Source organism: Dasypus novemcinctus, chromosome 14 (genome assembly GCF_030445035.2).
Source record: "Dasypus novemcinctus isolate mDasNov1 chromosome 14, mDasNov1.1.hap2, whole genome shotgun sequence".
Classification (NCBI taxonomy): domain Eukaryota; kingdom Metazoa; phylum Chordata; class Mammalia; order Cingulata; family Dasypodidae; genus Dasypus; species Dasypus novemcinctus.
In genome coordinates, this window is record NC_080686.1 from 44,077,640 (window position 1) to 44,149,728 (window position 72,089).

A 72,089-nucleotide genomic window follows, 5' to 3' on the forward strand; every position below is an offset into this window, starting at 1 on the left:
TAATAAAAACACACAGGCATGTTGTATTGAGGCACCATTCTCTAAGACTGGCCTACTAATCAGCCCCTTGGATTAAAAGAATCTTGGTTAAAATTACCCACAGAAGATCATCTGGTGAAATATCTACTTACTACAATAACTGATATGATATTTTATTTAAAATGGAAAAACAGAAAAGGACTCAACTATGAAATGAGTACAACTCTAGTCCTATATTTTTGTTTACTATAGAGTTTTTTTTAAGATTTATTTATTAATCCCCCATCCCCCCGTTGTCTGCTCTGTGTGTCCATTCGCTGTGTGTTCTTCTGTGTCTGCTTGTCTTCTCTTTAGGTGGCACCAGGAACCAATCCTGGGACCTTCCAGAGTGGGAGAGAGGTGCTCTGTCTCTTACAGCACTTTAGTTCCCTGGTCTGCTCTGTCTCTTATTGTCTCTCCTCTGTGTCTCTCTTTGTTGTGTCATCTGGTTGTGCCAGGTCTCCATTTGGGCCAGCTTGCCATGTGGGCCAGCTCTCCTGTGGGGGCTAGCACTCTGCTTGGGCCAGTTCTCCACTTGGCCCAGCTTGCCTTCACCAGGAGGCCCCAGGAATTGAACCCTGGACCTCTGATATGGTAGATGGGAGCACAATCACTTGAGCCAAATCCACTTCCCTACTATAGAGTTTTATAAATTGTTATATGGAGAACATGAAAAAACAAAAACACTTGATAGATTGGTTCTGCCATTAATTTCCTACCTCCTTTGAAAGAAATTCCTGAAGCTCTTAGCTGAACACAGTGAAGGAAAGCTCTTTGCAATGGTGTCATCTATAACCAAGCTGGAAGTTGTTGCTGGTGCACAAATCCCTTTCAACGTTAGATTTACTGCCCTGGAATAGTCACTTCCAAGTCCAATTTTAGATCTACTGCCCTGGAATAGTCACTTCCATGCAAAGGGATTTTTAGGAATATTTGCAAAGAATTTTGTCTCTCAATTTACTACTGTTCAAAGATCTTGTGCTGAGTCTTCACCAAGTAAATGAAGAGTCATCTCTGCTCTTAACTGCACAGGACTTAAAGAGGTTCCCTCTGCCTCCAAAATGCAGTGCAGGAGATCTGCCAGTAATTGTTTTTCAGCTGGGAATGTTCTCTCCATTTGGTCAATGTTTCATCTCTTTCTGGTCTAGATGCCAGTGACTTTGCTGCCGTTCTGAATACGGTGGAAAGAGCAGCTTTCACAAGTTGTGAAAGGCCTCTTTAATTCTGCTGCAATATAGAAGTCTCTAGATAAACCCATTAAAACGCTGTCTTGACTGTAGACATATTAAGTGCCTCTTTCACTTCATGGCCACTACCAAGTAGGCTCTGCTGTGAGACCAGGATGGGAGAGTGCTGATTTTCACTAGGCCTGTTTTTACTAGTGGTAACCTGATGTTAGTAAACGACTTCTAGAATGTCTGTAGAATAAGCAAATTAGACGATAAAAGATTTTTTCTCAAAATAAACATTTTTTTTTAAGATTTATTGTATTTATTTCTCTCCCCTCCCATTGTCTGTTCTCTGTGTCCATTTGCCGCGTGTTCTTTGTCCGCTGCTGTTGTTGTCAGCAGCACGGAATCTGTTAAACACAGGTATTTTTCCGAAGTGAAGAATTAATATTCATTTGGGAAAAAAGTTAAGGCAGATAATTGTTTTAAATCTTCCCAAATCCCAATGAAGAGAGGCTGGGGTGGTCCTCAGCTGGGTTCATTTGCTCTTTGCAACAGGAGAGACAGATATACCGAACCTGGCTGGAAAGGAAAAGTGCCTTTATTCACCAGTGGGAGACCTGAGATGTACAACCTCAAATCAACTGCCCTCTTAAGAGTTTTTCTTACAGCTTTTATGCCGGTTGACACAAAGAAAATTACTTATCAGGGTGACATTCCTAAGGAAGGTTTAGAAAAATTAGTTTTTGCTCTCTTAGTTAATCTTAAAATATGCATGGTACCTGGGCGTGGGTAATCTTGGGGTGATATGGATGGGGTGTGATACGGATGTGAAGGTACTTTTTTGGTGGAGCTAAATCTAGTTTGCTCTCTTGCCTCCTGTCAGGTGAGCAAACGTCACACTGAATTTTTCTACCATGATAAGGTTTAGTACAATGCCCTAATATTTAAGCTGTACTGGGTTTTTCAAGTACTACACCAACATCCAGAAACTGTTAACATCTTTGTGAACCCTCTATAGACATGGCTTTTATATATCCTTGTAACTTTTCATTCTAAGTGTCCTTTCTTTCATCTGTAAAATGGTAATAAAAATAATATCTACCACATAGGGCTGCTTTGAGATTTAGATGAGTTAATACAGATAAAACTTCTAACCTAGAGTCTGGCAAAAATATTTAATAAATATTTATTAATATTATCATCACTCATATTTACTAATGTGGATATTCTTTCCAAAAATTTAATAAAACTATACATGCTAATTTGTAACATTTATTCACTCAGTAATATACTGATGTCATCTTTCCATTTCAGTAAATATAGACCTACATGTATATTTTAAATTGCTACATAATTTTCTATTATACAAATGCACTAGAATTTTTTAAAATTCTGTTTTTTCTTCAGTCTTCCTCATCCACACATCTTTGCATATTTCCTTAAACTAAGTTCCTAGAAGTGAAATAGCAGATCAAACAATAAGAAATCTTTGAAAGGGATGTTTTTAATAGCTCAGCTTAAAGAACTGACTAAAACATACAAATTCATATTTGATAGGCAACTGAAAGAAGCCTGGAATTTGGCTCTCTGTGCATTGGTTATGAACACTCGTGTTGAAGTCTACCTGATTCAAATCCCAGATCCACCACTTAACAGATGTGTGACCTTGGGCAAGTTTCTGAACTACTTTGCATCTCAGTTGCCCTATCTATAAAATACAGATATTTCTAAGACCTGTTTTATAAGGTTATTGTGAGAATTAAATAAGATTATGCATACAATGCAAAGAATAGGCCTTTGATTATAGTAAATGCTTAATAAATAAAAAAATATTATTTAACCTCTTTTTTTTCTTCTGTATAGGTAAAGAGAAATAGAAAAATGAGTAACTGTTACTGAAATTAGTCTTTATACATTTTAGGGGAAGTGGTGAAAATTTTCACAACTTTCCCACAAAGAACAATTAAAAATATTTCAGTCCATTTTAAATTGTTTTCTTCTTTGTCCTTCTTTCCATATATGTTGATATGTAACTCCTGGAGGAAGTGCTTTGAGATGTTGAGCAAAAGAAGACCAAATCATCTAAATGAAACAGTCTGAGGAACTGCTACTTCCCAGAGTGCTGTGGGTTCCATCAAGTCATTTGCACTCTAATTGATTTCAATCCTACAACACTAGCAGGAAGAAATCTTTCCTTTCCTCCATCCTTATGCTTGATGATAAGACCACACCCTCAGGTGATAAAAGGCATGAAAGAAAAGAATGCTTTTTAAACACTAAAAATAGTATCAGCTGTCCTAGTTTTCTAGGGCCGCCTTAACCAAGTACCATAGATTGGGTGGTTTTAAACATCAGGTATGTATTGTCTCACAGTTCTAGAGGCTGGAAGTCAGAAATCAAGATGGCGCCAGGGCCATGCTGCCCCTGAAGTCTGTAGGATTCTGGTGGTGGCTTGCTGGCAATCCGTGGTGTTCTTCAGCAATTTCTGCCTCTATCCTATGGCTGTCTTCTCTGTGTCCTTTACAAGGATATCAGTCATATTGAATCAGGGTGCACGCCAATCCAGTTTGACCTCATTTTAACTCACAACATCAGCAAAATGCCTATTTCCAAACAGGGTTGCATACATGGGACCTGAGTTTAGGACTTGAATATTTATTTTCAGGAACACTGGCTAACGCAACTTATTTTGTATAGTCCCATCCCACAAAAATGATTTATTTAGTCTGCAGGACTTACCCTGTTAAAAGTATAGTGTTACCCATTATAGTGAGTAGCAGCTGCTTTATACATGGGATTGTGGCCATAAAGGGTAGTCTAGGGATGAAATGTCAATTGAAAGAAAGCTAGAAAATAATCTAGTGAACCCAGAGGTGGATGAGAATTGTGGTTGATGGTACAGATACAAGAATGCCCTTCTATGAAGTGGAGTGGATGTACATCACTACTGCACACATGGGAAAAGTATAATTGGTGTGACCTATGGACTGTGGTTAACAGCAATACTGTAACATTCTTGCATCAATGCCAAAGATGTACTGTGTTGATAATGGGGGGTATGGAAAAAGTGTGCCAAGTGCACACTATGGACCATGGTTGGTGGTAATATTCTGATGATATTATCCGATAATCTATAACAAATGTTCCACCACAATGTGGTCTGTTGATGGAGAGGTGTTGTATGGGAATTCTGCACATGTTCATGATTGTTTTATAAGTTCACAGCTTCTGTAATAAAAACATATTTTAAAAAATAGTTGGGATAAAAAAAAGTATAGTGTTACCAAGGAATGTATATAAGGTAAGGTTGTCCTTAATAAAAAAATTAAAATGTATCTCTTGACATTTGGTTTAACCTTCTTCAGATTCTCTTAGTGAATAGTTTTCACTAGTTATGTGAACTATTTAATAAAGAAAAAGCAGAAAAAGCAGAATCTGACCTTTGTAATTAAGAGGCTTCCCAGACCCATATGCTTTGGCAAAAACAGATAAAACTGTTTTGAGAGTATCATAGGGTTTCTGCTTTATTGAAAAAAAGAAAAGAGTGGTGGAGGGACTGCCAGATGTCTTCTTTTAACACAGGAAGATTTTCCCATGAAATTATATAAGCCTTACCTTGCCAAATCTGTTTGGCTATAGCTGGTGTTAGGACTGCCAGCATTAGCAGATAAGAGTCCATCAATTTGAGCACGAAGACACTTGGGCCTCCCAGAGTGTGACTGCATGGCAGGGCACATAATTAATACTGCATATTAGGCACAGCTGAGCCACACAGCAGTCGGAAGGGAGATGATTTGCTCTATAAAATAGAAAAACCCAGTTCTAATTGATTTAAGTTGTGTTATGGAAGCTCAGGCTGTAGAAATGATGTAACCTCTAAGCAGTCTTGTTTGTCCTTCAGGCAAAAATCTTAACGAAGGAGAGTGGATGATATAGCTCAATATCTATGCTTAAGAAGATCATACCAAGTACCTTCCTTAAATTCATCCTCAAAACAGAACAAAGCTCAGTAAATTACTTTTGTTTGTTCTCAATTAGTCTCCTTTCTGATGATTCTGTCCTCCACCTCTGGGCATTTTCTTGCTCATCTTTCTCTGGCAGTAATGTTTGTTGAATGAATGAATGACTGCCCATTGAATTTAGCCTGTGATTTGTTGAACAGATAATTTGTTAATGACTGATACAGGCCACTATACATTTTGTTAAAACCTATAAAATTGTATGGTGCAAAGTGTAAACCGTAATGTAAACTGTAGACTTTGGTTAGCAGCAATGCTTCAATATTTGTCCACCAATTGTAACAAATGGACCACACTAATGTAAGATGTTATCAATAGGGGAAAATATGAGGGCTAGGGTGGGGTAGGTGGGAATCCCCTATACTTTCTACATAACTTTTCTGTAATCTAAGGCTTCTTTGAAAATAGTTATTATACTTTTAAAAAATGGTCTCTAGCATGATGTTGTTAACAATTACTGTGTAGAAATAATGAATGTGTTTGTGTTTTCATGATAATCTTTGGGATCAAGGAAGGGTAAAACATGTTTGGTATTCCTGTGGCATTTAATTGTACTTCCATACTTTTGCTTTCTGCAGTAAACACTGTCAATAGTGTTAGCCCTAATTTAATATTGATATTGCATTTATCCTACTTTCTCCAAGGAGGAGAACCTTTTTCATCAAGATAGATTTATGTTCCTTTCTGTTTACTTAGTAATTATCTCAGTTCTCTTTTCTCCATATTTCACCCATTTCCTGTTAATGACCTGACAGTTTTGATTGAAAGGAGGCAAAGGCACTTCAATTTAGACATTTGCTGACTCTAGAATGATCTGACTAAAAGGGAGCACACACATCTGCCAGCTGCATCAGCACCACACATTAAATCAGCAGGAAGGCTGTGTGGATCTCCAATGGGCCCCACAGGAATTCTGGATTCAATGAACTATAAATACAGTTCACAGATAACACAGAAAACTGAAAGGAATTTCCTTCTGGACTTTTCTGATTATTCCATGTGCCCTCCACCCCCCCCCCCCCCCAAACGTTTTTGTACCCTCATCAACATTTTAAATGTCTAAAATCAACATGAATTCTACGTACGTAAAATACAGAGCATGCTGTTGGAAAGGATCTCAGAACAGAGCTCATCTATCCTCCTTGTTACAGGTAACAATAAATCTTAACCACATTGGTAACTCATGGAATCCCAACTTATCTTTCATGATTTCTAAATAAAATCCCTTGGCTTTCCTGTGAAATCAGCTCAGGTATTTAACCATCTGTGGTTATACATGTGATTTACAGGAGAAACAAAGCAACAGATTTCCTGTTTATAATTTAACATTCCAGACCTAACCATTTCAATAGAGAAGAAGGGAAAGTTAGATGTGACAGCATATTATAATGGCAGTTCATTGTTCTTCCACTGTCTTTAATATTCTTTGAAATTCCGAGAAAAAAAAAGGTTACCTTGGTTAACTTTTGTGAAACCTATCCATCTGGTTATTTTCCAAGTTATTTTCAATGCTGTGTATTTTCAGGCACGTATGGGACCTCTGTGAGCATGATGTTGTGGTCAGAATTGGTGACATGGGGCTCATTCATGCATTCACATATTTAGCAAACATTTACAAAGCCTCTTCACAAATCAAACACAGTGGATTGGATACGAGCTTTTACCTCAATTGAGCTCCCATGCTGGTATTAGAGATTCAAATAAATCATTATATTGCAGTGGAAGCACAGGGGAAGGGGTTGTTTAATTCTCTTCCTTGGAGACAGATCAGGAAGTCAGCATGGAACGGGTGTCTCTTGAAGGATGACGAGTGTATTAGTCAGCCAAAGCGCTGACAATGCAAAGTACCAGAAATCTGTTGGCTTTTATAGAGGGTATTTATTTGGGGTAAAAGCTTACAGTTACAAGACCCTAAAGAATCCAAAGTCAGTTGCCATGTGTTGAAGCTAGATGGCGTGATCTCTGCTGGGTTTCAACCCTGCACTCTGGGCTTCGTCTTTCTCTTGAGGGTCCGGGCCCAGCTTCTACCCAATCTCAGCTGGAGGCTGGCATAGGGCTTATCTCTCAGAACTTCCTGGATCAGTCTTGACTCTCCTCCCAAGGTCAGCTGTCAGCTATCAGGCAAATAGCTCATCTCCTGGCCCCAGGATCAAACATGGCAGAGCTCTCTCTGGCTTCCTGTGTGTCTTCTTGAGCGTGTGTCCATTTATATCAGCCCACCAATGCGGCAGGGACTCAACCTGAGCTATGTCTTACTGTCGTAGCCCAATCAGAAGGCCTAAATTGATTTTATCAAGTAAACTTAATCAGACTCCCCTCACTGAATCTGATACAATCAAAGGGTATCACACTCAGAAGAACAGATTAGTTTAAAGGTATAATCTTTCTCTTTTTGGGATTCATAAATAATCTCAAACTGCCACAACGAGGGAAAATTTTTAAAAAATCATACTTCTGTCTACAGAAACTTCTAGAAGGGTTTGGGAATTAAGTAGCTATTAAAATAGAAAGTTCACAAACATAATAATGTTATTTCAATACTAAATAGCCGACTATACTAGAGGCAATGATGTAAATGACAGAACAAACCAGAATCTTAGAAGGCATCCAGATGTACCACTTAAAGAGAGTGAAACTGAGGCTGAGCAGTGAAAGCAGCTTATACAAGGTCACCTGCTGGTAGGTGATGGAACTTCACCTGCTGATAGGTGATGGAACTTCAGGATCCAAGCAGAAGTAGTCACATGCTGAATATTGTCCTATGTAACAGCATCTTATCCAGTCTTTACTAACGGAATGAATCAATACTGTGTCGTATCTTTGACTTCATTCCATTTTTGACAACATCACTCAGTAGCATGATATATACAGGCAATATTAGAAGCACTCCTTAACCAAAAAAAAACCCCAAAAACTCGCAAAATGGTGTGCTTAGGCTTAGAGACATTTTAATAACATTTTAGTTACATATATAATGCTTTACACTTTACAAAGTGCTTTCATGGATATCATATTTTTTCCTTCCACATAAACTGTACAAATTAGGAAATGCCAATTAAGAGTTTGTGACTTACCCAGTGCCACACAGATAATAAGTAGCAAAGCCAAGGCTCAAGTCCCTGTGGGCCTACTGTACAGACAACAACTGTTATCCTCCCACTGCCTGTCTAAATGAAGTATGCTACAGATGCTTCACTCCTCCCAGTGTCATCCCGGCATTTAGTTAATACCTGTTCTGATCTAGCACTCTCTTTGAAGCTCTTGGGGCACAAAGAAGTTTAGGATGTTATCCTGCCTTTACCAACATATGACCTAGTTGAGGGATAGGAGATTGAAATGAATTAAATAGAGAATAGTACATGGTAGGTTTTAATACAGATCTAAATTTATGCTACCTTTAAGTGCAGTAAATATTCTCCAGATGCCAAAGCACACTGGGGAAGCAAAAGCCTATGGATGATTTATTTTGGAAATCAGAAAACTGAAATCTACCATCCATTTATACTATACTGCCCGATGATGCATGAATTATTAGCTGAAAAAAAAGTAATAATAGAAGATCAAGAACGACAGAATTAAAATGGCAAATGGCAGGTAGGGCAAAATGCATGTCCAACAAGGGAATGATACTATTTGTTGTTCTTAATGGATGTGAAACTTAGACTTGTCACTAATCTAGTTTTCAAAATCCTTTAACTGCAGAAGCATTAATCCTTTGGCACTCCTGGGATATTCATTCTGCCCCAGCAAGTCCATTAAAACAATTTGTACAACAATCAGATAGCTAAGGGGAGGAATTCTATGCTGTAGTAGATATTGCCAAAATTCCAATCCTGGTATCTTGGACTTACTAACTTTACATAATATCTGAGTCACTTCTCCCTTAAACATAGTGTTTTTAAATTTTTTGATAGCAAAATGTGGGAAAGGCTATTTCAAAAATTAGTCCCATACTACATTTTAAAAAAATAATTTGACCTTACTTTCTAAATTCTACAGAAAGATGATTTAAATTTGGCAAAGCTTTAGTGTTATTTTTTAGCCTTATTTTTCCGTTAGTACTCATTTTGCTATTTTTAAATCTTCATTTTTCCATATGCTGTGCTATGGATAATGGCCAATTGTGTTCCTTCCCATAGAAATAACAAAGATAAGTAGTAAACAGTTGCTTCCCTAACAAAGGACTTGATTACATCTGACTTGATTTTAAGGTTGTGTTTCCACTGGGTACTCTGACAATTCACATTAGAAACATTTTGTACTCCTGGCTTTGATGACTTTCCACTCCATCTTAATTAACAGAAGCATTAAATTTCTAACCTTGAGAGACTTTTGGCACAGTGGTTCTCAGCTGGCCCACATTGGAATCACCTGGAGGTTTTAAAAACTGCTGCCCCAGTCTCACCCTTCACCCATGGATTCAATGAGTCTGTGGTGCAAGCTTGTGTTGGGATGTTAAAACCTCCAGGTTGAGAGAGGTGCAGTGTAGATTAGATGAAATCATCCTGACAGAGAAGTGGGGGTGACTTTTTAAGAAAGTATAAAATAAATCTTTAGTAAAAAATTAGAAATATTAGGACCAGCATGAAACTAAGCTCTCTCAAAAAATTCCAAGTATTATGCTGCTGCTAGGTGGTGGGAAAGTAACCTGTGTTTAACAAGCAGCTCTCTATCAAACAAAGCCCTGAGGCCTATTTTGCCTATTTCCCTGAGGTAAATCCTACCATCAAGGCCAATTTCCAACTACCAAGGGTTTAATAACTGACTTGCCAATTCCCTGCAAATTTTACAATCACCTCTCACAAGCTAGTTTGAGCCAGCTCCAGCACATCTCTGTTTCAAAGAGAACTAGTGTGAATGTGACAATCGCAGGCTGATTGGCGTTAGATAAATTACTTATCCTTTTGGGATTAAATGTAGTTAGTTAAGTCTTATTTAGATTAGAGCAGATAATCTTAAATTTCATTTGAGAAAATTTTAAATTAGCTCTTTTATATCACAATGTTTGTTGGCTTATCTATGGATTCATCTTGATAAGTTTCTCGATAGCTTTGACTTGTTTGTAAATAATATTCTTAATAAATGTCATCACTTGGTGTGCAAATCACTTAGAATATCAACAACTGTGAGATTTTCTGAAGTTCTCTTCTCTCTGAACTATAAGAAAACGATCTAGTTGAGCATCATATATGCCACTAGATAAAAAATAATGGGAAACTCTGCTGTAAAGCCCGCTTCTAAGCACTTAAAACATATTAACTCACTTACTCCTCAGAATTCTTTGAGGTATGTTCTTTTATTATGCCCATTTTATGATGAAGGAACTGAGAGGCAGAGAGGTTAAGTAACTTGCCTGGTGACACACAGCTAGTAAGTAGGAGGTTGGGATTTGAACAAGGCAATGTGACTGTTCTCTTAACCAATCACAATGTGATATCACAAAGAGTCAAAATGATATTTTGTATTGTTCTGGGATACTGCAGAACTCAAACAGTTTTAACTTCCCTTTTTATAGGTTTATCTGGCTGGAGACAAAAAAAAAAAACACAACATACCTAAGTTAAATATGCCACCCAGACTTGCAGACTAAATATTCAGAGGCAAAGAGGGCTTGCCAAGGACAGCTTAAAAAAAAAAAAATCCTGTTTGGAAATAATTAAAACTTACTGAAAAGTTGCAAGAATCTGACTAATTTTTAAAAAGCACATATCGCATTTTTCCAGATTCATTTATCATTAATATTTTACCCCATTTGTTTAACCGATTGATCTCTTTCTACATGTATGTATGTGTTTGTACATATGCACACTCATATAAATTACATATATCACTGCTTATTACTCCAAAATATTTCCATGTGTATTTCCCAAGAATAGGGATATTCTCTTATATTATCACAGTTTGCTTTTTATCTAATCTACCATCTATTTTCCAGTTTTCCCAATTTCCTCTTGTCTGCAGTACAGAATCCAGTCTAGGATCACTTGTTGCATTTAGTTGTCATGTGTTTTTAGTATCATTTAATCTGGAACATTTCCATAGTCTTTCTTTATCTTTTATGACATATTTTTGAAGAATTCATTCAACATCATCCTCCTATTTTTAATAGAACATTCTTCATTTGGAATTTGTCTGGCACTTCCTCATGATTAGATTCAGGTTGTGGATTCCAGACCAGAATATTACATGTGACATTGCTTCCTTCAAGGTGTCACATCTGAAGCCACATGTTGTTCATCTGCCCCTTAATTTTGATAACCCAGTTAACCCAGATAACCCATTGCACAGTTGCTATGCTCTCCCTTACAACCAATAAACAATCTGTGAGGAGAATTTTTTTTTTTAAGATTTATTTTTTATTTATTTCTCTCCTTTTCCTGCCCCCATTCCCCCCAGTTGTCTGCTTTCTGTGTCCATTTGCTGTGTGTTCTGTGTCCGCTTGCTTTCTTGTCAGCAGCACCAGGAATCTGTCATTTTTTTTGTTGTGTCATCTTGCTGCATCAGCTCTCCATGTGTGCGGCGCCATTCCTGGGCAGGCTGCACTTTTTTTGCACAGGGCAACTCTCCTTACAGGGCGCACTCCTTGTGTGTGGGGCTCCCTTACACCGGTGACACCCCTGTGTGGCACGGCACTCCTTGCATGCATCAGCACTATGTGTGGGTGAGCTCGCCACACCGGTCAGGAGGCCCTGGGGTTTAAACCCTGGACCTCCTATATGGTAGGCAGATGCTCTATCAGTTGAGCCAAATCCACTTCCCCGCTGTGAGGAGATATTTTAAGGTCAAAGTAGTATCTTGCTCTTCATCAAAATTTCCCCCTAAGTTTAGTATGTGTTGAGCATGCTTGCCTGAACCAGTATTTACTGAGATGGTTGAAAAATGATGATTTTTCCAACTCTAGCCCTACTTCAGCATTTACTAGTCAGCCCATGGCATTCTACTGTACGGAAGAGCCCACCATCTCTGTCTATATCTATCATCTCTCTTTCTCTCTCTCTCTCTCTCTTTCTCTCTTTCTCTCTCTCTCTACATCCTTCCCTATCTGCCTGCTTATCTATCATCTATCTATCTAATCCCTTTCCCACTATTATCAGTATGGACTTATGATTTCCTATTTTTTCCCAATGCTTTATAATTTATGACTTTTCCCAACTATTTTGTAATTCAAATATTCTCAGGTATGGCCAGTGGTAGCCTGGTTCCCATGTTTTGATGGCATGCCCCTATTATTATTTTTTTAACAGTTCCTTACTTTGGAGGATAACAGGATGTTTGGGGCTCATCTTGTACCTACCATGCCCTCATGTTAGAATCAGCCATTTCTCTCAGGAACCCTGGTTTCTTTTAGTGGAGAATGGTATTTTACACCAAGATAGAGATACTAGATATGTTCATTCTTCCTGGGGTTTATTTATTTCTAAGCCCTTTGGCAGATAACACACATAAACATACACACATATACATATGAAAATGGATAATATACACATACACATATATATACATACAGATATGCATGTGCACTTATACACACATTTATACATAGATGTACGTGGTTTGGAAACCATGAGTTTGCCTTGATTCCAATCCATTCCAGCAGGTTTCTCTCTTGCATTCTCTTATTCCACATTTATATGTTGCCTTTTCCATAATGAGAACCCTGGTTCCCAACAACATCAACAAATGCCCTCATTTTTTAATCATATAATCTATGTACAATAGTTTCATAATTACTTGGCCACAGTTGGCTCCTCCATTCCTGCCTGTGAAAACTCAGCTAGCTCAGGTAAATTCGTGACTAGTTATTTCTCCAAAAGAAATGAAATCCTATGTCCACAAAAAGCCTTACACAAGAATGTCCATAGCAACTTTATTCATAGTAGCCCCAAAACTGGAAACAACCCAACTGTCTTAACAGGAAAATAGATAAACTGTGATACAGTCATACAATAGAAGACTACTGAGCAATAAGAAGAAGAAAACTATTGCTTCATGCAACAATATGGATGAATCTCAAAAACATTTTGCTGAGTTTTAAAAAGGCAGACAGAAAAGAGTGTATAATGTATGGTTACATTTATTTGAAGTTTGGGAACAGGCCAAACTAATCTACGCTGATAGACATCAAACCACTAGTTGCTTTTGGTAAAGATGGAGAGGCAAGAGGACATTGAAGGGGAAGGGCTGTGAAGAAAGTTTCTGGGCTTAGGGTCTTGCTCTATATCTTGATAGGGATGTTATAGTGGTACATGCATTTGTCAAAACACTTTGAATTCTACCTTCATATCTGTGCATTTAACTGTCTATAAGTTGCACATCAATTTTAAAGAATTGGCTGACATAGAGTAGCAGCTGCCCATTTTAGACTAGACTAGAACTCCTCAATTTACAACAGTTCTCCTCCTAGATTCCTTACCTCTGACTATGCTTTCTCCTGGCTTCTGAAGGCATTTAAATTTGCTACCCCTGATCAATTCTAGCATCAGACTTCCTTATACTATCATTTCAAATATACAAAGTACAACATAGATTAGAATGTAGATAATTAAATGACATTATTAACTATTTAGGTCTGGCAAATATACATGCTTTAATATTGTAAATACAGGCATGCAAATTGAAAATTTAAAAATAACACTACATTTTAGATTATTCCTTAGTGTAGGCCTTTTCCTATCTAACATATTAAGACAAAAGCAAAAAGAAACAAACTGCAGTGTAGTCAGATCTTGCCAATGTACACAGTTGATGTCCAACATTGAATGGTCAAATACCACTTCGATGATAAGACTATTTTCTCAGACCTTCTCATAGATTCTGGTGCAGACCACACCCTTCATCTTACATTCCTTTTAAAAAGAGAAAGAGATTAATTACCTAAAACTCAAGTGAGGGGCCGGCCAGCAACTTTGTAATAAAAATGGAAATTAAAAATAAACTCGTAAGATTCAATTGAGAAAAGAATAAAATGTCAGTATGTCAATCTCCAGAAGCCTAGAAATATGACCATTGGAATAGGAGAAATGTTTTTGAAAGGTGATCTATGTCACTGCAAAGGAATTTTTATTAGGTGGCATGTTTGTATGCATATATTACATAGTTAAATTTATTAAATAGTGGCTTTCAAAGCTATCTTGTACGTTTGTATTTGAAAAACATTGATGACTGTCATCTCCTCCTGCCCCCAAATGAGATTCACATTCAATTGGTCCATAGTAGGGCCGTGATATTGGCATTTTTGGAAAGCTCTCCAGGTAAATCTTATGTGCGATTGTTGTTAAGAGCTACTACTCTAAAGGAAGAAGCATTCAAAGCATTACATGAATCTATTTATATTCAAAGTATATGTCAACTAGTTGCATAAACCTTAAACTTAAAAAAGAACTCTTTAGAGGTCATCTCATATACCTTTGTCATCATTTTTATTTGCTGACTAAAAAAATCTCTGATGAACTCAGTTGGCATTACTGACATGGTTTATTTCAAGTTCAGATATTCTTGAAAGGAAAATTGTTAAATATCTGCAAATATTCTACAATTTAATCTTTGGGGATTTGTTTTGCTTTTAAAATTTAGACTTGTTTTTCTCTTCATGAGGCCAAATTAGTGATACATATCCATACTTTCTTTAAATTACAGAGCCTTTCCTAGGACTTTGTTTCTAAAATCTTGAGCCAGGACCTGAAGTCCTTGAAGATTAGCATCTTTATGGTTTAAATATCACCCAAACATTAACTCTGACTTTATTCCTAGCCATTTTATTATTTGTATTACAAAGAAAAAAATATTTTGACCAATAATACCAAAAATTTCTCCATTTAAATAGCATTATTTCTGTATTGAGAAATAAAATTATCTTACCACTACCATTTTGCCATCCACCAGCTTTCTCTTTATTGTTGTCTCTTTGCCATCCCATTTCTGCACTTGATTCAATGAGCCTCTCTCCAAGGTGACAATGCTCTGTAAAGAATGTCCACATAATTGACTTGCCTGGAAGCTAGTTGTTTAAAGAAGAACTTCATTCAATCTTGAATCATTCTCATAATAGATGTCTCATGAGGCACATTCATTTTCAACAGAATGCAATCTACTCTTTTGAACACTAGCAGGAATAATTCACTCGAGCAGTAGACTGGACAAATTTTGAAGAGAAACTTTAAAGCTTACCTTTGTTTTCCTATTATCAGCTGTGGTTTCTTCAAATTCCCGACCTAGCTTGAAGGAGATCTCTGTATTTTTAAAGGTACTTTCAGTTCTTATAGTTATAATATCCCCTTTCTTGCTGATGATCACTCTGGGTTTGGCCAAATTTCCCAATTTTCTGGTGGCTAACCCAACACCTGAAAATCAAGATCCAGTTAGAGGGAAGCAGATTTGACTCAACAGATAGCACATTTGCCTACCACATGAGAGGTCCATGGTTCAAACCCAGGGCCTCCTGACTCATGTGGTGATCTGGCCCATGCACAGTGCTGATGTGCTCAAGGAGTGCCGTGCCATGCAGGGGTGTCCCCCGTGTAGGGGAGCTCCATGCACAAGGAATGCGCCCTGTAAGGAGAGCCGCCCAGAATGAAAAAGTGCAGCCTGCCCAGGCATGGCGCTGCACACACGGACAGCTGACACAGCAAGATGATGCAACAAAAAGAGACACAGATTCCCGGTGCCACTGGCAAGAATACAAGTGGACACAGAAGAATACACAGTGAATGGACACAGAGAGCAGACAACTGGGGTGGGGGTGGGCAGGGAAGGGGAGAGAAATAAATAAAAAAATAAAAAAATAAAAAGAAGATGGAGTTAGAATTGTGTTCCAGGGAGACCATGCATGTTGTATACTGTTCTCCATTATGCCTCAGTGTGGATAAAGGTAGTATGACTTACTCCTGAGGGAGTCATCACCTAATGAAAATACATGTCCACTGACTAGAATATTTTAGGTGGCATTGTTACAAAAGTAATGCCTGAAGATTTTAAAAAGTGTTTGGCCTAAATAGTGCAAGTGGTCCACTTTTATCACTTCCAGTTCCATTCCCCACTGAAAATCACTAATAATTTTATATGGACCATTCTATGCATTTTAGTTTATACAGACAATATTATGTACATTATATATATAAATACATATCTTAAATGAGACCATGATATACACTAGCCTATGATTTTTTCCCTCAGCAATATATTATGAATATAAGATAAACCTTCCCCACACCCTTGATAGAATCTCATTTCCAAAATTTTGTTGCAGCTTCCTAAGTCTAGTTAGTGGGGAAAAACTATCCATCTAGCTTCATGATCTGTACAGCTACAAATGACCATTGACAAATAAAATGATTTTTGTAAATGTTCTGCATTTGAAAAAAATTAGGCCCTTAATTCTTTCATTACTAGTATCACACTAAGTTAAAGAAATACACACACATAAAAAGGAGAAATATCAAATGAGAGAAATGTATGAAGGAAAAACTATTTTTCTAAGACCCACTAGTAGTCCTAATGCTATTTTCTTTCCTCTATTAAAAATAGATATACTAAAGAATGAAGACTTACAGCTAATAGGTAACTGTTACGCATGTGCTCATTCTAATTCTGAGTAATATTTTTGTTATTTTATATTATGTAAGTTGGTGTTTTTCAAACTAAATCAGCATCTCAGTGTCAGAGCCTAGGAATCTGCACTGTACTAAGCCCCCAGGTTTGCTTAGGCACTCCAAAATTTGAAGACAGCTAAATTAGGGAGTCCCTCAAGGAGAATTTCTTATGCTTTACTGTAAAGCAAAGTTAGTAGAGCTAACCTACCTCAATAGTTTGGATCTATCCCTAAAAGTTCTCATAGTTTACCAGGTAAAAATGACACAATTTTGCTCATTTTATTTAAAAGCAGCTTTTCATAAACTTTCTGAACAGGTCAGTAAAGGTACAGGGACTTTGACAAGTCTGGCAGCCTAAGGTTGTTGGCATTACTCTCTATTCCATTTAAACAGCTCTGAAAATTTCCAAAGACTTCACATCTATTATGTTCATATCTATGGAACATTCTCTAGTAATAGCATAAAACAAAGTTGATAGGACTAATGACTGAGTCCCCAACCCCACCCACTGCTCCAACTCCAGCATAGTCTGAGGTTAATGTGATGGAGGTTGAACTCACTGTCACAACCCCATGTCTCTTTCTCCCAGTAACTCCCCTTGCTTATGAGCATCCTGCCTGAGGAAGCGTTTTTTCCCTTCAATCTCTGTATCTATATGATTATGTAATAATGGGTAATTTACAGGTACAGAGAGAAAACTAAATTTTAGTTTAACTAAACATCAAAATTTAAAATGGTTTTTTCCTAATATCTTCAATTTATCCAACTCTTTATTTTAAGAGCACTTTAGTTGTTGTACAACTAGCTTTTAGAGAAGCCAGAGAATAGATTGAATAAGCTTCAAAATTTTTTTCCTTCAGATCTGAAAACAAAGCTCTATTGCTATGAAACTGCCCTTGAAATTAATGGGAGTTCATGCATTTAAATAGCTCCCATTTAGGTTAAAATCTAGTAAAATTGCCATAAACAAAATGTAAATAAATTATCTGAATGGCACAATAGAAGTTTAAACCAAAGTGTGGATTGTACTTCATCTTGGGCAAAATTCCCCAACTCTTGAAAAAAATGTTAGAAGGAAATAGTTATATTGCTTTCTTAAAAAGGCTCTTCTCAACCCAAATGACAGAGAATTTTTCTTACCCAGAGCTTTCATGTAATCATCAAAGTTCTCACTTGAGACCAGTTTCCATGTGCCCAGGAATCTGTTGCACATCGTGGTGGAAGAGAGTTCGCCACAGTTCTAGGTGAGGTCCAGGAGACTCAAATGTGATAACACAGCCTCAGAAGGTTCTTTTCAAAGATGCTCAAAACACGTGACTTTCATAGAGACCCAATGGGGGAAAGGCAGTATCTGGACTAGAAAATGTATGGTTCTGCAATCATCAGCTGCCCATCCATTGGAACAAAAGATAACCCCACATAACATCTCCTTTTGATGAAAATAAAATTACAAAAAGGAACAAGAATACTATTTGAACCTTTGCAAAATTTTTTGGTCGAATATATATTTATATGTGTGCTTTGGTCCTTCATGCTTTAAAAGAAGGACTCCATGAATTGAGTCCTATACCAAGCTAAGATCTATGAATATGAGCGAATGTATGTGTGTGTGTGTGTGTGTTTGGGCATCTTGGTCACTTTCAATCCTGAGTCTGCACAATTAAGAATTCTTATTGAAAGGGAAGAAAGAGGAGAAAATGTCCATGAGTATTGTGATAATGGCCTCAAATATGTTGTGGGAGAGAAATGCAGGGAGCAGTGTGAGGAAGTATTCATAGGTAAGGGAGGCTTGGCATATTTCACATAGCCAAGGCAGGCAGAGTAGGCAGACAATGAGGTCGGTTTATTACAGTAGAGTACAGAAATTGTATTCATGTAACAGGACAAGGAGTAGCACTATGACATACTTTTTCAACACAGCAAAGATTTTTATCTAAAATAAACTACTCAAGAATAAGCAGCTTTTTAGTTAATATAACAGCTTTGAGTTGCTTAAGTTTTTTGGTAAATCCAGTTTTATAAAGAGAAACGATCATCTGTAAAACAATACTTTTGATATTGAGAGCTCACTATGTGTCAGTAACTATGTTAAATGCTTAATACAGATGACCTCATCTATCAAGAGTTAGGTAATATTATTATGACCGTTCTGCCAGTAAGAAAATTGGAGCTGGGGGATGCTATGTTACTTTGAAAGCTTGAATAGGTAGAGGTAGAGCTGGCACCCAGCATTGTGACCTCAGAGCCCATTCTCTTAACCATTTCCTTATTCTGCTCCTGCTATACTGGATATGGACAGAGGCCCTGGCCAAAGGGGTGGTAATACTTGCTTCACCATGACTGGCAAGAGGCATTCATTATATGCTAAAAATCAAGATGGAGGCCACCAAGCTGTTATGGTAGCTCAGAGCCCCAGTCTTTGATCAAGGGGAGCAAATGTAGAATCACTTAGTATATAAGCATTGCTTTTAGCAATGCCTAGTTGCTGCCATGACTTTTCCTAGCAGATTTTCCACAGTAGCAATTACCCTGCCTGTGAGACAACAACTGATATTAACAGGTTTTATACATTCAGGACAAAAGTTGACACTCATCACAACAATGAAAATATCACAGGGTCAATTTGCTTATAACAAGTTGAATCATTGGCTTCAAGGGCTCAGGTCACCAGTGCCACAGCTGTGCCATAACAATTGTAATTATGTGATTAGGGTCCAAGCTGGGTCAAAATGTGGAATCATCTATAGTGTGCCCAAGTCTCATCTCACCTTACAAGTGCCCGAGGAACTTAAAGTGGGCATGAAATGAGTAGGAAAATTCTTCAGCCAACCAGTTAACCCTATCCGAGCCTCAGGAGAATGTAACTGGAGGGGGCACCATTTACTGGGATAGAGAAAAGAACTCTGAAAGAAAGGGCTTTTAATAAGTGGGTGCACTTTCTTTCATCTCCAAAACACTTTATAAAAATGTATGATATTTTCACTTGAACCTTCAAAAATGTTTCTGTTAGTATTACTTTAATAAGAATTGCAGACTTCTAAACTGATCTTGGCATATAAAAGCAATAACTTCCCCTGAGCATGGGACATGACTTCCTGGGTTGAGCCTCCCTGGCCCCAAGGGATTGCTACCAAATACCAACAAGCAATGCATCTGGGAAAGAAAAAAAAAAAGACCATGACCAAAAGGGGGAAAAGCTAAAGACAAATGAGTTTGTAAGGTCAAAAGACTTCAAAGTGAGTTGGGAGGCCATCCCAGAGGTGGCATTTAATTTTGGAGGTAGCATCTCAACAGGAATTCATTAACAGCCAAAGTGGATACTACCCCAAATAGCAAATTTCCTCTGGGATATGGAGACATCCAGACACTATAGTTAGGACAGATAGCTCAGGAATTTTGCCCCTTTCCATTGGGTCGTAATCTGATATTTATGCTACCTAGTGTGACAGAGTTAGACTCAGCAGTGTTTTCCCTATGCATGACTCTTCTGTCCTTCTATTTGAACCTATAATTAGTACTAGAGTTAGTAGGTATACATCCAAGAGACTTAAATCTTTGGTGTGGTTGTCAACCAAAGGGGTGCTGATGCAAAATACTAGAAATTGGTTGGTTTTTTATAAAGGGTATTTATTTGGGGTAGGAGCTTATGGATACCAGGCCATAAAGCATAAGTTACTTCCCTCACCAAAGTCTATTTTCACATGTTGGAGCAAAATGGCTGCCGATGTCTGTGAGGCTTCCTGGGTTCCTCTAGGCTCAGCTTCCCTGTTTTCTCCACAAGGTCAGCTGTAGACTATGAGGCTCTCTAGGTGTTGCCTCTCTCCACAAGGTCAGCTGTAGACTATCAGGCAAATGGCTCTGTCTCTCTTCCTGGGGCTCCAGCTTAAGACTTGAGCATCAAACTCCACTGTTAAAACTCCAACATCAAAAACCTCAACTCTGTCCTTTGTCATGCCTTTTATCTGTGAGTCCCCACCCACCAAGAGGTGGGGACTCAACGCCTTAATGATGTGGCCCAATCAAAGCCCTAATCATAATTTAATCATGTCCAGGTACAGATCAGATTACAAACATAATCCAATATCTATTTTTGGACTTCATAACCATATCAAACTGCTACATTTGGGCTGTCCATGTACCAGCTGAGCCCTGAATCTCAATGGAGTTGTAGTACCTATTCTCTAGTTCAATGGACTCAACCAGGACAACTAATAACAATGAGATGATGGACAAACAAGGAACTAAGAGTGCCTACAACTGCAAGCAAGAGAGTCCCATCCATTGAATGTATGCGATCAAAGCCCCCCTGCCCTCAATTAATGGTGGAGTGGGTATCACCATCCCAGAGTCCTCAGGATTGGGAAATGTACTATGGACTAAAATAAACTTACTAGTCTTCTACTATAGACTTATTGTGATTCCAGCAATTGAAGAAATACCATTGTTGTGGAGGCAGTGACCCATGGATGTTCTGGGGTTAGGGAAAGGGAAAACAGGTGTAATAGGGGGCATTTTCAGGACTTGGGAATCATCCTGAATGACATTACAACAACAGAAACAGGCCATTATACATCCAGCCATAATCTACAGAATTGAGTGGGAGAGAGTGTCAACCACAAGGTAAACTATAATCCAGGCTTAGTGGCAATGTTCCAAACTGTGTTTATCAATTGCAAGATGTTGCTAATGTGGGAAAATGTGGGAGGTATGGGGAGCAGGACATATGGGAATCCCCTATATATTCTCTCTAACATTTATGTAACTGAAGAATCTTTTAAAAATAAAAAAAGAGTGGGGGCGGGGGGGTGGGAAGAATCGCAGTCTTTACAATTTAGGTTTTCTGCCTAAATATGTGAAGGACTCACACTCCCCCACTGGAACTGAACACTTCTATTGAGAGGCACCAGTACAGGAAAGCTGTAGGAATTTTCAACAACCTTTTACTAATGGAGTTTGTAATAAATACTGACTATATATTGCCAAGGCAGATAGCTTATAACTTTGGAGCATTTTTAGACAAAGAAGAACTTGCATCTTTTAGATTCTCAGCGACTGTACCTGATACCTGGGATTGATTAGTTTGGATCTTGTGGGATTCTATGGATCAAGGGCATAGAGCAAAGCAATGAGAGGAAAAGATACGTATTTAACTAGGCTCGAGATATTGTCACTCCTAGATGAAAAAGACATCGGTAGCTTAGCAAGAAAGGATTGGTAATAAACACCTGAACCACATTTTAACTGTATGCATATATATATTTAGACTTATATTTTTAGAATTTTAGATTTTATATATAAAATGGATATAGTATCTCTACAGTGTGGGTTCAGTTCTTCTTTCACCATTTTATTGCCCATGTAAATATCTCAAAGTAAAGAGGGAGTTACTTGAATCATGTACTGAAAAGAGCAACCAGAATGTCCAACCAAAATAGATAAGGAAAGCAGGCTATACAGTATGTCATGTAAATATCCCTTCAGGCTACATCCCATTGTATATTTGCAAATGGAATAATCAACAATTATGAAGAAAACTAACAAAAAAGTCCAGATCCTCAACTTGGATGCCAAAATCTGACTCCCTTCCTTTAATTCATCATTGCAAAAATATTTATTGAGAGCTTACTAAGTGTTGGGTACTATTTATACTGCTGGGTAAACATTATTGAACAAAGTTCCATGCATTCATGGAACTTGCATTCTAATCATGATTTAATAAAGGTGCAGCAAGAAATTTTAATTCTAGTGAGTCTGAAATTATTTGGACTGTAGAAACATTGTGATAATAATTGGTGGCCAGAGAAGCACACATTATACTAGGAGGAATAAACAGTAAAGATGGTTATTTTTAAACCATTGAGAAGAACTTTCACTTCCAGCAATTACAGGTGAGGACATTAACTTTCCAACTGAGGCATCTGGAAAAGCTGGGCCAAAAAACAAGCAAAAAAAAATTCTAGAAGGCATCATCAGAGAGATAAAAGGCAGGGGGAAATTAAGGGTCCAAGATTAGGGAGAAAAAGGAAAGCTCAGAAAGACAAGCGCAATATTTGGGGCTATTTCTGTAAGGACCTTCCAATTCTGCAAAAGGCAGGCTAGAGGCAACAAGTCCAAGTGCACAGGGTTGGGGAAACACTGTGGGAGGGATCTGCTTGATCATTACACTTTGGCTTGGTACTTTGGGAGTAAGGATGAACTGGAAATGGACCGGAGCTAGTGTCAGCTGAATTTTTAAAATTGGATTAATATGACTGGTGGACTGCTAGTGAACCTAGCTACCTATCAGGAGTAAACATCAACCCTCTCTGAAGGACAATAATGTCACTCTAGCTCTAAACTTATTTATACATTTTTCATATACATTGCTAGTTAAAAATAAATAGAACAAGAAGAGATGAGAAAATATGCTTGAAAAGAAGATAATTGACAACAGAAATGCATGATCCATGGAGCAGACACCTAGTGTAATAAAAATAAACAGGTGATGGAAAAGATCAATATAACCAAAAGCTCTTTTTTCAAAAATAAAAAGACCAATAAAATTTATATACTCTTTGCAAGAAGTTTTTAAAAAGGAGAAAGCAAAATTGTTGACTGCATGAATAAGAACGGGTACATTAGGGAAGCGGACTTGGCCCAGTGGTTAGGGCGTCCGTCTACCACATGGGAGGTCCGCGGTTCAAACCCCGGGGCCTCCTTGACCCGTGTGGAGCTGGCCCATGTGCAGTGCTGATGTGCACCAGGAATGCTGTGCCACGCAGGGGTGTCCCCCGTGTAGGGGAGCCCCATGTGGAAGGAGTGTGCCCCATAAGGAGAGCTGCCCAGCGTAAAAGAAAGTGCAGCCTGCCCAAGAATGGTGCCGCACACACGGAGAGCTAACACAACAAGATGACACAACAAAAAGAAACACAGATTCCTGTTGCCGCTGATAAGGATAGAAGTGGTCACAGAAGAACGTACAGCGAATGGACACAGAGAGCAGACAACTGGGGAGGCGGGGGAAGGGAAGAGAAATTTATAAAAAAATCTTAAAAAAAAAAGGCTACATTAATATATCATTTGATTGATATATCTTAATTATTAAGAAGATCAGAAAATATTATGAATTAATTCATGCCAATACATTTGAAGAGTTACAAGAAATTCACAAATTCCTTAGAAAATACACTTTACCAAAAGTGATACATGATGCAGAAATCTGAATACTCCCAAATTTATTAACAATGTTGAATCTATCATTAAAAACTCTCTCACAAAGATATCCCCACATGCACTGATTTCACCAATGAATTTCTCCAAAGATTTAAGGAAGAAATAACAGCAATCTTACACAAAATCTCCAGAAACTAGAAAGGTCCTAATTTCTGACTTGCTTCTACTAGGGTCTGCACACATGCTGTTCTCTTTTCCAGGAATGTTTCCCTCTTTTTCTTTTGCTGGAATGCTTAACCACTCCCATTTGGTTAATTCTCTCTGTTTTTTTTAAGATTTATTTTATTTATTTCTCTTCCCGTCTGTACCATTGTCTGCTCTCTGTGTCCATTCACTGTGTTGTCTTCTGCATCTGCTTGTATTATCAAGTGGCACTGGGAAACTGAGTCTCTGTTTTTGTTGCATCAGCTCTCCGTGTGTGCAGTGCCACTCCTTGGTGGGCTGCACTTTTTTCAAGTGGGGTGGCTCTCCTTGCAGGGTGCACTCCTTGTGCATGGGATCCCCTATGCAGAGGCACCCCTGCATGGCGTGCAACAGCACTGCGTGTGGGCCAGCTCACCACAGGAGTCAGGAGGCCCTGGGTATAGAACCCTGGACTCTCCATATGGTGTGGTCGATCTGTCAGTTGAGCCATGTTTGCTTCCCTGGTTAATCCTTAAATCTCAGCTCAATTAGCCTTTCTTGACTTTAGAGTAAATCCTTCCAATTTCAGCTCAATCATCTATCCATTTTAATGGTTACTGCAATGGCAATTTTTGTTAATTTTGGATGATTATTTGATTAATATGTATGTCATCCACTCAAGTCTAGGCTCCATGTGAGTAGAGACAATGTGTGATTTTCTTCAATTTAATATTTCAAGTACTTAACACTATGCATGCACATAGCAGACAATCATTTGTTAACTATATGAATGAAGAAAATATAAAATTTTCTACAAACTAGGGTTATTGTTTACATTAAGTCATAGTTATTGTTTGCACTAAATATTATGAAGTCATATTATTCTCCTAAATTTCCTTCTCTCCTCTCCCTCCCTTGCATTCTCTTCCCTCTCTATGTTCCCTTTTCATACATGCTGGAAGCATGGAAAGAGCAAAGGCAACCTAAGTTGGAAACTTAGCTGTTCCTTCACTTGGGCATTCCTTTAGCCAATGGAAAGAGCAGGTGCTTCTTCCCAAGTTCAGGATGAGAAGATCTTATTACATGAGACTAGGAAAAGTGCGTGGCAGATGAATTCAAGATTCACTGTGCACCTTCTCACCTGCATGCAGACATTTATTCAAGACGTAGTTTGTGCACTGTGCTAGCGCTGGGGAAAATATGGTGAGTGAAGTAGCAACAGTTCCTGCCCTTGTGATCCTTGTGCTCTAGTCACACAGACATTAAATAAACATTCAGAGACATGCTAACAGTCTCCAATTATTATATTCTATCTTATATTGATAGAAGCAGTGCGAGTGTCCTCAAAGAGCCAATTAACCATTGATATGTAGGAAGATGCCTTATGGAATTTCTTAGACAGCAGATAATATGAGACTGAAGGTCTGATTTATCGTCAGAATTCAGCCACTAGGGCATCTGGTGCCCCACCAAGATGGCTATTTGGCAGATGAATGACTATGATACTACAGGCCTAAATCCCCTTTTCATGTTTCAAATTAAGTGGTTTTCTCTAAGTTTAACAGTGCTGAGATTAAAATGGCTTTCTTAATGTAAATCATTCCTTGCTGCTTTCTCAGCCACCAGTGGATATTTGGTCTCTCGATTACTCTGATGACAATTGCGTTTATGCTGCCCAAATGTGATTAATAGATTGCCAGTTGTTCAATAAGGAAATGGAAATAGTTTGTGAGTCTTCCCAACAATGCAGTTAGCTTTGTTTTTTCTAGAATTTGATATGGCTTCCTTTCCTACAGTTTGTCTAAGATTTCATGTCATTATTATTAATAGAACACCTGAGAATTGAGGTTACTCATTCACTGGGGGTTGAGAGAGAAAACAGGATTCCTGTATTTCAGTTCCTTTCTCCAATCATTATAGTATACTGAGCTTCCCACAGATTTTCTGCTCCATTTGAATTTCCTCTTGGAGAGAATGTGGTATTAATTGCATCAAAATAAGTTATTATTTTCAGAAATTAGTACAAAATTCTGTAGGGAAATGTTTTAGGAAACAGCCACCTGCTCCCTTATTGCTAATGGGAGGAAAGAATCCCTTAAGAATTACTCAATTGTAAAGCATAGTGGAAATTGTGTGTGTATAGCTTTATTTCATATGGAACAAATATAAACTCATAAAAGTTCAGGTGATTTCCTAATCATGCCTTACCTGAATTGCCTACATTGTTTCCTACTTTATATCTTTGCTTCTGTCCTTAAAAATTTTTTATCCACAGTTGAGAATGCCTAAAGGCTTTCAGGGAAAGTATAATGTACACATGCACTTTTGGGGAGTACATTTTAGACAGTGAACTTTGATCAGGGACTCCATTAAATTCCCATTTAAATTGTGCTTTATCTTATTCAGGCCAACCATTCCCTTATTCCCGCAAACAATGGAGAGGTAGGTTTGTAGATGAATTGCTGGGCAATGCAGTCCCGGGTTTGTAGCCTCTTCCCAGCAACAACCCTACACTATGAAGGGAGAGCACAGGCTTCTGGCAGGCAACTAACCACCTTGTCACAAAGGTGTTCAAACTTCGTGCCCAGAGTGCTGACATGATTTCTTACTGTAAAAAGAAAGAATGCTGGGAAGTAGATGTGGCTCTAGGGATAGGGCTTCCGCCTACCATATAGGAGGACCTGGGTTCAATCCCTGGGGCCTCCCAGTGAAAAAGAAGAAGAGAAAGCATGCCTGCACAGTGAGCCAGTGCCCACATGGCAAGCCAATGCCCACATGGCGAGCTGACTGCCCGTGAGGCAAGAGTGCCTGCGTGGTGAACCAGTGCCTATCAGTGAGTCACGCAGCAAGATAATGATGCATCAAACGAGACACAAGGGGAGAGTCCAGGTGAAGCACAGCAGAAGCCAGGAACCAAGGTGGCACAGCTAACAGGGAACCTCTCTCCACATCAGAGGTCCCCAGGATCGAGTCCCGGTGAATCCTAGAGGAGAAAAAATGAGAAGAGAAAAACAAAAAAGAAAAATAGATACAGAAGATCACACAGCAAATGGATACAGACAGCAAAAACGGGAGAGGCGGGGGGAGGAATTAATTAATTAATTAATTAAATCTTTTTAAAAAAAGAATGCTACATGAGTTTGGAATAAATTCTGGTCTGGGTTTTATCATGTATACTATATGGGTGATATTTGGTTTGCTGTTTTACCATCTGTTAAATGTTAATTGTTATGAGGATCAAACAAGATCATTTTTGTGACCTATCAAAATATAATTTGATTTATTTTTAGTTTATTCAAGCTAATCATATTTTAAAATGAAATATATTTTACCATGTGACAAAAAAACTAATCTCAGTTCTTTAATTGTAAACCTGTTTTGGAAAGTGGGTGAATAATGGCTTTTTCTTGCTCAACTCACTATAACGAAAAGCTCCATTATTATTCCTTTTGACAAACCATGTCTACTTTGACAAGTATATCATATTATCATTTACTTAGAGGCAGATCATGGCTTTTGAAGGCAAATCAGATATACCAAGAGACTGATCATATAAAAGTTTTTAGTAAAGACCTATGACTTTCAGTATAAATTTTTAAAAAAGATTTATTTTTTATTTATTTTTCTCCCCTTCCCCACTTCCTGCTGCCCCCCCCATTGTCTGCTCTCTGTGTCCATTTGTTGTGTGTTCTTCTGTGTCCACTTGTATTCTTGTCAGCGGCACTGGATATCTGTCTCTTTTTGTTGTGTCATCTTGCTGTGTCAGCTATCCTTGTGTGCAGTGCTACTCCTGGGCAGACTGCACTTTTTTTGTGCTGGGCGGCTCTCCTTATGGGGTGCACTCCTTGCGCATGGGGCTCCCCTACACGGGGCACTCCTTGTGCACATCAGCACTGCGCATGGGCCAGCTCACACATGGGTCAGGAGGCCCTGGGTTTGAACCCTGGACCTCCCATGTAGTAGGTGGAAGCTCTGTCTGTTGAGCCAAATCCACTTCCCCAAATACAAATTTAATGAAATTTTTTCATGGAAATTTGGCACAATTAGACTGAGAATTTTAAGAAAAGTAGATTGTGTTTTCAAGATGCCTCTTCTACACAAAACACTGAAAGATAGTTGTGAACCCAAAGGAGGCAGGGAATTTTTTCCTCTAACTCAGGGATTCTTAACCTTTTTAGTTCCATGGACCCCTTTACCAGTCAGGTGAAAACCACTGACCCCCTTCTCAGAATGTAATGGCAGATAGTTTTATGACACTTAACTAACATTGGATCTAACAGCTCCCGTAATTTCAAAGTGTCGATGAGTGAAAGTGATTTTTTGAGATATGCAACAACTGTAATGTGATATGAAGTGAATACTACTGTAATTTATTGTATATGTTCATAAGTGAAAAAAATGTTAGATTTCAGTTAGAGGTCGAAAAAATAAAGATAATAAATTGATTTTTTTTCAATTCAAACTCATGGACCACTGAAATCTTTCCACAGACCCCTTGGGGGTCTGTGGACCCCCTGGTTAAGAACCCCTGGGCTAACTCATTATTGCGGTCCCAGCACCTTACGCAGTGTGGGATACCCAGCAGTCACTGCGTAAGAACGTGGTGAATGATGGAGTGAATTATTTCCTCAGGGGCAGTATGCTTGATTTGACCTTGAAAAATATTCAACTTCAGGGTTTTGTTGCTCATTCAGATTCCTTTTTCTTTGTACTGTGATATTTATGTGAAGAGAAATAAGTCTTGTATTATTCTTTTCTTAATTAGTCCTCTGTAGTGCCAAAGATTCAATTGATTAAATACCTAGCTCCTTTAGGGTTAATTCTTCTTCCAAATGGTTGTGGAAAATGCTTTAATGCCTCTTTGAGGTGACGCTGAAGCAGTTGTCCTCTCCAGCGCCCTCTCAGAGACTTCCTGGTTTCGGAAGCATTGGCCAATTCGGTGTACAGAACACCCCTCAGTGATCGAAAGCATCTTTGACTGCTGGAGAGCATGTACCATTGCATTTTGTATGCACTTGAGCCCTTTATGTAGGGGAAGAACCAGTCCTGTGGAGGTGACTGTCATTGCTCACACCTGGTAGCTGCATGTCCACTACCAGGCCCATCATTTCTGGTGCACCACAGAATGCTCAGACGTGTTCAGGATTTCCACACGATAGCTGTAGTAGTTCCTTTACTTGGGCAGGGATTCAGGTCTTGCCCCAACCCCGTGCTTCAATCCTTTCCCCCATTGGTCTTCAAGTTCATCCTTACTGAGATGAGCCTACTTCAGTTTGCCCAGGACAGTCCCACTGTCTGCCTGTTGTTTCGGTGCAATCATTAATTGTCCCCCTTTTCATCTCATACTTCTTTCTTTGTTTGGATGACAAATTACTTAGTTGTTCTACTATAGCCTACATATTAAACATAAATCTTAAGGCTCATTTTTTACCAACCCTAATCTATTTTTAAATTTAAAGTGCAACATGATTATTTATATCAATTTCTCTCTTCTCCCTTTTCTTCCTCCCACAGCTACAAATATCCTTAGTTTTTTGGGCTTTACCCTTTAATTTTACCTACAATAATACTCTGTATTGTTGTAAGCCTCTGTATTGTTCTAAGCCCTGAGAGCAACCATCCCTGGAAACAGTACTTGGTGAAAGTAAATCATCTACCAGATTTTTGTTGGGCTAACCTTCTGCAAAACTAAAAAAATCAGCATTGTTGGTTAACGGCATATGTGCTACCCATGGTAGATGATTATAACATCCCTCCCTTTTGGGTCACATGAGTTTCAAAAGAAGACTCTTTGAGAAAATACCTTCACCTGAATGGAATGTGTCCACTGGAGGAAATCTCAAGGACTGTGGTAGTCAGGAGGGCAGAAGATAGAGGAGATTTTGCTCTTATATTCATATCATAGACAAGTAGCTTCTCACTTCACCAATCTGTGATGGATTCTATCCCATAATATCACACAGCTCCAAAATTGCACTTAATTTGATGCTTTTATTGAGCAAATTTATGTAAACGTGTTTTTTTAAAGTCATAGGCCCTGAGGCATATCTTCTTCAAGTATCAATTTCATGTTAGTGAACAAGTTAAACTTTTCTTCACATCTTTTCATAGATTCTAGTGCTGACAACATTATTCATGGCACATTCCTAAAAGCAAAGAGGGATCTATTAGAGTTGGTAAGTAACAGGTTAAACTGCCCCTCTCTCCCCAGACTAAACCCTTAATTCAGGGTGTAAAGATAGTGGAGTAACTTGAAGGCACGTATCAAATAGGAACGTCTAAAAATTTCAATTTAGAGAACTTACCACTACCATTTTTCCATCTTTAATTTGTCTTCTGATGGTCGTCTTTTTGTCAAGCCAAGTTTGGACTTGATTCATTGAGCCACCGTCTATTGTTATGATGTTCTATGAATGCATAAAGAAATCAGAAGTAGCAGTACACTAAATTCTAAACTACACAAGATTTGACATCTACTTTTTATTTCTATTTTGATGTTGTTTTCTTTGAAATCTTTACCTCGTTTCTTTTCCTAATTTAATACCATCGAAAAAGAAGCTTCAAGAAATTGTCCCATTTAATGTCTCTGTCTTTCCAGGCAAACAATATCTAAGCTATTCTTGCTTGATTGCCACTTGTATACACTTTTCTATACAATGATAAAGAGAGATCGGAAGGAAAAAAGGAATGAAACCATTTTGAATATTTTGACCCTCAGACTAATTAACCATTAGAATAGCCAACAAAAGGACTACCTTGAGGGATGTGCAGACATTAAACAAAACGAACCCAAAATGACTTGGTAATAAGTCAAATGAGACAAGAATAAGCCAGGCTTAACCTTCTCATTTATTTCCTGATTGTTTAACACCTGCAAAATTTCGTTCTCACCTTCACTTTCCGGTTGTCTGGTGTGGTTTCATCAAATTCTTCCCCCAGCTTGAAGGAAATCTCATAGTTCTGGATAGGATTTTCCATTTTGAGGTTCACCATGTCCCCGTTAACACTAATAGTGACATCTGACTTCACTGACACTGCCTTTTCCTGGTATTCTGTACTCACTTCTGTAAGGCAGAGAAAGCAAAACACTATGTAAGACATTTAGAAATAAATAGTAACAATCAGTTAGGAAAGCAACTTAAAAAGACCACACACTTGTCCTATTGAAGTTTTGGAGAATTTACTGTACCTGTAATCTCTGGATTGAGCCAGATTCTCCCAGTCATAGGATATGTCTAGCAAATGTATTTGACATTTTGTAAAGCTGAGTTCTTTGTTTGAGACTATCATGCTTCATCTAAAATCTTCATAAAAGGCCCATAAAATGAGTCTCTAGTACCTGGCAATATTAATAATGTATATTTGTACGGTGCTGTTCAGGTTACCAGATGCTTGAACTCTACCTCACGGAGTGTTACACCACCATGCAGGAGGTGTTATTACTCTCATTTTAGAGTGAGTACATGGGGTCCCAGACAGGCAGATCTGGTAAGTAGCAAGAGCTGTAATTTAAATACAAATTTTCTGATTGCCTAACCCAGGTCATTTTCCATTTTACCATGTTTTTTTTCCCCCTTAAAAAAAAATCAAGAAACCAAGCTTTTCAATGATCTAAAGTACTTGAGAGAACATGACTTACAAAGTCCAAGATTTCCTTTTATTGAAGGTTGAATTTAGCTGGGACAGAGTAAAGAAAAGGTGGGCAAACCAGACAATCTGGCTTGCAGCCCTAACTGTTGTTAAGGGTGGAAATTTTCCATTGTCAAACTTGATTCCTGCAAGAGCTGGGCAGAAGGGCAGACTCCTCTCTCTCCCTCCATTTCAAATGCTATCTCCCATTCAGATTGTGCAACTGATGTGACACACTGGTCTGCAGAGGAGCGTTATTTAAATATGTGGATCATGAAGAATGACTCAGTTAAAACCCAGAGCTCCAACTTTGCCACCACTTAGCTTGGGTTTGTTATTGACTTTCTCTAACCTTTAGTATTCTCAATAGCAAAATGTGGATAATTATTGGATTTACCTTAGAGGTGTGTTGAGAGAGTAAATGAAAGGATTTAGCATAGTAATAGTACACAGTGGATGTTCAGTTGATGCTAGCTATTGCTATTCTTTATACTATGTCTAATCCCAGGTCCCAATCAAAAAAAGTGCTATTCTTTCTATAAGCCCCAAGTTTCTTATATACCCTCAAATTTAAACTCAAAATGAGTGAGTCTAAGAGTCCATAAAGAGATGGGGAAACAGGTTTCTTATTACTCCCTGAGAAATTTAAAACTGACTGTGAAAGAGGAAAAAGTATTATATTTAAGAGCAAATTAGGGAAGCAGACTCATCCCAATGGATAGGGCTTCAGCCTATCACATGGGAGGTCTGCAGTTAAAACCCCCGGCCTCCTTGACCGGTGTGGAGCTGGCCCATGCGCAGTGCTGATGCACACAAGGAGTGCCATGCCCCCGCATAAGGGAGCCCCACGTGGAAGGAGGGACGTGCCCCTGCATAGGGGAGCCCCACGCGCAAGGAGTGCACCCGTAAGGAGAGCCGCCCAGCGTGAAAGCAAGTGCAGCCTGCCCAGGAATGGCGCCGCACATGGGGAGAGCTGACACAGCAAGATGACGCAATAAAAGAGAAACAGATTCCCGTGCCCTGATAAGGATAGAAGTGGTCACAGAAGAACACACAGCAAATGGACACAGAGAGCAGACAACTGGGGGTGGGGGGAGAAATAAATGAAAAATAAATCTTTGAAAAAAAAGGAGTAAATTAGTTTCTCATGATGGGGATAAAGTGGCTCAATCTGCAAACATTTTCTTAATATTAGTAAGCAGCCTTTGATCATTTCAGTCAATTTTTTTAAATTCTTGGTTTTGTATATAATATATTGCAAGAGAGTTTTCCCTTAATTAAATATGAAAATACTAAATAATTACTGTTCGGCTTGTTTTAGTAAAGAACAGTTTAGCTGTTATAGACCCAGCTCATAATAATTGAAATTTAAATATTCAATTTGAATTAGAGACAAAGGATAGGTGGTTTATACTTCTAAGAAATAGCCAATGGTGAGACATTCAATCAGCTAAAATGTATTTCCTTCATCAAAATTCAAAAGTCTTCAAAATCCTGTTTTTCTCTCTATCCCACATATATCGGCATTCTAAAAATTAACCAACTAGAAATTTTGTTTGTTGTTATTGCTCTTTTGAACTCTCAACTTAAAGGAAATCTTGAGGCATACTTAATTATGGATAGTAAATAATGGGCATTAATTTGAACCTGAAAAATGTTATTCAATGAAATGATCAAGCTAAAGATAGACTTTACTTAAGCATTAGGAATAAGTATTTTTTTAAAGGGATAAATGGGCTTTTTCTAACTGGAGAGAAGGAGCGATTTACCTAGTATTCCAAAAGGGAAATCATTACCAGTAATAAAAAAAGGCAAACATAGAAGCGCAAATTTTGTTAGTCTCATATGAGTATAACCTAGGATTACAAAAGAAAGAAATTATAGGAAAACTCATTGTAACATGCAAACCCAGCCATATCACAAAATGCTTTGCCATCTTCCGAATGTCATAATAGCAGCTCTTACCCAGTTCTTTCAGGTAATTGTCAAAGTTTTCACTGGAGATCAGCTTCCAGGTTCCCAGGAAGGGCTCAACCATCATGGAAAGCTTGCTGAGAAGAAGCACTCACAACTGAAAGCCAAAGAAATGTAGGCATTACAGTGCTACCTGTGGTGTAATTTAAAGAGCAACTTTGTCATGTGACTCATTTTGAAATACTCAGTGACTAGGAGCAAGACTAAAGATTCTAGGCACCAACATATGACTTGACTCATTTTCTTTACCCCCAAATTAAGAAACAGAAAACTAACATGCAGAGTTAAATTCAGGTCAAGGATTATAGCTTCTAGCAAGAACGTGTATAGCCAACGGTGACCTAATGAGTATTACCTGTGGAAAGGAGACAATTTTCAATAAAGATCAGCCTTTTCAAATCTGGATGCTGAGTCAGCTCTGAAGAAATATCCCAACAAATGTTTAATGGGATCTGACTGAAGTCTTTTCCCACAGGAGGCAAGAATGTCCTTGCTTGATCCACCTCAGCTGTTTTCTGTTTGGGCAAGTCATAGTGCCAGGGTATCTTCTTCATTGAAATAATATTTTCCCTTCCCTTCCCTGCAGGGTTGATGGGTTGATATTAGTGCCTACAATTTCTTCAAGTGAGGTGTGGGGTATTATTAATATTATCAATGTGGTTAATAAAGGTTAATTGAGGGCTGGGAAGAAAGGTGACAATTATCATTGAATAATGCCTTGTGATCTAAGCCCTAAAAAAGAGGTGGAGCTAATGCCTGGAAAATTCACCTTTTAGGTTCTCAAACTAACCTTGATAAAAATATAGCACTCAAAATTGTGAGAGAAAATTTGGGGAAGTTTTAGGGAGAAATATGTTGTTTTGTGTCTGCATTCTAAATGAAAGACAAGGGAACAAATAATTTAAATCTCCATGCAAATACTCCAAAATTATCCTCTGCAACCCAAATAATTGAAATGGACTTCGCAGGTATTTAGTTTACTAAGAAAGACTGAACTGAGAGAGTCTACAGCCGTGGGTAGGAGAGTCCCACCCATCAGCCATGTGGGATAGAAGCCCCCTCTCAATTGAGAGGTGGAGTGGCCATCGCCATTCCAGGGCCCTCAGGATAGGGGAATAAAATATGGATTAGAGTAGACTTAATGGTGTTCTTCTATAGAATTATTATGACTCTGGCAATGGAAGAAATTATATCATTGATGTGGTGACAGTGGCCACGTGAGTTGCTGAAGGCAGGGAGAGGGAAAAGGAGATGTGATATGGGGGCATTTTCAGGGCTTGGCATTGTCCTGAATGATATTGCAGGGACGGATGCAGGACATTATATATTCTGCCATAACCAGAGTATAAACTACAATATAAACTATAATCCATGCTGTGTAGCAGTGCTCCAAAATGTATTTATCAAATGCAATGAATGTATCACACTAATCAAAGAAGTTGTTGGTGTGGGAAAAGTGGGGGGTATGGGGAGTGGGGCATATGGGAATCTTCTATATTTTTTAATGTAACATTTTGTGTAATCTATGTATCTTTTAAAAATAAAAAAAAATATTAAAAAATAAATAACCTTACAAAAGAAACTGGAATACTATAAATATAAAGAAAGAAAGAAAGAAAAAGAAAAACTGGATTCAAGGGCTGTGGATTTACATTATAGCTTTGAACTTCAATTGTTTTGCAGATGACTGGAAAATTAGACCGGCAACCAGAGGAAGACTATTCCAACTATTATCTGCCTCATGTCTAATATTCTTTCAAATCAGAAAACCATTTTTTTTAACCATCTCTTTTTTCTTTTTAAGATTTTTAAAAAATATCTCTCCCACCTCCCCCTCCCACCACCCAGTTGTCTGCTCTCTGTGTCCATTCGCTATGTGTTCTTCTGTGACCACTTCTATCCTTATCAGCCGCACCGGGAATCTGTGTTTCTTTTTGTTGCATCATCTTGTTGTGTCAGCTCTCCGTGTGTGCGGCACTATTCTTGAGCAGGCTGCACTTTCTTTCGCTCTGGGCGGCTCTCCTTACGGGGTGCACTCCTTGTGCGTGGGGCTCCCCTACACAGGGGATACCCCTGCGTGGCAGGGCACTCCTTGCGCGCATCAGCACTGAGCATGGGCCAGCTCCACACAGGTCAAGGAAGCCCGGGGTTTGAACCGCAGACCTCCCATGTGGTAGGTGGACGCCCTAACCACTGGGCCAAGTCCACTTCCCACCGTCTCTTTTTAAACAACACAAGAAGCTGATGGTTTGGCCTTGCCAAGTTACCAGTGGAATAAAGAATTTCTTTAGATGAAAAAATATAAGGAAGACTTGTTGCAAATGTGATTTCTTTATAGGTGAATCAGAGTTATTAAAATACGGAGCAAGCAAAAAAGTCTAGAGGCAATTTCAGGAAACTGTGACCAGTGCTCAAAATAAGTGTTTCAGCATTTGAAGATGAACTTAGAGTGATGTGCAAATGGAGCCAGTTACCAGAGCTTGCTTGACGGAGTCTAGACGTGCAGGTACTCTACTTGAAGGACAGCAGGCACACAAGGCCATTCGTGTTTGCCAGTGGGGGAGTGTGACATAGGCTTCCTGTTAATGTAACCAATGTTGTTCCAATTCCCCTGCCATTTATTTATTAAGAAATCAATCCTGTGGCCCTTTTCAGACTCAGTTGGCCCATGTGACAAAAGGGAAAGTCAAATTTCTGTCTATAAAAGTTCCTTACCACCACAAAGCCAGCGGAAGAGCAGTCCACTTCCTCCTCTGCACATTTTGCTTCTCGGTGTATCTAGAATTACTGCAGCCATTGTGTCACCAACCTAAAGATAAAACCACAAATGAGGGTGGCAGAGCAGAAAGGTAGAAAGAACTGGAATTTCTATTTATGAGTTAATAAAGTCCATCATTATTTAGACAATTTAGTGTCTGAGTTTCTGTTACAGCTTGAGCCCTTATCAGCATGTCTGTAAATAGCTCCACCAAATGGTTGATTTGGACTTTCCAAACAAGCGTTTATATGCAGCACGTGCTGTTGGCCTCATGCACAGCATCTACCCATCTTTCCTGACCCAACTCAAGCATCTCTTTCTCGGGGAAACTGGTACAGAATTCATTGAATTCTGTTTTGTGGTAGAATTATAGTTTTTAAAATAATTTTTTTTCAACTAGAGAAATTGCAGGTTTCCCAAAAGATTGTGCAGAAAATAGAGTTCTCATATACCCACCCTCATTTTTAACATTTTGAAATTATGCTTTTAAGGTAAGTGTAATGGAGAATTTATCCTACAGTTTTTTTAGCTAATTATTTCCAGGCTGTTTCAAGAAAAGAAAATATTTCTAATTCACCTGTGTATTGCTAGCATGTAAGACTGTGCCTGACATTGTCATTGCAGATACTCAACAGGGACTCCTAATAAATGTTTTATGAATGAACGACAAACTGACAGTTCTTCTGATTAATGTTCTTTATCTCTCTAATGGTGGCTGAAGACAAGGTTTTAACCCATTGTCCTCTCCCCATGCACTCCTGCCGTAGGCATTTCATTCTGGACATTATCTGGTGGTAGAAGCAGTCTTAGACTCGCATCTTTGCTTGATGTCTGATTATTACAAGTCCCTCCTTTTGCAACTAAGAAAGTCTCTGTTATCCCTGCTGTTATCACCACTAGCCTTTGGCACTTTGGTTTGATTATTAAAAAGCACTACTTGTTCTTCAAGTAAGAAATATTTTAAAAGTTACAATGTTCCCAATGGTTAATCCTAGTCAAAGACCTAGAATACAGTTATTTGTTATAAAATAGTCCTGCATCCTGTTTTCAAGACAGTTTCCAAGCTGATTACTCTGTCATCTCAATCTATCTCATTTTCTGTTTTGACTTTCTTTCTTACGACATTTTAAGTATTAAATCATTTTTTTAAAAAATTCATTTTGAGATGTTACATTCTCCACTGATGATAGATATTGGTAAGGTTAATTGTATACTGGGAACTCCAAAAGTATTCAGAAATATGTCTGGTAATTTATTGCTGCACATATACTTTAGCTGGAGTCACACTAGATTTTATAAAGCATTTTAAGGTTTTAATTTCTATATGCTTTGAATATCCTTTAATATAACAGACCCCCTTTTGTTCATCAATTTCAATTGTCAATTTTTATAAATGCCAGAGTTAACATCCATAATAATTCTTCAAATCAAATATTTAATCTTGAAAACTAAAAAGACCATGTTTTGGGAGCAGATATAGCTCAAGTGGTTGAGCTCCTGCTTCCCATAGATGAGTCCTGGATTTCATCCCTGGTGCCTCCTAAAAACAAAATAAACAAATGAAAAAAATCAACTCTCATTGGGGAGCCAATGTAGTGAAGTGGTTGAGCACCTGCTTCCCATGTACAAGGTCCTGGTTAAAAAAAAGAAAACAGAAAGGCTATGTTTCTTTTTCAGTATTGTATTTTTCTCTTGTTTTTTTTTTTTTTAAGATTTATTTATTTATTTCTCTCCCCTTCCCCCCCAACACCCCGGTTGTCTGTTCTCTGTGTCTATTTGCTGCGTCTTCTTTGTCCACTTCTGTTGTTGTCAGCGGCACGGGAATCTGTGTCTCTTTTTGTTGCATCATCTTGTGTCAACTCTCCGTGTGTGCGGCACCATTCCTGGGCAGGCTGCACTTTCTTTCGTGCTGGGCGGCTGTGCTTACGGGGCGCACTCCTTTCGCGTGGGGCTCCCCTACATGGGGACATCCCTGTGTGGCACGGCACTCCTTGCGCACATCAGCGCTGTGCATGGACCAGCTCCACACGGGTCAAGGAGGCCCAGGGTTTGAACCGCGGACCTCCCATGTGGTAGACGGACGCCCTAACCACTGGGCCAAGTCCGCCACCTATTTTTCTCTTGTTAAGTTGTTATTATTGTATCCAATATAGGAGACATTTTTGAAATTTAACTTTGGATAATAAATGGTTTGAATGTGAGATTTACAGTTGAAATACTCAGTCCTCCATTTTCTAGTACTTTCTACATAAGAGAAATTGGTGTTAATTTCAAGAGGCTACAATTTACTTAGCATAAAGGATATATTTTTCAGAAACATCATCACGTCTTTCAAATAATTTTAACCCATTTGGTGCAGTCAAGAAGAATTTTTACCTTAAGATTTGATTCCTACATCATTTGCTTATAACATGAATTTTATTTAAACAATCATACTGAGCATATACATTTTTAACATGAAAACTTTCAGTTTATTTATCCAACAGTACAAAATAAATCTATCCCTTATCTACTATTTGCTATATAATAAATACATTAAAGTAGCAACTCCTCTCTGAGAAGTTAATAAAATTTTAACCTCTAAAGAATTTCCGAATGAATTAATTTCTTGAAATCCCTTTTTTCAAGCCCCCATCTTTGTTGTTTTAGTTACCTTTTAATTTTGAAATCATTTCAAAGTTACAGAAAAATTGCAAGAGCAGCACAAATATTTCCACATACTCTTTGCCCAAATCCCCTAATTTTCAACAGTTTAACATTCACCCTGTTTCTCTTTCTTTGGGCGTGTGTGCATATTCATTTTTTTTTTTTCTGCAATGTTTGGAAGTAAGTTGTAGAAATGTTGCTCCACTACTCCCCAAACAAGGACCTTTCCTATATTACCATAATGCATTCGTCATCATTATGAAATCAACTTTGCTAACAGTTGATTTAGCAACTGGTATGCATTCCACAGACCCCACTGAAAACTCAAGGCTGTTCCTACAAGAAAAAAGAGCCTTCCTTTTGTCCCCTTTCCTCTTCATGAATTTAGCTGGCATGTCTCTTTCATCTCCTTCAATCAAGAACTGATCTGGGAGCAGATGTGGCTCAAACCTGCTTGAGCTGAGTGCCTGCTTCCCACATGGGAGGTCCTGGGTTCAGTTTCCAGTGCCTCTTAAAAACGACAACAAACAACAAATACAAAAACAAACAACAAGCAAACAGAGGATGAGAAAACCAGCTCAGGGAGCTGATACTGCTTGGTGGTTGAGCACTGGCTTCCCAGGTTTAAACCCCAGCCCCAGTACTCAAACAAGAACAACAAAAAACAACAGTCCTTTAGTTTTTCATGACCTTGGCAGTTTTGAGGCACACAAAGACCAGTTACTTTAAAGAATATCCTTCCATTGGGATTGTGATGGTTCTTCAGATTACGCTTTTTTTGTCAAGAATACCACAAACGTGCCATTGAGTTCTCCTCATTGTGTCCAGTTATTGGTAATAGTAATTCTTATCTCTTGGTTAAAATGGTATCTGCTAGGTTAGTCCACTGAAAAATAAATTAATGAGAGATTAACTAATTGATTTTTGGGGTTTCCTTCATAGCAAAACATCCTCTACTTTGAAAACTTCACTGACTACTCCAGCACATCCTTCGGCCCATAGTACATGCCTCACAATTTAGCATCTAATTCATGTCCTCCCCACATTGTGCCTTCATTCATTCCACTAAAATGTACTGAGCAACCACCATGTTTCAAGCACTGTGTGAGACACTGGGAATACACTAGTGGTAATGACAACCAAGTGAGTGGAAAAGATGAGAAACCAGAGTGTTATAATATTGTGCGTAGTGTTGTTGCGAGAAGGTACACATAGCTCTGGCCATGGAGAGGAAGGGTCTGATCTGCCTTGACTGGAGGGTAGATGGGGAATAAGGGAGGAGGAGGTGCTGTCAGGGCAATTTTCCTATGTGGTACGATTCTGTTCATAATTCTCTTCTATATTGGGGCATAGATATAAGCTGTCCTTTTTTTTTTTGTTTTTGCTATAGCGCTCCTCAGGACAGAGTTCATTCTCTTTCAAAAAGTGTCTATTCAGCACGAGCTTACCTGTTCACTGTGACAGATTCTGCAGGCACAGCTATAAATGTGACACAATCCTTGCCTTAGGGATACTCTCAATCCCTGAGCTGTTTCTGTTTGTTTTCTGTTTCTCTGACTACAGACACATCACTTAAAATCTGTTCTGGACCAAGAAGGGTGGGGTGTAGGAATGAATGGATGAATCCATAGTTGGGTGTAAGGTCAAAACTGCATTTTCCATATCCACTGACCAGCTATCCAAACTCCTGTGCCTCGCTGCCTCACCCATTCCTGTCCTGTACCCACAGACACTGGGGAGAGGAACTACAAACACAGTGCTCAGAAGTTAGACCCCAAAGATGGAAAGCATCACCACCAGAAGCCCATTTGGGAGGCTTACACACTCCTAGTCAAGAATTCACTGTCGTGGTTTGTTTGTTTGTTTTGTTTTGTTTTTTGCAGCAACACACCTGAAGTGTAACTTTAACAAGTGCCTCTTTGACACTTGAGCAATTCACATATACTAGTGATAACTCAAACCTTTTCTCTTCTGCTCAAGAAACAAATCAGAGAGCAGGTTTGTGAGAAAAAATACTATTACAGGATAATCTTGAATTTGTTGTATTTTTAAAGATGAAGCAATTCACACCTTGGATATTTTCTTAGTTGTAGCTTATTGTGGCTTGCCTCACGTTGTTCAAGTCACATCTAAGTCACTATTCTAAGCAAAAGGGTAGGTATCTGCTCAAAATTGAGGAGTAATTTTCAACTGAAGTTGGCAATGCTTTGTTTAGGCTTTGAAAGAAGAATTTTGAACAGGATTTTTTTTATACTTATCTTTAAACTTCAATATAAACACACAATAATGTAGAAGTAATTTGCAGGACATACGAGAGGGAGAGGAGGCTGGGGCAGGGGGCTGTGCAGACCGGCCCACCCCACTCGAGTGTGCTTGCACTGCGTGGGGCTGATGCCCTCCACGATGGCGGCCTGGGTTCCAGTGATAGTTCTTCATCTGATCTCCACTGTTTTTGTTCTTTGGACTATTCATATCTGCTAAAAGATAGAGATGAACTCTGTGTCCACACGTCTTTCTGAGAGGAATCCACTCAATGCTGCCTCTCTTCCTTCAGAGAAGAGTCTCCTTTATGCCTGTGTGTGTGTCAGTTTGTAGAACCAACGCCAGATAATGGAAAAGTGTATGAGCCTCAAAGAACTCCCAGGCAGGCTAAAGTGGAGGACTACTACTTAAAGATGTTCCTTGAATGTATCTATTGCCTTAGTTTATTATGAAAACATGGGAAAGTGAAATTAGTCATATTGTACTGGACCTTTTTACTACCTGCTTCCTTACCAACTGAAAAATAAGAACATTTCAAGAGTATATTTTCAAAAATTACTAAATCCAAAAATGTGCACAGAGTGGCACACAACCCAACCTTTGTAAAGGAATCCCATAGAAGCACAATTAAAGGATGGAGAGAGCTGAGGAAGAAAGGAGGGAAAGAGGAGGGAGGTGGTCCAGACAAGAAGGCACAGTATGTACATAGAAACTGAGGCAAGACAGAGCTGCAAGGAACATGAAGAGAGTATAGTAATGATGAAGTTGGAGAGTTCACAAGAAAAGGCAAACACAAGATAAATTTTACACAGGGAGGTTGGACCTTACCTGGAGGCAACGAAGCCATTAAAAGATTTTAATCCATGTGTATCCAGGTCAGATTTTCATTCTGCAATTATCATTCACTAAATTTACAGGACTTGGAAGGGAGAGGGGAGGATTAAGGTTGAAAGGAGAGTTGTCAGGAGGACCCCAAAGTCATTCAAGAAAAAAAAAATTATATTGCTCTTGACCGTGGGACAGGAGGAAAGTAAATGCATTTAAGAAATTTTAAGTAAATGGAATTAATATTATTTTTAAAAATTAAATACATGTTGTGGGGCAGGGGAAAAGGAGTATTCTAAGATTTCTAGAATGGGCAGTTAGTTTTAATGTCATGACATTCACTGAGATGAAAAATAGGACAAGGACAAGTTTAAGGGAGTGGGCAGATGGGGGCAGTGATGATGAAAGTAAAATATGTTGTGCTGAGCTGCTTGGATGTCCACCAGGACATCCTTAACACTGTTCTTTTTTCTTACTCTCCCTTCTCTTTGGATGATATAACCATGTATGATTTCAGTAACCACTTGGATGCTGATGGCTCCCCAATCTATATTCCAGCCAGTATTGTTTTCTGGAATTTCAGACTCCTATATCTAGTCCCCGCTTAATTTTATGAACTTAAAACCTGAGCCTCCATCTCCTCATTTACAAACAGAAATAATAAACCTACCTCATAGGATTATTTTGATGATAAATGAGGTAAAGCAAGGAAAGTACCTGGCATCACAGTAACAACTTAAGTATTATTTTACCAAGAATTGTCCTTTTAAACCACTACAAATCTTCCCTTTTTGAGTTTTCCAAATGTCCATTGAGCCCAAGGCAAGTCCTACTCTTGGTTTTGTGAATTAAGTAATTTCTTTTGATCAAGAACACATTTGACCTCTTCTGCCCTCTCCATATCACAGCGCTACACATAGAATAGGTATTCCAAAAATGGACATTTCTGAGCTTATTTTTTTAGGATGTCTCTGGTTTGATTCCCAGTACATATGAAGCAGGCACTCAGCCACTGAGCTACACCTGCTTCTCTGGGCTATATATATATATATTTAAGATACATAGATTACATAAAATGTTATATTAAAAATATAAGGGATTTCCTTATGCTCCACTCCCCATACTTCCCACTTTTCCTCACATTAAAATTTCCCTTCAACAGATGAATGGATAAGTAAAATGTAGTATATACATACAATGGAATACAACTCAGCTTTAAGAAGGAATACAGTGCTAACACATGGGATAACATGGATGAATCTTTTTTTTGTCTTTATTTATTTTTTTATTATTACATTAAAAAAATATGAGGTCCCCATACAACCCCCAGCCCCCTCATCCCACTACTCTCCCCATAGGAACATTCTCCTCCCTCATCATGAGACATTCATTGCATTTGGTGAATACATCTCTGAGCATCGCTGCACCTCATGGGCAATGGTCCACATCATAGCCCACACTCTCCCACGTTCCATCCAGTGGGCCATGGGAGGACCTACAATGTCCAGTAATTGTCCCTGCAGTACCACCCAGGACAACTCCAAGTCCCGAAAATGCCTACATATCTCATCTCTTCCTCCCATTCCCCACACCCAGCAGCCACCATGACCACTTTCTCCACACCAATGCCACATTTTCTTCGATTACTAATCACAATAGTTCATGAATAGAATACCAGTAAGTCCACTCTAATCCATATTCTATTCCTCCATCCTGTGGACCTTGGATTGATTGTGTTTACTCCACATCTATGTCAAGAGGGGTCTTAGATTCCACATGGATGCTGGATGCAATCCTCCTGCTTTCAGTTGTAGGCACTCTTGGCCCCATGGTGTGGTGGTTGACCTTCTTCAACTCCATGTTAGCTGAGTGGGGTAAGTCCAATAAACCAGAGTGTAGGAGCTGAAGTCTGTTGAGGCTCAGGGCCTGGCTATCATATGGTCAGCCAGAGATTCAGATCCCCTGGGTATATATTAAACCCCAGCACCAACTACAATTCTGGTAAAGTAACAGGAAAGGCTTGTGAAAAGAGATCACATCTGAGTCCAGCTCCATCACACAGAAACACCAACTCTAAAGAAGGGCCTACTGACATGGCACTGAACTCCATCTGCCGTGACCATAAAACCTGTGAGTCTCTGTAGCCCTCAGAAGAACCAATACCTGGGGTTGTATCTGCTTTATCTGTCTCTGGACTCTTCTCAGGTGTGCATAAGGGCAACCCCTCTGATAACCTCCCAGCTCTTTTTTAGAGACTCATAGCTATATAAACTCATTTGTCCTTTCCATTTCCCCCTTGATTTAGGTCAAAAAGCATTTTTAACTCCTGATATTATATGTAGACAGAGATAATCTGCTGGTCTGAGTTGAACCTTTTATTCAAGGTTTCTCGTTCCATTGTCAGCTGGTACTTGGTAGTAATCCCTTGGTGTCAGGGAGGCTCATCCCCAGGAGTCATGTCCCATGCTGGAGGGGAGGCAATGAATTTACATGCTGAGTTTGGCTTTGAGACTGGACATGGATGAATCTTGAAGACCTTATTTTGAGTGAAGCAAGCCAGGAATTGAAGGACAAATACTACATGACCCCTCTGACATGAATTAAGCAAATGGAGCAAACTTAGAGAGCTAGAGTCTGGAAGATAGGTTTACAGGAAATAGAAAGGGAGAAGAAGGATGTGAGCCAACATCCATACAGGTGAAATAAATCCACTGGGCTTATTTTTAAAGGAAGTAAAACAAACAGCATTACATCAACTGCATCATTCTCTTTGGGTTACCAGAAAATCTAAGTACATAGTCTGGAAGTGCCAATCTATGTACATGGAACTCCTGTGATCTGTAGCGATGCTTCATCACTTATGCAAAGGACAGGAGAAACACACGCCCATGTGCATACACACACACACACACACAAACACACACACACACATACTATCTGAGAAACCTCACTATTATTTTTGTCTGTGTTATGTATTAGGTTTCCATAGAGATTTTATTTGAATATAAAATTCAAAATCATATTCAAGGTTTTATTTGTATAAACAGTTCCACTGACAAGAAAAAGGAAAGTTTGGAAACTTTTACAGGAACATTTGCATCTGTGCTCATATCCAACGCAGTCACCTTTTTCTGGAATGAACACTAAGTAATAATTTGCACTGAGTTCCAGAGAGATTTCCAGGATAGCTTGGTTTACCTATTATTTTTCAGGCTGAGAATTAAAGCCTAGAAAACTTTTCTACCACCATGCGTTACTACTGTACTTCTCTGTCTCATTGTTTTGAGGCAGGGGGAATAAGAGCTGTGAACAACTGGGCCAGCTAGCTGTGGCCAATCTCATTACATTGAAAACAACTTTAGGTCTCTGATAGATAGTTATCTGACTGTAGATATGCTAAAGGACTTCGTATTCAGTAATACCATATACCTAGCATATCCTACCTAGAAAAATGGAAAACTCATGAATATTAAGTTCTTTTTACTTTGGATTATTATGGAAGATCTTACTACTTATATCAGAAACAAAGCAGTAATGTAAAATTTCTATTTCCTTCATTCAATACAGTAAGAAATGAATAAATCATTATGTCACCTTCTAAATCTAAAAATTTTTATTTAACCAACACAATCATATCAAATAATATCTTTTTGGGGGGCAAATTAGTAGTTTATTAATTAGTGGAAAATAACAGTACATGTTTGAACAAAATATCCAAAAGAATATAGTAGAGTTTGATGCAAACTTCAGTCCAACTCAATGGCCCATGGCTTATGCTCTCTCATAAACTCTGGTGGAAGTGACGCCTTTCATGGTACATTCCTAGATGCAAAAGAAGTTCTTCGTTATATCACTGGGACTAAATCATGAGTTTATTTATTCAGTCTCCCTCAATGTTGGGAAAAAATCAATATTCATTCAAAATACATTTGTTCTGGACTCCTATATAGATGATGTTGTAATAAATTAGAGAGCTACAAAGACTGAGAAAGTACAAGTCCTCCCCTCCAGGAGCCTTTCAATCTATGTGGTGGCAAGAAACATTAAGTGGAAACACATACTGCAATGTAGCGGGTCCAGTGATGGAGACAGACTCAGGGTGCCTGAAAGAGGTCACGGGGTGCTGCCTGGGCTGCGGCTTGAGAGCATGAAGGACGATTGCCAGGATAAAGCCACGATCTCAATAGAATCACCTTTTTGTTTTAGGTAAGCAGGGGTTTACATTAACTGTTTCTTTAAATAGGATAATGATAAAGAGGTGACCTGGCAGTAGGACCTAGAATTAGGTAGTTAGAGGATACTCACCACCACTACTTTGTCATCCACTCGTTTTCTCTTTATGGTGGTTGATTTTCCATCCCACTTCTGTACCTGCACCAGGGTAGACCCATCTAAAGTTATGATGCTCTGTGGGATAATGAAAACCAATTACAATTTGCCTATGGAGGTGGGAAATAAAATAAAGCCTATAGGACCTTTGTTCAAAGGAATATTTGGAGGTCATCAGAAATTCTAAATGACAAGAACATACTGCACAAAATAAAGGGTGTAGAAAACAGCAAATTTATATCTATATTATGACCATACTCCTATACAAACATGAATTTGGAAAAATACTGTGAAGGAATACAAATAATTGATAAATTTATGTTGAAATGGTATTATGGCTGATTATGGATATTTTTTTTGTTTTTTCTTCTAGTAATTTTTCAAACATTCCCTAACACTGTTATATTACTTAAGTTCACTTTAAATACTCTGTGTATGGTATGGCAGATATACGAATTAGGTTCATATTTTTAATATAGAAATGATTTTATGTAAAAAGGGAGGAAAAGTCACTATATTTTGAAGGCAACATGGGTTATATCTAGGACTTCAGAGATTTCTGGCCTATGATAGAATCATTTTCTTCCTTTTATTACAAAATGGCTTCTTGTAGGCAATGATCATTCGGAAACCAAGAATTTACTCACCTTGACTTTCCTGTCATCTGCAGTGACTTCATCAAATTCCTGGCCCAGGGTGAAGGAAATCTCAGTGTTTTTAAAGGTACTTTCTGACTTAATGGTGATCACATCCCCATTCACGCTGATAATCATGTTGGGTTTGGCCATGCCAGCCACTTTCCTGGTGGCAAAGCCCACTCCTACAGTGAGAAGAAGAAAAAATGTCAGGTTTTCATTCATTCACATCTTTAGCTAAGTCAGAGAACTGTAGAGTGTGTATGTGTATGTGTGTATGTGTATTTAAACAGTTGCTGCAAAGTAAATCAAGCTAATAATATTAAAGCGAAACTCTGGGTCACAATGTATGTAGGACCATTTTTTAGGTTTTCTCTTCATCTGGTTCTGTGTGCAATACTTCAGGAGATCCATTATATTAGTGATTTTTAACAAGAATATGTACAAAGCTTCAGTCATCTGGACCATGTAAAAAAAAATCATAGCACTCTCTTATTAACTGGTCTTGTTACCATTATTTTATTCAATTCACAAGGTGCTTTGTCCTTACATTTTTAGATAATAAAAATGAAAAATACACAAAGATTCTCAACAGGACTTTTTTGAGGGCCAAAATAGTTGTTCTGTTAAAAGAGAAGCTCTTTTGGATATGCAAGGATCACATTTTCCAGCATTTGCTGCCAATCTAGTTTTCTAGATTCCAATTACTCCACTACAAAATAACAGTTTTGATCAGTTCCTCCAAAGAGCAAAATGTTCCCTACATTCTTACCATTTTTGAATGATGATATCCTTCCCACTAAACTATAGGAATTATTAGCGAGTGGTAGGCATCAATTGCAAAAACTTCAAAATTTAAGTAGTCACTCTTTTGATAAGTTTAGAAGTCAATACTTTGATTCCCAGTCACCTAAGTTGCAAACTCCTCTTTTTTGGGGGTTTTTGTGTTTTGTTTTGTTTTGTTCTGTTTTTAATCAAAAGTAATATACTTTTCTTATGCTATGTGTGGAATGAACAATTTACAACCTAAATTACAGTGGTAATACGTTACATATGTTATATAGAATTTATGAGAGTCCTAGGTGTTGAATTTTTTAACACATGCATAAATATAAACTGCTTCTTTGAAAAAGGGCTACTTATGGGTATCAAAAATTAAAAGTAGGGGGGGAACTGGGAGAAAAATATGAAACCGAGTGATGCTGAGGCTCTGATTTAGTTCCCTGTCTGAAAAGTAGCCACAAGTCGAAAGAAATATAGGTGAGTTCCTTCCTGAGGACCTGGCTCCATGACAAAATGTAACTTCAAATATATGGAGTGAGTCAGCACGTTGAACAGATGCTGTGCTTGGAGCCTGGCAATGTAGAGCATAATTCCAGAATGGCCTACCTTGGGAAAGATCATATTCTCCACTTGCTTGATCCTGCCCTTACCTGATGAAGGCAAATACTCATATTTATTCCTGTCTACTCATCATTAATTAGAGCAGTTTAAGTCTACCTAATTTCAGGAGGTATCTTATTGCATTTTGATTATTATCAGTACTTTATCACTTAAAAACACAGTGTTATAGGGGTTTAAATGTTCATATTAAAAGTTTAAGATGTTTTTTAAAGTAAATAGCTAAATGGCCTCAAATCTTGACATTACCATGCCAGCACATATTAATTAGTTCATTGAACGGTAGCTAGTTGATAGTCTAGAAAGTTAGATTTTTCTCAGCTCAAGTCCCTGACTGTTCCGTGTCTGTAAACAAGAAAATAGCAGTTATAGACAAGCAAAAATTATACTATTTAAGTTATGAGAGGGTTAAGTGTTTTGAGATTTAGGGATTAAATGCTAAACTCTAATTAAAAAAATACTGTGTAAAGATCCGATCCCGATTTGCTACCCCTGGATCAGACTTGATCATGCACAGAGTTGAGGAGAGGAGGCTTTCAAGGCAAGGAGCGGCCTGAGGAGAAGCCGCCTCCCTACCAGCTACCTTTACCTCCAGAATTTTCTGGGGAACATTGCCACAACAACTCACTGGTACCGTTAACAGAATCTAAAAATTTGAAATCCTCCATTATCAAAGAGGAGATATGTGGTACATGTAATCATTCGCCTTTTGAATTATTTAATAATTCTATAGTTTCCCATGTAATTTAAGCCTTTTAAAAAACATATTCTCCCATAAAACTGCCACACATTTTAACAGACTGACATAAAAACAACAAAGTAATTGGTGAACATACATTTACTAAAAAAAAATTTTAAAAGCATTTTCATTAAGATGAAAAATAGTGTTTTCAGATTCAAATGGAAATTATTGCAAACTAGGAATTTAATATGACTTTACTTCCAAGGTATTGTTTATTTCATTTGCAAGAGGAGATGAAAGAAAAACAGGCAAAGAGCCAAATAAACCAAAGACACATAATTTGGCAATAAAAGTAAAAGGTTATCATTTCTACAGATAAAAATTCCATCTAGACCTTTTCAACATTGGTTCATCTTTAGGAAGCTTTAATTTTGGCTTTGATCCAGATGTTTCTAGAAACAAATGATTCTCACTTACTACCTGTATATCCTCTATATAGGAAACAGCATTTTCATATTTGGCCAGAGTGAAAAGCACATCCATAAACTCTTTTTCCTTGGAAAAAAAGTTATAAACCCAGTCAAAATGCAGCATGTTTGCTTACCCACTTCTTTCATATAATCATCAAAGTTTTCACTGGAGACAAGTTTCCAGGTGCCTACAAATGCATCACACATTTTGTGAGCTTTCTAGGATTATTCTTCAAGGTGAGATAGAAACTGCTGCTTTCAGGAAGGTGCTATGACCCTCTTGAATCCAGATAACTTCCTTTTAAAGGTACCCGGAACATGTGATCTTAGGAATAGCCAATTGGGGATGATATTAGAACATTTCCTTCATTACCAGCCTCTGCATTTTCCCCTTTGAGTCATGTTTTTGATAGCAATTTCTCAACTTTGGGCCTCCCTGGCAAACGGTCATTGTACTTAGAGTTCAAATTATTTTTAACCATTACCAGAATATTCAACATTCCTGCTTTGAAAGTTCCATGCTCAGTGCTTTGAATTCCCCTGTGGTGATTACTTTCATGCATATTCATCTCAGTTTAGAGCAGGGTAATTATCTTGGGATGAATTTTGACCCAATTTTCATGAGTTTATATTAAAATTGCAATGATATAAGTATTTCTTTTGAATTTGGGAACATGAGAACTATCTTGGAGGTTTGCCAGTAATTTGTGAAGGCTGTTTGGGACCATTTTGTCTAACGAATTACCTGGCAAATAAAACAAATGAATGATCGCATTTTAAAGCACCCCAAATTCCTAGTTCTAAGAACTTTGCATGAATGTAAAAGGAAAAATAGATTCAGTTCATCCACCAGGAATATGGACTGTAGGTTAAATTAAGTAACAAGTTAATCTCACTCTTTAAACACCTTAATGAGATGATAGCTGATTTCCACAGACCCCTTAAAAATGGACCCCAATCAGAAAAAGATACCCCATAGCAAGAAAATTCCTTCAGTTCCTGAACTGTATCATAAGCTCTAAATCTACCCATGTCCAAATGGTGTTGCTTCACTTAACAAGGAAGAGAAATGGTCTCAAGCTATCAAAACCTTACTTCCTTCTTTTACATTGTGAATACCATGTGAGATTACCTTTCTAAGGTAATCATAGTTCTTACCCCCCCCACACACATCTTGACGGATGATGCTCACGTGTGCAACCCCGTCCCACGAGCATGCCCAGATTTTAGAAAAGAAAAAAAAAAAGAAACTAAAGAATTGTGAAGCAATGAATCACTACATCATGTCCCCCATGGACGGCATCTGCAGGCCCAGCTGGGCCTGTATCCCAAACGCTTCCTGGAAATATTTGGGGCAGGAGATTCTGTCAAGAGCAGGATTTTCTGTGAGCAAGTGTCTATAAAAGCCTGATAAAGTCAAGTTACAACACTCATTCTTAATTTTCACACTTGTTAATGGCACAATAATAATATGCCACCACTCTGAACCATGGCATAGATACATAAACGGTGACCTATGCACAGTCTGGATAGCCTTGCTAATATAAGTCCATCTGTTTCCCACTGAACAGTATCTTTCACATGACAAGTGAATAACAGTGACTAATCCTAATGTAGGGATAACTTTGACACTGTTCTAAATTATTCATGGTTTACTTTTGAAATATATGTTGGTGCTTTACTTTGAGCACCAAATTGCTTCAGAAAGATTTTCAAATTATAATTACATGCCTATGTACTGTAAAACTACAATTTCAGAATATTTTAGAGCTCCTCTGTCTAACGTTGTAGACATGTGTCTCGAACACTTGAAATATGGCTGGTGTGACGGGGAAATAAAATTTTTTATTTTACTTGATTTTAACTAAAAAGTTTTAAGTCATCTTCAATTCAGTTATTAAAACGCATTTAAATAGATTTGTAACAACTTGGTCGTGTGAATCTACTTTTTTCCACTGTAAATTTTATGAAATCTAAATATATATCAAGTATTTCAAAGAGAAAATTTCGAGTCTGAATTTAGATGTGCTGTAAGTATAAAATATATATTGGACTCTGAAGACAATATGAAAAAAATTGCATACATGTCTCATTAAATATTTTTACATTAATTGCATTTTGCAATGACAATATTTTAGATATATGAGGTTAAATAAAACATATTACTGAAATTAATTTAAGCAGTTCTTTTCTACTTTTTTAATGTGGCTACTAGAAATTTTCAGATTCCTATTCACATACATTATAATTCTTGAGGACAGCACCGTTTTAAAGCCTCATAGTGACACCAAGAATCATTTGTGTATTCGACATGTACGCCAGGCACTCTGAGGGCCCCTGAGGAATCAGGCTTGAGGTTCCTGCGTGTGCTCATGGAGCTTACTTTCTAGTGATGGAGAAGACAATAGACAAGGAGACAAAGAAATAAACCGATGACAGGTAGTGTTATGTTTTGTAGGAAACAGAACAAAGTAATTGACTTAATGACAGCTGTGAGGTTTGGCAGTATTAGTTGGGGAGGCCCCAAAAGGTGGGTCAAAGGAGGTGGGCATTTGAGATGCCTGAAGAATGGGAACACAGCCTTGGGAGGAGCAGGGAAAGGGCTCCAGGCAGAGGGAGCAGTGGGAGGTGCTGATCTGATTCCCGCGTAAGGCAACGTCACACAAACACGGCCACCGCCAGTATAAATCATGACAAACAGAGCAGAAAAGGCAGAGGCCAAGCTCCATGAAGGCAGAGACTTTTGTCTCAGTTTGCTCACCAATGAGGCTAAGGAATGAAATATTCAAAAATGCATGAAGAAATTACTAACCAGGTAGGTTAGTGGGAGTCCACCAGCACCCCTGTAAAAAATATTCAGGAATATTTCTGTAGCCAGTAGCATCATGTCATCGTATTTAGTGCTCAGTCAGTACTGGAGAAACAGCATATTTGAGGTTTTCTTAAAAGTAACCACTGGATTCTTTAATGATCTAATATAAACAATAGTAGGACCTGTGATAAAGGGCCTTGATGACCCCCGTTATAATGAGAGTGAAGATGTGAGAGGGAAGTTGAGTCTCCATGAAAAAGTTCTATGTTATTACTTGTGTAAAGTAACCAGATTGGCAAGGCAGAGTTGCTTACCTGAAGGAATTTTGTCTTTAAAAGCAGCTCAGTCCCTTCCAAACTCATGGGCCATCCTGTGGAATGCTAATACTCTTCCTATGCACAAGTCCACTAAGTTACTTCTCAAGTAAGGTAGAGAGGTCCATAGACAATAAGCTATCCAGAAATTTAATGCAGAGATCCACATCTCATATTTATGCATCTGTTTCTGCAGTAAGCTAGGAACAAATGCAACGACTTAGTTCTTCCAGAAATTATCTTCATCTCAGTGCCTAAGATGAGAGTTGTACTGACATGGATGAGATGGAATGTTCCTTCATCAAATTACCATCATCTTTCACCACAATGTTGATGGACCACTATGTGAATAATGTGGTACCAAAAAAAAAAAAAAAAAAGAATAACAATATTAGATGGCCTTGGACTTGATGCTTTTTAAAGAATATCCTCTGTAAGCATTAATTCTGATTTAACCAAAATTTTAGAGATCATGCTTTTGTGAAAACTAATAGAAATTGTACGATGGACATTTTCAAACATAGTTTCCTTGTATATATATCACACTGGCAAATAATTTTCACAAACTCTTTTTTTGCCAGGCTGCTATGCCAAGGCACTGGTGCCATGAGAGATGATATTAATATAAAAGACATGAGTTCTGTTTTATCTGATCTTAAAATAATCCAAGCTCCCATTCCAGTTACCAGCCCAGGCCAAAAATAACCTACACAGCCTTATTGTAGGTGTTTTGTTTTCACAGTCATATTGATACAGGCATGTTTTATACAAATTATACTTGCTGCTCTCCTATTTTTTAAAAGTTGGGGGTGTTTTTAAATTGCATTACTGTGTATACTAACAGAGATACCTTCATGCCATCTCCAAATTTCTCCTCATTCTTGACTTTCCTTGCCAATCCTGAACATAATCCCATCTGTAACTTAACGTTCCTAGTACATTGATCATTTATTAGATATGTTTTGGATTGATGAATTAACAAAGGGAATAAAATATGAGTTTAGACTACATAGTCATGCCTAAGGCCCTTGTATGTGTTTTAAACCAAGAGAGGCATGGGATCAAATTTGAATACAGTGGCATTAGGAAGGGCAGGCTACTAAGGGTGGAGCGTGCAGATGAAAACCCATTTACACGGCAAAAGTCAAGAGATGGTGGGGCGCTGAGCAAGGATAAAGGCAAGGAGACAATGGAAAATCAGTGGAAGACTTCGATTAATGATATAGAAGGGGTACAAGAAACTCCTTTCTTTTGAAGGAGCCTGATACTCAGAAATAAGGTTCACAGGGAAAATTTTACCTTTGATTTTGAAAGGAATTCCCACAGTGGTGACTTATGCTTTATGCACATTCAGAGAGAGCATAATATTCTGGCAGACCAGAATAAACCAGAGCTGGGGGAATACATCCTCAGGACCAGAAACTCTCTTTGCTTTGGTGATGTGGGAAGTGGAAGAGATGGCCCCAGATTCTCAGCACTGAGTGGGGATGGGTGCTTTTTGGATCAGGCCATTTTTTTGCACTTTCCTCTACTGTGGACAGTGGCCATGGAATGCGCTCTCTGACCTTTGCCTGTACTATTTTATTTTATTAAGGAAATGAGGGGTTTTTTTTTTCTGACGATTTTTAAGTTGAAGAGGAAACATATCCAATCTCTGGTCAATAAGGAAAAAAGACAAAGCCATGGCAAGGGAGTATTTTCACAGCCTGTGTGAATTCGTTAACTCAGGGTCATGCCAGGTCTCTCCTTTAATTTGTGGCAAAGTTCCCTTATTACTGCATTATTATTTGGAGTTTGGTTAGAGTTTTATGATGAAATTTTGAATGGAAATTTAGACAGTTACAGATTTTATTTGAGACTCTCTCTCATAGATTAGTGGCAACAATTCATATGAGAATTGTTTTGCATTTCCTATGCTGGGTTTAAGTAGTAAAGGGACCTCTGTCTTAGTCTATGTATCATGCATTGCACGTACGTTCACAGTGACTGAACATTCACTCTTTGACTTCAAAATGGTGATAGTTTTAAGAAAAGCAATTAAGCCAGGAGGCTATGCATCAGTTTGAAAGGTTCTGGTTAACTATGGATTTGAGTTGTGCCTTGAAACTTGTTGCATAACCTCTCACTTGTTCTCTTACTCATGACACATATTTAGTAGTCACAGGCAGGAACCAACAAAAGAGCTGGCAAAGCGCTTTATGAATGGGAAGAGTGGCCTAGTTCATCTTGAATTAATAAGGCAAGGGTCATTATAAAGAACTGATTATAGGCAAAAGGAAAAATTCAATTAGAAAAACCAGAAGGAGATGTACAAATGAACCAGTTCTGATACCAGAAGACATTACCCAGAAAATATTCAGGGGACAGACAAACCCACACGCAGGTTGTTCTTTTCTCTCTTTTTTTTTTTTTCAGCTAACACTGTTATTCCCCTTTTAATTCCGAGCTATGAGCTCTTTGAGGATAGGATCTGTGTCTTGTTCATCACTGTTCACCTTGACCTAGAATTATGTATGACACACGATAGTACTGTCTAAGCATCTGTTGAATAGGAGGAAATCAATCAAATTAATTTAGAGCACATTAAGGTATAAATGGCAGTGGGTATGATAATATTGCTGGAAGTATTTGCATTTTAACAGAAGAAACTGGTTAACCTTACAAAATTATTTTTGATAGTCACGGAAAATTTTCAGGTGTGTGAGGGACATAAAGGGGCAGAAATCCCAGAAGTAGATAAACTGCTACTTGTGTTTCTGAGAACTCTTTTCAATCCATGAGGAATGAGCATGCCATGTCTCTTCCAAACTGTTCTTCATAACCTCATCTTTACCAACATCACCACCCTCTTATAAGCCTTAAATGCTTAATGAGATTGCACAAATATTGTGTAATTTAAATGACATAAATCGAACTAAATAAAAGATGATCGTCGTCTATTTATTCAAATTCCGAATAAGTGTCAGTCACTGTGCTTGATGCTGGGGCCCAAGAATGAATCAAACCAGCATGAGAAGCACACAAGGCTCAGTATGTATCAGGGAATAAGCAAATAACAGTATGGTGTGGTAAGAAGTTTAAGTAAAGAACCACAGGGCCTTAGGGGAGTGGTGCCTGGTGCAGCCTTGCTAGGGGCAGGCAGGGGTCAGGAAAGACTTCCAAAGGCCTGGCATCCAAATTAAAACTGAAGGAAAGGTGATGAGTGCCGTTCCAGCCCGAGGAACTGCGTGGACAAAGGTTTAGAGGGCCAAGAGGGAGGCTGTTCCTTACAGAGAATGGAAGGCTCTTCACAGAGGCAGGAGTCCAGAGCATGAGGGGGTGGTGGAGAATCAGGCAGAAGTCAGAGCAGGCAGGGCTTTATAAGCCAGGTTGAACTTGTGGAACTTATCTTAAGAGCAAAATGGGCGACTGAAGAGTTTTAATTAGGGTGGTAACATGGTCAGATTTGAATTTTTCCAGATTATTCTGGCTGAGGAAAATGGATTAGAGTGGAAGTTGGGGGTTAGAATAGAATAGAATTTACTCAATACCATCATCCAGAGATTACCACTGAACATTTTGTTATGTTTGCTCCAGAATTTTTCAATATATAATTATGTTTTTAAAATGACATGCTATTCTATGCTGCTTTGGAACTGACTTTCCATTTACAATATTCACAAAATTTATATAATATCTACTCTTTAATATGAAGCATTATATTTAATTAAAATTAAATAATTTTTAATGATTCTAAAGCATTCCATGGTATGGATATATCATAATATAACCAACCCTTACAATAAAACATTTCAGTTGTTTCCAGCTTTTTAAAAAATTGCTGTAATGGACAACACTACAATGACCATCATTATACAATTATCATGACATATGCTTTAGTGATTTCCTTAGGCGGCTTTCTCAAAAATGGAAAAGCTGGGTCAAATTAATCAATCTTTTAAGCCTTTAAAAATATACTGTCAATTTTTTTCTCCAAAAGGTTTGTACCAAGCTACAATCTTATTTTGTAGACAGTGGAAGAGTTCCAACTAGTGGTTTTCTGAGATTATTGCTGTTTTTCTTAATCTGTGGTCCTCCTTCCAGAAAACCTAGAACTTTTAGATAATTTTTTTTAAAATCACCTCATAGACTCTATCAGGATATGACATGGAACTTGTTTAAAGAATGTAGGATTTCAGTTCAGTTCTTCTCAAGAGCCAACATCCACAACATTTAAAAATCAGTTGAAAGAGGACCTCAAACAACTTTTATTTGACTCAAGGACACAGGGATGAGGTAGACACCAGCTTCTTCAGAAGTAGAGGTAATAGGTGCGTTAGCTGGACCTCTTCGATGACCTGATAGTACCCTATACATTGACAGAATTTGATTGCTTCTGACCTCTAGGTCATGAACTTCTGGAGGACAGGGCTATGCATCTTGAATGTTTCTGGCAAATAGCATACAAAGTCTCTGGTTCATAGAAGGCACTTAAGAAGTAATGGTTTGGGGGACGTAGATGTGGCTCAAGCAATTGGCCTCCTGTCTACCATACCAGGGTTTGATTCCTGGGGCCTCCTGGTGAAGACGAGTTGGCCTGCGCAGAGAGCTGGCACAACAAGATGACATAACAAAAAAGAGACACAAAAGAGAGACAGAACAAACCAGGGAGCAGAGGTGGCTCAAGCGACTGAGTGCCTCTCTCCCATGTCGGAAGGTCCTGGGATCGGTTCCCGGTGCCTCCTGATGAGAAGACAAGCAGACACAGAAGAGCATGCATCCAATGGGCGTAGAGAGCAGACAGCAAGTGCAAGCGGCAAGACAGGGAGGGAATAAATAAATAAAAATAAATCTTAAAAAGAAAAGGAAGCAATACCTGGGAAGGAAAAAAGGGAATGAGGTGAGGGGGAAGGAGGAATAAAATAAAAGGAAGGAGGGGGAGAGAGGAAGTGAAAAGAGAGCATGCTTAGGACGAATACATGGGTACTGCGAGGTTGCAAAATGACAAAATGAAAACCCTGTACTAGAATGCAAACCCCAGACAGCAGCAGATACCACGATAGGCACTGTGACTTGATGCTGATAAAGAGACAGAAGGGAAGCAGTTCGAGCCAGGAACAATTTTGATTACAAGAAAATACTGAATATTCTTTCTGGGAGGCACTTTGGCTGCGAGACCTCCCCCCCAGTGAACTCTGATCAAGTAGGAAAGCACACATGTCAGGCATCTGTGAACTATATTTGCCATCTGGGTGTTAACTTCCCTCTTGACGAAAATCCTCTCTCACTGGGTGAAATGTGCATTCCTGCACTTATCCAGTGGCTTGCCAAGATTTTCCAAATCTAGATAATACTTCTGCTACAGAATTCTCTGGTGTTAATGCCAGGCTATAAAGATACTATCACTCTTTATAATTTTGTTATTATGTTAAAATTTTTGCTCACTGAACACCAACATATCGGTGGCACTATTGTGGTAGCCTTATAAACAGTATTATATAATAGAAAGATCCATGAACTCTGGTGTTAAAAGACTTGTCCTGAAATTCTGTTTCCACTGTTCACTAGTTTGTGATCTTTGGCAATCTAATTCCTGTGACACTCAGTTTTCTAAGTGGAAAACTGTATTTCATGGTTATTTTTTAAATTAGCATTCTTGTATGTCAAGGGTCCTGCACATTGTCTAGAATAAACTAGCATATACCTCACTCAATAAGTGATTTCTGGTAACAGTAATGAAGGGGGGGGGGGCGGAGAAGGAGTTGAGGAAAAGGAGGGGGAGATGGTGGCAGTCCCAGAACGATCCAGACCTCCACCCACTCAGGAGTATAATTCTTGGACTAGGAAGAATAAGGAATATTTTCTCTGATATATATGTAAGAGTCTTACCTAGAGTTATCTTTGGCCTAAGAGCTCTCAGAAAAGTTGCGCTTTTTCCAAAAATGATTCTGGAGTAAAAGTTAATATTTGAGACCAATCTCAGCTTACGGAAATTAAATTCAAATGAGATTTCTTGATATTATGACTCAAAATGATATTTTTTTCTTTAGAGAAGATGCTATGTTCATCCTCTCTTTCTCTCCCTGTGGAAAATTTTCCTCTCCAAATAAGAATATTTTTAATGTTTTAAAAATATTAATATCAATTTATATTCAATACAAAAAACTGTCTTAGATATTAAGCTTTTGATTAACAATAAAAATAATGATATAAACATGCACAAACTGTTCTTTTCTTGGAAAATTTGGTAGCACTGATTTTGTTATAGTGCATGAAAATACCTGTTTCCTCTCAGTGGAACTGGCTTAACATGGGGCTTCCTTTCAATGGATTTATCATTTGGAAGAGTAAAATTGGATGTAAGATAAGCAGATAATAAAAGACAAAAACTTGAGTTCTAGAACCAAGAGCCAGAGGCCTACCAAGGGTCTGATAGCACTCATACAGTGACAGCAGTGAAAGTGGTCACATAATTGGTGACAGACTGAATCTCTGGCTGCCTTATCAAGAACATCAAGAGCCCAGCTTAGGAAAGGTAGTGAACCGAGTGAGGAAATAAGTAACATCATGTACAGACAACGATAATGATCTTCTGCTAAACAGATGAGTGTGAGTGAAGGGTTTAGAGTAACTGCTCTTGAGGAGGTCAGGAAACAAGGCAGTCTAATCAAATTAAGCACAAATCTGAAATAAATATGTGCTAATTATCAACTAGTATAGTAGAGTGTACATTGAAGTAGCACAGAAGTTCTTTTAACCTGGAAATAGAGGGGAAAAAAATCAGCATAAAATGAGAATTAATGACAAAATTTTTAAAACAGGAATTAAAATTTAGGTCAGTGTGCATTGTGTTTCACGACATTATAATTTCCATGCTGAAAAGTGTACCAGTGGGACCATTTGTCCTTTTCATAAAATTCCCATGGCTGCATCCACCATGAAGGTGTTTCCTGATCAATTTTTTAACAAAGCAATGAAATCTACCAAGAGTAATTTGTTTTGCCTATATAAAGATATGAACTATTCTTCAAAGGCGCACCACTGAATAGAAAAACAAATATTAAAAACTCCTTTAAACATTTCCATCAAAAATTGCTGCTAGTGCAATTTTGGTAAATTGGCAAATGAAAACTCCAGTTAACAACGGTTTCAGCTACTACAAATAACATAGACCCTTGATTATTTCTGAGCAGATTAACCATTGGGTATGTGTGTAAAGAATCATACATTCCACTGACATAAATTGAGTTTTAAAGGATTCACTTCGTATCCTTTTTTCCTGGTGGACTAATTTAATGACCTGGTAAAAAGTTTGTGGAGGTTGTAAGTTCATTTGTACATTGAAGCCTCTGTTTTGTCAATAACTATTGAAGTTTAATGTTATAATTTTAGTATTGATATATGTGTTGTTGTGCCAAAATAGTACCCAGAATATACTTACATTCCTTAGAATTTTCTTAATTATTTACTTCTTAAATCTCCAAGAAAGGAGTTCTGGCTTAGGGAAAACATATACTTTAAAATACTTGTTTCTTTTGCTTTGCCATAAAACTTAACTTTGTCCAAGTGTTATAAAATGTTTCTTTCCCTTTCCTGGTTTAGCCAAAGGAAGAAATCAGCATTGTCTCAATAATATTAGCAGGCAAAATTATGAGCTTAAGTATTCCCAGCTATTCCAAAGTGGAATTTCCCCTCATCCAGATTTCTCTGGGGCTTTGACTCCTGATTGCCCTGTAATTTTGAAGCTGTTCTCCCAGCTCTTGCTCTTTCCCCTAGTTGTCTTGCCAAACTCTGCAAATATAATTCTTGCTTCTTCACAAGTCAGACCCAGGGACATTGTTCTGACATCTTTCTAGATGGCTTTTTGTGTGTGTGTCCTTTGACATACTTCTGATTTAGTCAGCACTGTGGAACATGGGCTATTTTAGATCAAGTCAGTGGGACACTCTCAGTTCCCATCTGTGTTTTCTATTCCGGCACATGTATTGTCTTTATTAAAAAATAACATTTACCACAGAAGAGTAGTCCAGAGTGCAGCACAACTATTTCATAGCTGCAGAGACATCTGGAATATAAACTGAGGTCAACAGACGGTTTATAAATACATCATTCCTTTTAATTGTTGGTTTCTTGCCTAGTAAAATGATTTGGAAAAGCAAATTTTAAAAAAATCTAAGTATCTAGAAGAAGGCATATGATCATTTCACATCTAATATATAGATGGTACTTTTTTTTTAAGACTTATTTTTTATTTACTTTTATTTTTCTTTCTTTATTGCCCCATTTCTCCAGATGGTTCACTCACCTGTCTGCTCACCTTCTCCAGGAGGCACCAGGAACTGAACTTGGGACCTCCCAAAAGAGAGGGGAGTGCCCAATGGACTGAGCCTAGGTGGTACTTTTTAAACTTTATTTTTAAAGATGTTTCAGATTACATTTGGGATCAGAAGCAAACAGGGCCAGAAAGTGCCAGTAGAGGGCATGACCAGATGACCCAGACTCGCATGCCTACTGCCTCTGCATCATCGATTCCCTTTCCTCGGTGCACACCAACAGCCCCTTGGTGGGTTTCCCTGTGAGTAGTTGACAGAGGAGAAAAGTGCTTCTGTTTGATTCACAGACAGATCAGTATGATATGTTGTTGATACCCAAAATGGATTACACCCATAGTAGGGCCCTGCTTGAGAGAGGCCCTTAGGGATAGTGGTGAATGGAAATCTTCTCAGTGGTCAGAAATATGAACACTTCACGTGGTTGTTAGCTTGCGATGAAAGAAATGTGACTGAAGGTACTGATTTACACAAATGGCCAGTCAGGGAACTAGAAAGTAAAACTGGACTTGGACTATCCCTGACAAGGTCTAGAAAAGAACTAAGAGAATAAACCTATGGTAGTGACCCACAGCACAAAGATCTTTGTGCTTCGAGTTATTTCCCATGTGAAATGTCTACCACAGAAAAGGCCCAAATCAATTAAACAGGAAAACCCATTGAATGGATATCAGCCAGCCTCTCTTCAGGTACCCTGGTTCTTGAGTGATGGACCTAGGAACTGAGAGGCAATAGCGGCGGGATGGAGAATATACATGGCACAGAACAAGGGATCTTTCTCTCACCAAGGATAATCTAGCTACAGCCGATCAGAACATCAAAAGAGAGTAATGAACAGCACTTGACCATAAAGAGCACTTGGTCTCCAGGTAATCAGACCCACTTGATAGTAGGTCAGTAACACTGAGCTCTTCCACCTTAGAGGGAGCAACAATTCATCTTTTTTGCAATGTATGCATATTCCAAAATTAGGTTTACCTTCCCTGGTAGCAGGCCTCCACAAGCACCACCATCCACGACCTTATGGAATGCTATATCCTTGATAAGCTCTCCTTACTCATTTTAAGGCAAAAGAAGTGAGCAAATGTCACCAGGTACTCTACCACTCAGATACAGCTGACATCACAGAATGTTACAACAGCCTGCTCAATGTGTAGCTACAGGACCAGCTAGGGAACAAGACCTTGTGGTCTCGGGGCCCTATCTGACATGGACTCCTAATGTTGCTTTCTTCATCCAGATTTCTTTGGGGCTCAGCAACACACCAGTTTTGTTCCTCTCCAACAAAAACTCCAAGCTCATTTGTCCTGTGGGAGCTCTGTTCTGTTCTTTCCTCTGTCTGGAATGCTCCTTCCCCAGATGGTTCTAGAGAGAGCCCTCATTAGTCACTTAGGTTTTAGCTCACAAGTCATCTCCTCAGAGAAGCCTTCCCTGGCCACTTTCTTTTCCTTACAGCACGAATTATCCAAAATAACCTTATCATTTCATGTACTAGTTTATTATTTGTTTCAATCTCAGCATGATGTAAGCCCTATACATTCCATAAGGGCAGGAAATGTGTCTACCTTAGACACCATCATATCCCTAGAACAGTGCCAGGCATGAAGGAGGCACTCAATAAATATCTGTTGAGTAAATATTACCGGTCATTATTTTTTAAGTACTTGTCACTTTTTTTTTCTCCTTTTTTCTGAGGCACAGGGGGCCAGGGATCAAACCCAGAACCTCATATGTGGGAAGCTGATGCTCAACCACTGACACATCTGCTTCCTGAGCTGGTTTCTCCACTTGTTTTGCTTGTTGTTTATTTTTGGTTTCTTTCCAAGAAGTACCGGGAGCTGAACCTGGGGCCCCCCATGTCAAAAGCAGGTGCCCAACTACTTGAGCCACATCTGCTCCCACTCATCACTCTTTATATAACACGAGGTAGGTTTGTGGTTGTTTACGCACTACAAGCATTTTTGATGACAGAAGATAGGGAAGTTAATTCTTGCAAATCCTGGGAAGATTCTACATATGGTTTTAGTGTGTTTATGTATTTACTCAATTTTCAGATCTCTCATCTTTATTTTATCTTTAAATAACTTTTTTTGTTCAAATACAGCTGCTCTGTTTAATAATCTTTACTCTTCTTTAAATATTTTATCTCTTGCCCTAAATGAATTGAATTTAGAAATTGGTAGAAATGAATGGTTCTCACCATTGTTTTTATTTTTGTGTACATTAGAACAATATTTTTTAAATACTTTGTACCATTTTTTTAGGACATTAGTGTTTGTTTTCTCAACCTTTTTTAGTTTTGAATGTATTTCATTCAGTGATACCCACATTACCTATGTAGTCATTTTCAAAGCATTTTTCGTTGTATAAGTTTTAGTAGCATAATCAAGACTCTTTTCATAAAATCAAACCATATATGCTCTGGGGATGAACCAATGGTTAACGTGTATTATGGTGGTTATGAATATGGGTCATTTTAGTCAAATAAGACATAAAATTTAGTTTTTCCCATTTTTACTAGTGCCACCTTCAACAAGCCACTTAACCTTCTAAACTTAAATTTAGCCTTCTCTGTGAAAAGGAAATGATAATATTGATACCTCAATGTATTGTTATGAGAATTAAATGAGGTAATATTTAGCACTGTGCATGTCATACAAAACAAAACAAATCAACATAGACAGTTTTGTCAGATGCTCCTGAAAAGAGGATTTTAAATGTTTAAAATGTTATATTATTAATAATACCAGAATGTGAGCTAAGGAGGTGAGAAGTAGTTGTTTTAGATCATGTCACCCTCATTTAGCATTCTAATAAACACTGACACATTCATAGTCCTCACCCTATGTAGACTCACACGCATTTTGTGCATTTTTTGTTTGACTAATAATTATTTGTAAAAGCAAAATAGGCATCATTAGATATGAAGTTGTAAAATCAACAGGATATGTGCATCTTTAATCAATGTATCTTTCTAACAAGTTTTTCTGCTTCTGGTGCCAGAACCTGGAATTAAGGAAATCCACTGAGGGACAGATTCAGGTACAGGCAGTAAGAAGGACTCTCATCCAGTAACTTTCCATACCTGGAGAGGCGATGGGCGTGCTCAGAGATCTAGGCCAGCGGGCCCTGTCGGCGGGGTTTCCTAGCGGGTAGCAGGGTCTGGGCAACAGCACGCTCTGTGGGGCTCAGCCAAGAGGTGTCTAATGATAGTGGTGCAGGCATGAGCTAAGACAGAGATTTCATTGCTGGGACTGGTTTACAAAGTGTCCCTGGGCTCCAGAAATAAGTAGGGCTGGTGGTCAGAACCAGGACACCAAAGCTCTGGGGCCGGGGCTGCAAGGTCAGAGGGCGTGATGAGGCTGCCACAGGGCGGGCCCAGACAGAGCTGGCGCTTTCTTCAGGACAGGACTTGTCCAGCCTATGTCCAGCAAGGCTAAGCCTCCAGCAAAGGATGAAGTGGCCTCGGGCATCGGGAGGTGCATAAGGAGGGACTGGGACCTAAGCAGGCCGAGTGAGTGTTCACGGTCATTTCTTTAGGATCTGTCTTCACATATGTATTGTGTTTTTATGTTTATCTTTTGGCTTTCCTTTTGAGGCTCACTGATGAAGAAGCAATTGTCAGAGCACAAAAGAGCCGCTTCTTGCTCTCTCTACAAATAGAAATACTGTCAAGAAACCCCTGCAGATAACTCTATAATTAGTAGTGGTCAGAAGAGTGCTTTCTGAAAACTTGGTTTCCAGAATTCTATCATTTTTTTCAATCGACAAATATTGGCTCAGTGCCTGCTGAATGAGAAGTATCTACTCTCCGTTCCAGCAGACATGCCTTCTCACACTAGTTTGCTGTTTTCTCTAGGTGTATCTATTCTTTAGGGTTTTTAAAGGATTCAATGAGATAATTCACAGAACCTTGCAATAGTAATTAACTAATGTATAATAACAATACTGTTGCCTTTATTCTTATTAATTGTAAAGCTGATAATGAATCATGGTTATAACCTATTGTGGGGAATAGATTTTAAAATTAGTATAATATTAGTATACTATTTAGTGTAGTATAGTAAGTGCTATGATGCGAGTATGCACACGATTCAGAGAGAAAAATAATTCCTCCTGGAAAGGTCCGAGAAGGCTTTCCATAATGAATCATGATATAGCTTAAGGTTGAAAGTTGAAGAATCCACCAAACAATCACTAAAAGGACATTGCAGGCAGAGGCATTTATTCAAGTTATAGGAGTCAAGATGGACAATGAAGCTGGAAACGTACAAAGGAGCTGCATGACCAACAGCCTTAGATCTTTTGCGAAGGAGTTTGGATTTGATCTGGGTAAATTACTGAGAATGCTTGAAGACTTTTAAGCCATGGAGAAGACAATTTACCTATTATAAAAATAATTCTAGCATCATTATAGATGTTGGAGATGAAATCTAGTCCAGGAAGGGGAGACTGGCAAGACGGAATAAATGAAGACAAGAAGTCCATTTGGGGGCTGCCAAAATAGGTCAGGAGGGAAGTGATGGGTGTCTGGTCTGGGCCTCGAAAATGTCTTTCGTGAGCCTAACCCTGAGCAAAATACAGGTGAGGGCCAGACCTGTCCTGACAGTCATCTTTTCCACTCTCACTCTCTATGGCACCGAGGTGTCTGGACACAGGTAGATGCACTGTTTGATGGACCTTTAGGAGCTGGCCCTGGACAGGCAACTCAATTATGTCCAATGAGCCTCTCAATTATGTCCAATTCTTTTGCCCTCCTGCCCCCTTTTTATCAACCCTGAGTAAAGCTGTGTTTCTTGGAGTTACACTGGCCACCTGCTTCAGAAGGTTTGGGGGGGTGTCTTGTTAAAAATGCCTATTTCTCTGCCCACCCAGAAATCCCTCAGAGTTGGATATCAAATCTGCACCTTGTGGCATCTTCACTCAAGATGAAACCGATCTGCCAGAGACCACCAGACAAGTGGTTCTTAAATCAACCAACTGGCTCCAGAACTTTTAAAAACAGCCTTGCAGGCCCCATCCCTCCTGAGAACCGAAGGCCTGGAGCCAGCAAGTGCACCCTTGGGGGTTGGGGCAATTAGACAGCTTTGGGAGCCACTGCCCAACATCGCCTTCCTGGTAAATTACCCTTCTGTTGCTTGAAGAAATGAAATAATTAGTTCACCAACTTTTCCAGGTATAATTACACAGGGATGGCTGAGTTGCACTTTTACTGAATTACCACAGAAAGGTTTTAAAAAACAAAGAAGCTAAGATGAAAGGGGAAGGCGCTTCCCACAACTTACAGTTATTAAGAGATGGCCTTGAGAAGGAAGAGCTAGATAACCACAGCGCTTCTTAGCTTTGTGCATTCAAGGGTGCACATTATGCAGAGAGCCAACTGCATAATGTGACTGGGTTCACTGTGACCTTTGATCTGATCACTGGCATCAGAACCTTTCCCATCTTCTCTTATTTGCCTGAGAGATCTAGGAGAACTCCCTTTCCCCATACGGAGCCTGTGTTTCTAATCCTTTTTCTACTTTATCACCTGCCAGGATATATGAGGTTTATTGAACCAGAAAAGGATCTAATTCAACAATGGGCCTGTTGGTGGGACAGGAGTAGTGGGGAGAGGGAAAGAACTTTGGAGAAGATGCTTGAGCAAATGAGTTACAGATTCCATGCCAGTGATTCCTAGACCTGACCCCACATCCTCAAAAACAAAAACACAAACACCCTACCGTATTCCTGGGCCCAGTTCACTGTATCAGAATCCAAGTCTAATGACTGCAGTAACTATAGTTTATGTGTCTTGAAATGAGATTAAGGAGTTGAAGGGGAGAAAAAGTCCTATAGAAACAGAACATTAGGCTCTCAATTATCAACTAAAGCAGGACGGGCTCCATTGTTTATTTTTTCCTGGGCTAATGACTCCCCCATTATTGTGCCTTTTGAGCTCTCTACTCCCCATGAAACTCTGTTGAATACATTGGAGGGAGATATTACCAGTTTTTAATAGAGATGATGAAAAGATGATCTTGGAAAGTTTTTTCAAGGGAGTAATGGTAATACCACCAATTTTTGCTTACACTTAACTAAACAAGTAAGCAGGCTTTCAACAAGAGATTTCATAAACACTTGCAAGAACTAAAGAGGGTAAGCTTTCTCCTAAGGTAATTGTGAATCTTCCCAAAATGCCTAGTAGTTAAACATTCATGGAAAAAGAATAGCAAGGAACACAGGAGAACTCTCCTTTCTACCTCCCGGGAGAACAAAAGCTGACTAGGGCAGCTTATCTATTTGTCCTGGAAATTCCAGAAAAGTCGTCCAAAGAAAAACCCCACTGCAATCCAGGAATATTTAGCCCAGAATTATTAGGAAGGGACTAACTGATTCTTGAGAGTAAAAGAAAAAAAAAAAGACTTCCTTCTGAAATTGTCACTCAAACCAAATGTTGAAGGATGAATAGAATCTTGCCCGGTAGAGGGGGAGAGTAAGGGAAATGTGGATAGGCGTGTACATGTAGTGATGAGCCCTACTAAAGAGTGTTAATAACTGGGTGGGTTGGGGGGGAAATACACCAAAAGTAAGATATGGGCTCTAGTTGGTAGTGATATTTTGACAATGCTCTCTCATAGTTTGTAACAAATGTTTCACAGCAGTGCAAGGTGGTGGTGGTGGGGAGCTGTATGGGAGCCTTGTATGATGATATGCATGTTTGTTTTGTAAACTCACAAATTTTACTATACATTTATTGTTTATGTATGTGCATGTATGAATGTATACTTCAATAAAATTTTATTTTAAAAAAAGTATAGGGGATTCCCATATAACTCACCACCCTTCCCTCCCACATTTCCCCCTATTAATAATGTCTTACGCCAGTGTGGCACATTTAGCACGATTGATGAACCAATATTGAAGCATTACTATTTATATTATGGTTTGTACTTTGCAATATACAATTTTATAGGTTCGACAAAATGTATAATGGCCTGTACCCTCCATTGCAATATCATGCAGAACAATTACAATGCCCTAAAAATGCCCTATGTCTCACCTATTCTTCTCTCCTACTCCCCGCAGAACTTAAAAAAAAAAAAAAAAAAAAAAAAGCCCATGTTTTAGTACCAAAGTGTGTGGAAGGGGGGAGGTGGAGATCAGTGGGTCTGGTGTCTGAGTCTGGGGAGAGGCACCAGAGGGCGTGGATCTGAGCTGTACATCATTAAGGACTTGGTCAGCCACAGAGAAGTCACCAAGCCTCTCCCATAGAGAACCAGTTGTGAAATCAGATTAAAGTTTTAACAAGGTAATTTTAGTTGCAGAGCGGATTAGTTTAAGAAACATTTGGCACTGCTGACTAGGATGCCAATCAGAAGGTCCCTGCAGTTGTCATACAGGAAAATGAAGACAACGTGGGTCATGGGTGGAGATGCAGGAGGGGGCAGAAGTTAAAGTCATTGGACTGGGAGGACAGAGAGAGGCTTTCTGACTTGCAGACCTCCGCTTTCCTTAGGTGTGTACCACCGTTTGCTGTCATTTGCTCTTTTTCAAGAGTATGTGTGCTCCTATCTCACCTCCTACTTGGTTGAGAGCAGCCTTTCTCTCTCCTGAAATAGCTTTGCACTAGTCACATTCTAACTTGAATAGTTTATAATCTTGTGTTAGATAGAATTCCTTCTCTGCTTTGAATCTAACTCCCTGAACTTTATCACTGTTTAGGATTTTGAGAAACACTTTAAGTGGAACACTCAAACCTAACACACATTTTCCCCAATCTTGACTTCTGCCCAGATGAGACAAAACAGCAAATTGTGGAAACTTCAAAAACACCCTTTCCCCCTTACCCATTACAGTTTAATCCTGAGCAAGATAGACCAGAAATTTTTGATTTCCTTTTCCCCCCACTATGGCCCTTTTTAAAAGCTTTCCCAAATTGTAGGTTCTTCAAGATACATGAGTCCCAAACAGTTTTAGCCTACAGAGGAGAAGAAGGAAAAAGAGACAGCACAAAGGAATAAAACACTTAAAATTCCTTCCAACCCTACCATTAATTGTTCCATCTCTTAGCCTTGGAGGAAGAGGCAGGAAGGGCAGTGTTTTTTTGGTGACTCCACTCTCTGATCACTGTCAGGACCTGAAAGATGATGGAAATGAGAGATGTGAGAAGGGGAATTTGGGGGAATTTTCTTTTATGGGAATTTTGCCTCCTTGAGACCAGGGCTGAGGATCATAGTTCCCTATAACTGCTTTAATGGCTTGCAATGGCAGACATGTAATTGTTGTTAAATAAAGCATCTGGAATTGAATCCTAATTACCGGCATAATTTTAAAAATATTTTTTGGTCTTCATAGTTCGAGAGAATTGCCACACTCTCTCCTGTCCCTCAATCCTGTAGCAAAATCAGTGGAGGTCTTATTGTACAGTGAGAAGGACTTACTATTAGATGATAATCTAAAATATGGGTTAAAATACTTGCCCAAGCATCAATAGTCAGCAAGTGGCAAAACCAGAATTCAAATCTAGGGCTTTTCATTCTGTATTCTGCTCTCTCTAATGTTCCCAGGTCTTCCATGGGACCCTAACCATGAAAGCTGTGTTTGCGGAGTTTAACACAGACGTGTAGATCTCAGATTCCTAGGCAGAGAATTTCTGTCTGTAGAAGTTTTGAAAACTAGGGAAATTGATAACTAATACCAATGATGTGATAAACCAAATATCTGCCCATCTATCCAGGCTTAGAGAAGAAAACTTTCAGCACTTGTCTTAAGAGAGGAATGGGGCAAAATTTGTTCACTGGTTTCCTATTAGAACAAAGCACCATCTCCCAAATGAGGTTCCCACACTTGGGAACTATCTGAAGGTCCTGTGAAAAATGAAATTTCTGGACCCTACTCGCACCTAGGATTCAGCCCAGAAATCTTCATGTTTACAAAACTTCTTTAGGTGATTCTTTTGCAGTAAAATTTGAAAAATCACCGAACTAAGCCCTTCTTCACCTCATTTAACCAGTCCACTTAATTCACCTGTGAAAAGGGATAATAAGACTTTCTTTCTTTAGAGCAGGGGTTCTTAACCTTTCTTGTTTCACGGACCCTTTGCCAGTCTCATGAAAACCACGGATCTCGTACTAAGTCCGCACTATACTGTGTATTATTTAATAATTAAACATACCCACACCAACACGTCCCCACAAGAATAATGTTTCTTTGAATTTCAATTCAAGCTCACAGGCCCCTGGTTAAAAAACCCTGCCTTAGAGCCAGGAAGCTAGATACAACAATCTCTTTCTGTAACTCATTGTTCTAAAACTTATCATTCATCTATTTCTTTTTCTCATCAGTTATTACTGATGATATATTTCTGCTTTCCTGTGTGTATACCATTTCTTTTCCCAAAATTTCCTGCTAAAGCCCCCTCTTTCTTCTACAATCCATCTCCTTTATAAAACTGTTTACAACTGTTCTAGCTCTGAGTTTGTCCTCTTCCCTTTTCTGACCTCTCCAAGCATTTGTGATCCCAGGATTGATTTGGCCCAAGGCAGCCTTTGCTTGGAGGCGATAACCTTTTTTGAGTCTCTGTTATGACTCCCACCTTCTGGGCAGGGACTACCTCACCTTGGTGATAACGATTTTGATCATCACTATGTGTACAATCATTTCATAACACCTGCGAATCACTTTAATGTGAGTATTCAATCATACTAAAGAGATTCTCTGAAAAGCCTGTTACACGCAGGCTTCAAACTTCATTTCTAATAGATTTCAGCTCCTAGGGATTCAGCTTGCGTTAACTAAATGCAGTGAACTCTCCAAAGTGTAGATCTCTAGACTCTTCCATTGAGGAAGAGTACACAGTATTTCCTTACTACAAGGAGACTTTTAATTAAACTATAAAGAAAACTGCTAGGTTGAAATAGCCAGTCTCTGGTCTAATGAGGGAAACAAACATGTTTGAAAGATTATGTAGAAAATAAGAGAATGGGAGCCATCAAGTCAGGCCTTCCCTGTTTTTTTTTTTAAGGAGGTACCAGGGATTGAACCCAGGACCTCATACATGGGAAGCAGGTGCTCAGCCACTGAGGTATAATGTTTTTGACATTAAAGCAGGCAGCCATTCAACTTCTACCCCCCATCTCAGCCTAAAACAATGCCTCTATTTAAATCAGGGCTATTTACTAAACTATATCAACCCCCCTGATCAAGGGATACCTGGATGCAGAATTGTAACGAACTACTAGCCCTTAGTTTTAAAAAATTGATATCAGAAGATGCTTAAGTATTATCTAATTGTCAGCTTTATTGTCTCTGGATTTTTGTATTTATGTGTCATTTTCTTATTTTAAACTTAGTCTTCTGAATCTTGTGGCATTCAGGTTTGGAATTGGAAAGAGAAAACTAGTCTCATGAATAAGCAATTACACAGAGGAATTCAATGGAGAAGTAGAGCAAAATCCAGAGGAGACCCAGATGGGCAGACCAGGATTCTCAGAATGAGCCCTGGATCTCTCCGGAAGCCCTATCACATTTCTCCACTCTACACTCTAGGAAATGGCAGGTAGAAAGAATCTCATAAATTTTCCTAAAAGACAACTGCTTTTCAGTCCACCATTACCTTAACTTTACCCTTTCTATAATCCCTTGAATGGTTGACTATTAATGAAATTGCAACTACAAATTATTATTTGCTCCCGTAATAAGTTTTCTTGGCCTTCCTACCCGATATTGTTTGGGTGTGCTAGAGAGTTCTCTGTAGGAAAGGAGTGCGGGAAAGGGTGGGGATTGGGGAGCAAATACATGAGAGATGAGAAATAGTGTATTGGCCACGATTTAGCAAATAACTAGAAACAGTCAATAGGTTACATCTGGCCACATTGTTCTTTAGGGTGTTCACTAGAATTCATGGTTGTAGAAGTATCGGAACCAAAA

At 38.6% G+C, this 72,089-nt stretch overlaps 3 protein-coding genes across 3 annotated transcripts; all 3 read right to left on the reverse strand.

Annotated features, from left to right (window-relative positions):
- Positions 1 to 14,004: 14,004 nt before the first annotated feature.
- On the reverse strand, positions 14,005 to 18,010 carry LOC101442194 (myelin P2 protein). The gene is made up of 4 exons (XM_012519869.1): positions 17,938 to 18,010; positions 15,377 to 15,549; positions 15,068 to 15,169; positions 14,005 to 14,055 (listed from the first exon to the last, which is right to left on the reverse strand). The coding sequence occupies exons 1-4, from the start codon at positions 18,008 to 18,010 to the stop codon at positions 14,005 to 14,007; spliced, it is 399 nt and encodes a 132-aa protein (XP_012375323.1).
- Positions 18,011 to 30,116: 12,106 nt separating this feature from the next.
- LOC105744756 (fatty acid-binding protein 9-like) lies at positions 30,117 to 33,828 on the reverse strand. The gene is made up of 4 exons (XM_058275679.1): positions 33,727 to 33,828; positions 31,024 to 31,196; positions 30,438 to 30,539; positions 30,117 to 30,278 (listed from the first exon to the last, which is right to left on the reverse strand). Exons 1-4 carry the CDS (start codon positions 33,800 to 33,802, stop codon positions 30,228 to 30,230), a joined length of 402 nt encoding a protein of 133 aa, XP_058131662.1. The 5' UTR covers positions 33,803 to 33,828; the 3' UTR covers positions 30,117 to 30,227.
- Positions 33,829 to 45,821: 11,993 nt separating this feature from the next.
- On the reverse strand, positions 45,822 to 50,033 carry FABP4 (fatty acid binding protein 4). Its single transcript, XM_004479107.5, has 4 exons — positions 49,878 to 50,033; positions 47,203 to 47,375; positions 46,532 to 46,633; positions 45,822 to 46,048 (listed from the first exon to the last, which is right to left on the reverse strand). Exons 1-4 carry the CDS (start codon positions 49,948 to 49,950, stop codon positions 45,998 to 46,000), a joined length of 399 nt encoding a protein of 132 aa, XP_004479164.2. The 5' UTR covers positions 49,951 to 50,033; the 3' UTR covers positions 45,822 to 45,997.
- Between the last annotated feature and the right edge of the window lie 22,056 nt (positions 50,034 to 72,089).

Bases quoted from the DNA above. Each gene is read 5' to 3' on its own strand.
- LOC101442194 (XM_012519869.1), bottom strand. From the start codon at position 18,010: ATGTGCAACAGATTCCTGGGCACATGGAAACTGGTCTCAAGTGAGAAC. The intron at 15,550-17,937 runs GTAAGAAAAATT...CTTGATTTTCAG, and splicing joins TGATTACATGAAAGCTCTGG to GTGTTGGGTTAGCCACCAGA. The intron at 15,170-15,376 runs GTAAGCTTTAAA...CATTCTTTACAG, and splicing joins CTGATAATAGGAAAACAAAG to AGCATTGTCACCTTGGAGAG.
- FABP4 (XM_004479107.5), bottom strand. From the start codon at position 49,950: ATGTGTGATGCATTTGTAGGCACCTGGAAACTTGTCTCCAGTGAAAAC. The intron at 47,376-49,877 runs GTAAGCAAACAT...TTCTCACTGTAG, and splicing joins TGATTATATGAAAGAAGTGG to GAGTGGGCTTTGCCACCAGG. The intron at 46,049-46,531 runs GTGAGTATCCTC...TTTTGCATCTAG, and splicing joins TGGATGACAAAGTAGTGGTG to GAATGTACCATGAAAGGCGT.
- LOC105744756 (XM_058275679.1), bottom strand. From the start codon at position 33,802: ATGATGGTTGAGCCCTTCCTGGGAACCTGGAAGCTGATCTCCAGTGAA. The intron at 31,197-33,726 runs GTAAGAGCTGCT...TCTGCCTTACAG, and splicing joins CAATTACCTGAAAGAACTGG to AAGTGAGTACAGAATACCAG. The intron at 30,540-31,023 runs GTGAGAACGAAA...ATGCATTCATAG, and splicing joins CAGACAACCGGAAAGTGAAG to AACATCATAACAATAGACGG.